Below are 63,402 nucleotides of genomic sequence, written 5' to 3'. Positions count from 1 at the left end.
ATTATGCCACAGTAGTGCCCCGCAATCAGAATATGCCAGTTAGTAGAGCCCTCAGTTCATATTATACCTCATAGTTGTGCCCGCAATGCATATCATGCCACATAGTAGAGGCCCCAAGTTCATCTTATGCCTCATAGTAGAACCCCTGTTAATATTATGCCAACTAGTTGTGTCCCCCGTTCAGTGTCGGACTGGGGCATGAAGGGCCCATCGGGTGAATGCAGTGATAGGGGCCCACTCCATTGGGGTGTGGCCAGTAAAGGGGGTGTGGCCAGGCAATGGAGGACAACTGGAAGGGAACTGCATGGGACCCATTAACAAAACACTTGTGGTTTGGAAGAAACTCCAGTACCAGCTCCTGAAGTCTCCTAATGCACCAAGACTGTTACTTATGATAAGTGCATCGTTTTGTTACCTCCAACCCTCGCCTCATATGTTATTATTGCCCATCATGTATTGAGCTTATAAGGCACAGTATAAAGACCTGCGGATCCTTTCCTCCACTATTTGAAATATTTATTGTCTTGCATTCTATTTGGTTAATAGAATAAATCCCAGGCGCAGGTTCCAAAATGTTATATGTAAGTAAGATGGACAATAATATTAATATTTGAGCAATAGAGTGTTAAAGCTGCTAGAATTTAATCTTGACACAAACCACAGCAAATAGTCATATATTAGCTTTGATTCCTCTACAGTAAGTTACACTAATGGAAGAAAATGTCAAATCTAAAGAGAATGAGCATTATAACAAATACCTGATACATGTCATTAACATTCAATGGTATTAACATTTAGATGGCGAATTGAAAAGTTTTAATTAAATAACAGCTTTGCTTTAAATGTTACCAGGACAATGTAAAGGAGAAAAACAACTCAGTGCATTATCTGGGGTGTATTGGAGGGGCTATGGACTTTAATGTTATTTCTATAAATCAGATTTGCATCTGTTCACCAAAAATTAAACTCTCCCAACAGCAAATTCTGCCTGGGGAACACACAGTGCAGATTCACAGCCCCCACATGGGTGAGTGTGAGGGATGGATGCTGCATAGGACCTCAATTACTTACTTCCCATACAAAAAAAAAAAAAGGCTGTCTGGCTTGGGAGCAGGCACTCACTTACCTGTCTCCTCTGTCTGTGGAAAACTCCGGCATCCTGCTCCTCTGGGCGGCCGCAGCAAGATGAACTACCCTGCTGAAAGTGAAAAACACTACCGCAGGTGCAGAGAGCCATCTCGCTGCAGCTGCGCGGTAGTGTTTTTACTAAAGTGTCGCCGACGATGACGCCATTGCAAATGCCGTCTTCTCCGTAAGCTCCGCCCTAACAGCGGAGGGGGCGGAGCTTCAACGCGGCCAGGCCTACCGGTGATTAGCCCGGCAGGCCAGTCCGATGCTGCCCCTGTTCACATTATGCCACAGTAATACCCCAATTCATATTATACCACACATAAGTGCTCCCAGTTCACATTATGCCTCACATGAGTGCCCCAATTATTGTTAAGCCACACAAATATGACCACACATAAATGCACACAATTTCATTTAACAGTAGCAAAATGTTTATGCAACTAACCGATCACAGACAGCGTGGATCCGTTCCGCAATGGAACTTGGGAGGAACTGCGCAGCAGTTCAGTCAACGCGATGCACTGAACTGTGCATGCGCAGCAGTTCAGTGTCGGTGAGCTAGATTATTTTGACAGCCGGATGGCGTGCCAGAATGCAGGGAGCTGTGTGCCGGGGTTACTGACCCCTGTCCTAGTGTATATTCAGATCAACAAAATGGCTGCCTCTGCTGTATGTAAGCACACTTTTTAATTGTTATAAGCCTCATCCTCAGAGACTGCTTTCACATTCCTCGCCACATAACAATATCAGATATCACTGTAGAGTAAGAGCCAGCATTAGGTTCAAAAGTACAAGTGACCGGGCCGCTCGCCAGTACTCATAAACAAAGAGATAACCACCTCACACTGTGTATTTCTGTCCTGGACCTGGCTGCATCCCTGGATGAAGAGCTACAAGAGCTTAAGTGATCACTGGGAGGAGGATGAAACAGTTTACAAATTTGAGACTGTGGACATTACCTCCTTCATCATTCAGATAATCTCTCCTTTGACAAAGGTCCACAACAGTGTTATAAACAAGCTGTCATGCAGCACAGATAAAGAGCCCTGCCAGTTACTGTGAGAAAACAAAGCAAACCTCACATCATGTCTGATTATCACAGGGATAAAAAGAGGCTTGTAACCTGTCTAGTACCACCTACAGGCAAGCAATTAGGATAAAGTCTAGCAAACTTTACCTCGTTTACCCCCAACAAACCTTGTTTGAAAGACATTGCACATTTGACCCCCACACATAATGGATGCAGCCATTTTGTGGGCTAAAATCAATTATTGTGAGAATGCAGCCTCAATTCATTAGAATCTAGTGACAGCACCAAGGTACTTCATGAAACATTCAGAAGGTAATTGATAGACTGTCTTATGATATTTATTCAGTGCAAAATTGGCTACCTATGCCTCCAAATTATCCTTACTCCTATGCCTCCTACTTGGCTACTTATGCCTCCAAATTACTTGAGCGGATTGTCTGCAGCCGCCTCACCAGACAACTCTCTGACAACTCCCACCTTGACCCTCTCCAATCCAGCTACCGCCCCCTCCACTCCACCGAAACAGCCCTGGCTAAAGTTACTAATGATCTCCTATCAGCCAAATCCAAGGGTCACTACTCCATACTCATCCTCCTCGACCTCTCGTGGTCTTCGACACCGTGGACCACCCCCTCCTGCTGCATACTCCTCTCTCTCTGCCTTTGTTCATGCCTGGTTCACCTCATACCTTGCTAACCGCTTCTTCTCTGTATCCACGTCTGGTTCTTCCTCCACCCCCTCCCCTCTCCCTGTTGGAGTCCCTCAGGGCTCTGTTCTTGGCCCTTTACTCTTTTCGCTCTATACTTCCTCCCTTGGAGCTGTCATCTCTTCGTTCGGTCTTCAGTATCACCTATATGCTGACGATATTCAACTCTACTTCTCTTCTCCTGATCTTTCCTCCTCCCTCCTCTCTCGTGTAACTGACTGCCTCTCAACCATCTCCTCCTGGATGTCTTCACGCTTTCTTAAAATTAACATCTCCAAAACTGAACTCGTTGTCTTTCCCCCACCCAGACGCCCTTCCCACTATGACCTCTCTATAACTGTTAACAACTCCACTATCTCCTCTGTCACCCAACTCCGCTGCCTAGGAGTCACTCTTGACTCCTCTCTCTCTTTTGCCCCCCACATTCAATCCCTTGCCCAAACCTGTCGCTTCCAACTCTGTAACATTGCCCGCATCCGTCCTTTCCTCTCTCAAGATGCCACCAAAACTGTCATCCATGCTCTCATCATCTCCCGCCTCGACTACTGCAATCTCCTTCTTACTGGCCTTCCCTGCTCCCACCTCGCCCCCCTCCACTCTATACTTAATGCGGCTGCGAGACTCATCTTCCTCACACGCCGCTCCTCCTCTGCCTCTCCTCTCTGTCTTGCCTTACACTGGCTGCCCTTCCCCTACAGAATCCTTTTCAAACTCCTCACCACCACCTACAAGGCTCTCTCCCAGTCTACTGCCCCTTATATCTCTAACCTCCTCTCCACCCACACTCCCTGCGCTCAGCCAATGATCGCCGCCTCTCCTCCACTCTGATTACTTCTTCCCACTCTAGAATACAAGACTGCCCCCCTTCTCTGGAACATCCTCCCTCGCTCCATCCATCTATCACCCAATCTGTGCTCCTTCAAGCGGGTACTTAAAACTCACCTGTTGCTTAAGGCCTATCTACCATCCACTTAACCTCTCACCTCTTCTGTTTCTCACTGGCTCCTTTTTCTCTCCCCTTTGCTTCACTGGCTCCCTCTTGTGCCTGATTTTGTCTACCCTCCCTTAGGATGTAAGCTCGTATGAGCAGGGCCCCTCTCCCCTCCTGTCTCCAGACCTGTTCTTCCGCTCCGTCTTTACAGTATTTGCCTGCCTGGAGTTTCTGAAGTTCTGGTACTTTGTGTTTATTGTTCTGTATTGTTTTACCCTGTATAGTCTACTGTTTGTACCATGTACGGCGCTGCGGATACCTTGTGGCGCCTAACAAATAAACGATAATACCTACATTGTACACTGTATGGGGGAGCACTTTTACCCTGTAACAACGAGTTAGAGTGCATCCATCACCAACACTGACTAGATCAGCCTTTTTTTTTTTTTTTCTTTTAAGACAATCAATATTCACAAACTTCTCCTTAACCTCTAATTTAATTCCATACTGCACTTACCTAGTCTGTGGTAAATTTGTTTATAATCATGAATTTGTTAAGTATGCCTAGGTAACAGCAATAATAAATTAAGTTGACAATTTGTTAATAATGGAAGGGGTCTAAAGTTTTCCCCAGGTGCCATTAAGTAGTAGCCGGCTGGGGGGGGGGGGCAGTGTGATATTTTGCAATATTAATATAAAAAAAAGTTGCTTTTTTTGCAAACACTTTTATTTTATGTTATGCCCACTTGCTGGCTGGTCTGGACATTTATAAAAAAATAAATAAAATAAAATAAAAATTCATTTTTTTTCATGCCTGGTAACTGAACCTCTGCCTGCCTGGACTGGTCAGACTAATGGCCACTGATCTAATACAGTGTTGTTTAAACCCAGCCCTCAGGACCCCTAACAGTGCAGGTTTTCCAGGTAACAAGCGAAAGCAAGGTGATATGGAAAACATTGAGTGTTATGATACCAGGTTAAAGAAACACTGTTCTAACACACAATGTTGGCTGCAGTGCTCACTATAGTGGGATAAATGGCCCCACTATAGTGGGATAAATGGTTTGTTATTGCCGAGGGGGCAGTGGGTTCAGGTTCGGGGAAACCCAAGCTATGTCCGATACCCAAAATAAGATTATCTACATTATTGGACGAGGCAGAATCTATTGTGCTAAGAGTCCTCTTCCTGTGCATCCAGCTCTAATCCCCCCTCATCTGAGGAATGATCTGAATCCGGATTGCGACCTTGGTCCGCATCCGAAATGGCTCTCTTAGCCCTGTGGGTTACAGAGAGCAGGCGGTCTTCACTCCGAGCGGATAGGCTCTGGGAGGATGTGCCTGCGTCCCCTATGGGATGAGTGTGTGCGTTTGTGGGAGTATGTACCTCTGTGGCTCGTAACATCACACTGGTGAGCTTCTCCATGGCTGAGGCTAGGGACTTGATCCAGAGAGTCTTCCATGACCGCTTGTTCCCGTGCTGGGGCACGACGCTCCCGAGTACCAGGCTAGCAAGCGGTGCAAAGGACATTTTGGTTAAGCTATCCAACAGATAATTTTGTGTTACATTTGACACAAGTATAGAACACCGCAGACAGCCCAGAGGATTCCTTACTTTGGTGGTCCTCTTGTCAGACATATTTGAACAGTATTACAGGATTAAATTACTGAGAACACAATTCACATATACAACCTGTCTGAATAGCAGTGTCTCTAGTCAGCACAGCAAGATTGTACACCAAGTCTATATACTAGGTCACAAAACTTGTAAGAGCACATCAATTCCTGTACAGTGCTAAATAATCTGCTAGTAAACAACTTATAACAGGTTTTCAATGGCAATACAAATGGACTTTTAAAACAGAGGAACAATACCAGTCATCGGAGGACAGGTATAGCGCGCAGCTCGACGATGAGCGAGTCCCAATATGGCGAACACCATGCAGGAACAGGAAGATGGGGGTGGTAGGAAATTCCTCCACCGGATCCACCCCCCCTCTCCTGGAAGCCGATCAGTGGATACCTATGGTATGACTATGCTATTGTGCCCAGGCAGCATGTGCTGTCCCCTCCACTGGCTGCACCGCCTCCCGTGGAGAGGTGCGCACTAGGGGTCCGATGCAGACCTCCAATGCTCGTTGTCTAGGGGGTGGGGGGCTTGCTGGCATATCCGTCAGCATGGGGAGACGGATCCCTGCATCTCCCCCACAGCATATTTATCACTGTGCCCCCAGTCCCTAGTTAAAAGGATTCTTCCATGGGGCACCCAGAGCCTTAACGGCCCAAAATGACCGCTAGCTATTCAGGCTAAAGCTCATCCGTAGGGGAAGAACTGCCAGCAAGCGGTGCAGGGTAAGAGAGCAACAGCTGCCGCTTACCTTTCAGAGGGACTCAGGGTGAAGGAAGCTGCTAGGCTGTTCACCCCTCTGGGTCCTAGGATCAATCCCCGCGTGGCACCTTTGTAAAAAAATTTACAATAAAAACGTGTTAGTAATCTAAACTAGGTATAGGCAGGAGCCTATACCAAAGTGTCCTAACTCCTAAGGCACTTAATAAAAACTGAGGTATCCACAGGAGAGGAGGGGCATAGGAGGGGAGGGGAGTAGAGATCAAAGTTGATAAGTGCCTAAACTCCACACCCACTACTATACCCCAATGTCTCACAGTGTTCCCCAATGGCAGGAAAGAGAAAATGTAAGTATTACCTTTCTTTAGTAAAGGTTTGCGCTCCAACACCACTTGATATGCATGTGTACTTCACTTTACTCCCAAGCTGCAATCCTCATATCCCAAGTTCAGGAAACAGAGGCCAATGAAGGTCCCATTAATACTTTTATGATCTTTCAGCAAAGGAGCAAGTGCAAATTTGTTTTTTGTTACTTAACCCCACTATATCAACTTCAATCAATTTGAATTTGCTTTTCATTACCTTCTGCACCTCGTATCTTGATTTGAATATTTATACCTGTGTCTCCTACAGAGACCTAAATCGTAAATACAGCAAGAACTACACGGATAATAAATGTTATGCATTTTTATATAGTATCTGCTCACATTTCTGTTTAAATATGAAGCGTTTCTGATTCTTTGTAATCTTACATGTCTAAAGTTAATTCAAACGTAGAAATTTTATCACATTTGGATTTTGGTTCAGAAGCCTTTAAACTCTTTCACTGCCTGAGACCAGTGACTACTGTAAACCTCATCTGGATGTCCTTTCTTGTCCTTATTGGTGTAAGTATTTTTACTTGGTTAATTAGGCATAAAAGAGCACAAACAGTACCAAGTCATCATTCTGTCATTTTACGTAGCACAACCAACACAAAGTATATTCATTAGGCAAAACACAATGGGCATGATTGAGTTAGGAGGAAAGCAAAGACTAGGAGCAAATTTGCACCTGGACAAACCATGTTACAAAGCAAGGGGTGCAAATTAGTTTATTATTTTGCACATAAGGAAAACACTGGCTGTTTCTACATGTAGCACACAAATGCTTGATAGCTTTATTTTTACACTGAAATTAGTTGATCTTTGATATATCTTAACTATAAATCTGTCCATACATTTTAAATTTACATCCCTCTCTAATGTAACATTTTGCCAAGGTGCAAATTTGCTCCCAACTTAAAATCAGGCCCAATGTGTATACTTTATTAAGTCTGTGTTGCCTTTGTGGGCTATAATAGAACATGTAGATTTTTCAGTATGGAGGGTGGCTTTTTTTAATGGTCAGTATTTAATGCAAGAGTTTTCCCAGATTTAACTTTTCTTACAACCACACTAACATGTTCTAATAAGCTCTGATGTTCAGCACCCATAGTTGATGTTAGTACTTCTAGTGTTACAGCATATTAACACATGCTCTGACAGAGCTGGCTGGTCTTAAGATCCTGGAGTTTCTCCTTCCAAAGAAACCTGGTGTTTCTCATAACCTAGGAATTGGCTCAGGAAGTAGAGAAATCGAGCAGTTATTGCTTTATCAAGATCATCAACTTCCCTGTTCCCAGCTCACTAAAGATCTTAATTTCCACCAACCACCATAGTCAAAGATCAAACTTTGTTGTTTAGCATGTGTGTCCAGTGTTTGTTTTTTCTTCATACAGATAACAAGGACACTAATGTAAGGTATAGAAAGAATGCCTGTAGAACCCCAGTAAACAGGACAGTGCTGATGTAGATTCTAAACCTAAAGTTCTATGTGTAGATGCCTCCTCGGTTTCTACGTGCCAAGATGCTCCTTTTGGTTAGAATGAAAATAGTATTAGGAAACACTAGTTTCTCAACACTCTAGATGATCATTTTCTGTTACATTAATATACTCAAAAATAAATAAAGCTGCATTCAAGTAATTCCCCCGAGTATAATATTAACTAGTAACACAAGCTAAAATGTCATATATAAACAACTTGTAATATTTTTACTATGCTGGCTTGAGAACATTAAATGCAGCCAACATAGAAATCAGAGTGACCTATGTAAATATTAGCATCCTTACAGCAGAACCAGAGCAACATAATTTTACAGTAAATGCAGTCTCACAGCACTTTTAATACCAATAGACCTAATACAAACTGGATAAGTAACCACAAAAGTAGATCCCTACCCACATGGACTATTAATGTCTTCCCCTGGGGATGCTCTATGCAGCCCCCCCCCCCATTTAATACAATACCGGCAAATTGGAGTAGCATAAATAAAATTTTACGGTATTAAGCAGTGTAGCTTTAATGTTAATTGTCAAAGCAATGGCATGTTGGGATCCCTAGAGAGGTTAATACTATATAGAAACAGGGTTTCAGCGAGTTATTCCACTCAAGCCACCTTGGATCACTCCAGACTTACATTGCTCCATACTAGCAGAAGCTGGCTGTACCACAATCTCTAGCTCTAGATCACATTTTGATTAATGGAAACATTGCAAGCAACAACTACAAGGTACCTATTGTTTGACACCTTAAGTGAAGAATTTTCAGGATACCTGTGTGGAAATCTGAACTACTGAACTGGTTATTACACTATCAAAGATACATCACAATTCCCAAAAAAACACAAACAAACCAGGACATTTGCTTCAGGTTTTTTTTTAACATCATTTTTATTTTTTCATACAAGTATCCTCATTTCAAAGGGCTCTTCATTTAGAAGTTCCTAGGAAGAAGCACAGAGAGAAAAACAGTGTTAAAGTAAATATCTTAACAGTTTGTGGTTACTACAAAAAGGTAGACAACAGTGAATATTGTAATCTACAGAACATATTGAATTTCAAATCCCTGCCAAGTAAAAAGTGGGAGACCATGAGCTTGTCATTTCTGAAACATTCTAGTTCTGGCTGGTAAATCATCAAAGTCCATATTAAAGCATATGAACTGGTGTCCGTCAACCAGGAATTGTAATCACAAGTTAGGATTAAATTGTTTGTTGCATGGAGTGCCAACACATAGCATATGTATGGTCAATAAGTATACAGACAATAACTACATGGATCAGGAGAGGGGGAGAATGCAAGGAAGCTGCCATTTGCCAACACAATACACTTCAGCTTCAAGCTATTAAACTTGAGTCTAGCACATTTACTGTATACCTGTGCTAAATATTTTCAGAAAATACAAATATATAACAAATACCTCCAAAAGTAGAAGAGTCTTCATTCAAAATAAGCTGGCACAGAATACACACTGCACAATACAACACTTGATTGGGGCAGAAGATTTCCCTTAGTCAGTTGTAAGTTTGGGCTACTGTGCAAAGATATACTAACACTGTACCAAAATTAAACTAAGCACCAGGCAATGCCAGCGACAATTGTTCTAGGACAACATTTAAAAGTCTCAACTGTTTAAGAATCTTTATACATTTTATTAATTCCTTGCAAAAAGACATTTGAAGACCAAAACATACCTACAGAAAAATCCTTTAACCACTTGCTGACCTCTGTTCTACAGTCCTGTCAGAACTTATATGAAAGTTCTACTAAAATTGTCACCATGTTTCAAGTTTTTCCTATTGGTATGTGACCATCAAACTTCAGTTTTGTTCTCTCAGATCCAAACCCAACCCCCTCACCCTGGTATTCTTTCCCCTTTTCCACAACCTCCAACTGACTCCTGTTACCTAACTTCATTTTGGAAAGTTGGTCAACATTAGTCATGTCATTCCAGACATATCGGTATCTACTTCTAGCAAAGTTTCTGTATTTTGTTCCATATTTATTATGGTGACCAGTGTACAAATAAAGTATTTGCCATACAGCATGTTCTCACACGCTACCACTGACAGCATCTGGTTCGGTTGTATTTTGAATGGGTGTCATGCACTCAAACAGCAATGTGTAAATGTCAATAAGGACATTCTCCAAAACCCAAAAACTAGCATCCCCACCAAGTTTTGTCTGTCTACCACCAGTCTCCTCTCCCCTTACGTCTGCCCTAAATATATCTGCAAATAGGTGCATTGCACTGTAGATCATAGGCACTACAAGTACATCAGACTTAAAGCACACTGCTTGTGTATGCCCCCAGAGTACAGATACCATATATATCTCAAAATGTGGGGTAAAAGCTTCACCAACACTAGAGTAACCATTATGAAACTTTCCTGTGTTCCACTACAATAAGGCTTATTAAAACAAAAAATACTGTGCTGTCAAAAAAATAAAGCCAATTTTGGGTAGATGAAGAATACCAAACATTGCCATTTAAATGGAGTCATCCAAAAAAGTTAAAGTTGGTCTGATCATGAATAGTTGACCCAGTCATCAAGTGATTGGTGGCTTTCTAAAATAAGTGTTTACACTTAAAATATAGAACAGATATTGGGGGTCATTCATCCAAATGCCTGCATATTATTTGCTCACATACTAACAAACATTACAGCACAACAGCCTGGGAACACTACATGCAGCTTTGTACCTTAGGTGTTACAACATTATCAGAAAGTGCACTAATATCCATCATTCTCTACTATATACCCGTAAACTGTGTGGTCATAGCAGTTAAATCACCTCATGTACAGCACTTTGAAAGACAATGAATAAGCCTTCAATGATGGGCAATTGTGGTCAATACGCCACCCACGCTTCAGGTTAACATTTACAAAGACTACAATATTTCAACGCAACAGTTTAATGGACCCACTAACTTCCATTATTGCACATTAGCTGATGTTTTTAGATTAACTCAAAGACAGCGAAGCAAAGATGTAACACAAGGAATATATAGTCATTGGAATGTGTTTTCTGCACTATGGCAGATCCACACTCCATTACATAGTACGTATATAGATATATACTTTATATAACCCGTATACTAAGGTTTGTTTCGTCTTTAGTGACTAGTAAATTATGACACTTTCAAAAAGAATTGTGTCCTACAAGTGGTTGGGCCAGTTTACAGAGTTCATACTAACAGATGGATTTGAGGGCTAGCAAACAAAATATTTAAAGCAAAAAAAAACATAAATGTTAGCACTTAATCATCAACATTCATTTATATAGCGCCAGCAAATTCCGGAGCGCTTTACAATTGAACTTACTTTGAAACAATGGAATCATTTTTAGCCAACCGAAGAATGGAGTCATCTGATTCTCCCTGTGTAGATAATACAAAGATTTCAAAATATTTGCAATATACTAAGCAACAGATTTATACTAAGGGATGTGATCTGCAAGTCACACTGTTTACACAATAATCACAATTTATTTATATAGCGACACTGATTCCGCAGAGCTGTACAGAGAACTCATTCACATCCGTCCCTGCCCCATTGGAGCCTAGTCTAAATTCCCTAACACACAGAGGGAGAGACTAGAGTCAATTTTTATAGCAGAAAATTACCCTACCAGTATATTTTGGGTGTGGGAGGAAACCCACACAAACACGGGGAAAACATACAAACTCCACACAGATAAGGCCATGGTCGGGAATTGAACTCATGACCCCAGTGCTGCGAGGCAGAAGTGCTAACCACTTTGCCACCATGCTGCACAATGAAACGTAGGGAGCTTGACTTACCATCCTACGAATGTTGCCGCAAATTGCATAGGTCCTATGCTGGCCGGTAACTCTGCCTGTTGCTTTATCAACCTACAAAAGAAACACAGCAAAGAGCTATAAAAGACTGGCTGGTTACCTCCTGAATGGTAGAGGTCTGAGGAACTGGACTCTTCCCATTCTGTTGGTTGGAAACAATTTAACATGCTATAATTCGTTTTTTGGGTGAAAAAAAAAAAAAAGCAAGCAAAATTAAAAGTATAGTACTCAAACTATGACAATTCACCAAAAGCTGGGGCCAATTTGATAACGAAACAAAAGCATAACTAGATACATTATTTCTGATTTAGAGAAGGACGAAAGATAATTGGGATTACACAGCTTGAAGTATGGACTTAACCAGAGCAGAAACACAGATAAGTATAAGTACGAACAGTTGAAGCAAAATATTTAACATTTTTGTCTTCTGACAAGGCACAAAAAAAAAAAAAAAGTGATCACCAGCTAGGAAACATCTTGCATAAATTGGTATTGTGTTGAGACTCCTTGAAATACTAGCGTATTAAATAGGAGATTTGAAAATACTGCCAAGAGACATACAAATTAGCCTAAGCTCACAAAGAGCAATGGGTTAATGACCAGGAACAATTAGCAATACATGACAACCCAATCACTTCTTAACAAAACTGGACAGAAAGCAATGTTCCATATACAGCACTTCTGCATCAGCTGGGTTTCAGAAAAATCAGTTTACCACTGACCAATTTAAGAAAAAAAAAGGTTTTGTTCTAACTAGAGCTGGTATATCAGTTCCAGTTGCAACTGATGCTACACATATTTGCGGCATCCTCCCAAATTCCATAATAACCTACTGGTTTATACAGAATAACCCGCTCACTTCTATCCCGTAACTTCCCCTAAACTACACATAATATCTAAATAAATTGGAGACACATGGAAACCTTTTAAGACATTTTTTTCTGGGATGCACCATTTCTGTTAAAGGAACCATGTGTCCTACTTTATTTTCATCTGATTTAGTCTATAACATCCTGAACAACTTATCAGCAATAGTGCTGTTACAAATCTAAGCGACCACTCACCCCAACTATGTTAACATGCACTCTGAATACAATACATTGTATTGGTGAAAGCCAGCATATAGAAGGTGCATTGAAACCACTTTAAAAAAACGCACCACTATGACACTTTTAAGGCACTTTTCATTTCTTTTATCAATTTACACAGTATGTGAAGGAGCCTAAATCATTCAGTAAAGTTTTCCAGACAAGCGCAAACTTTTGTGGCCAATAAAGCTTTTATATTTAAATGACTAGTTAGAAACTTTGCAACATTGGAATTCTAAAATACTTGTTCTGCACTTTTCTATCTGTATAAAGTAACAGAACTCCTCTGAGGCACAGCCTTATAGTTTACAGGTGAATTTGATATATGCATGCATAAACACTTGTACTATCTGTATAAATAGTGAGTTCTGAAGTGACCTTTTCATGTTAGTGAAAACTTTATTATGACCCTACAGCAAATTATTGATATCCATCAGATCAGAATTCTGACCTGTACATCATATATGTGGTCACAGAACTAACTATACATATAATTTACAGCAAGGAGTGATTACATGAATAATAATGTAGAAATAGCACTTAATACAGATTACTCTATACATTTACTGTATGAATGTTTAAATTACCAACACTTATGAAAGTGACAGAATGTGCGCAGTTCAGTGGTGCTGCCACATTTGTCGTCAGATAATGGTCTGGTGACTTAACTTTGGGATGATCCACATAATTCAGGCTCATATACAAATTGGCATCTAACCTGGAGTTTTATGTATGAAAAGTAATCCATAACACAAACATGCGATTTCACTCCACAAACAGCATTATAGGTGTGAGTTACACACTTTGAAAATATGCAATACGTTTCATTCTACCATTCACGCATATCAAATGGAGGACACATTTTCCCATATGGACATGTCACTTTTCTGCAATACGACTCACAATGGGTGTACCCTGGCAATGGACACCATGGAACAAAGCTCCAAAAAAATTAAAAATAAAATAAAAAAAATATTCATGAGAACGCCTAGGGTGTTCTATAAAACAGGATGCTTACCTCTGCAAGATTCAGCTGAATGGAGGCATGGTCCTTTGCTCCAATAATTCTATTGCTAGCAGAACTAGAGAGAAAAAAATGTTAATATCAAATTTAATTACACACTTTATACAGATCTAATACTGGTCAGTGCATTACAATATTTTGAGCTCAACATATACTATGCTGCAATTTTCCAAGGTACAATTTCTGGGCCTCACAAAACTTAAAGGACCACTTCAGGTAGGCTTTTGTTTCAAACACTGCACAGATAGTGCATGGAGGTGTTGAAGGATTTTTATCACTTAACTACAGGCCACTACCCTTCTAATACACCTGACTGTATTTGTCACTGTTGTCCACTCCCTTCTCATACAAAACGCTTCATTCCTGAGGTCTTAAGGACACCAACTCTACTTATCAACCAGCCACATCTGGATCCACCTCCTCTTCAGTAGAAGTATCACAAAGTTTCATCCTAGGCCCTATCTATTACAATACTCTGAAAACTAATAAGCTACTTTGGATTTCAGTATCTCTATCTGAATTTTACTCAAAGTTACCTATTCCCTCTGGATCTCACACATTCTGTCTTTGCCCACATTACAGAATGTCTTTCTGCAATTTAAACCTTGGATGTTCTCTCACTGGGTCTCATTCACATTAATTTCTTTCTCCAATCAACGAACCTTTCTTGGTCACAACCCACTTTGTGGAACTCCCTCCTTCATAAAACAAGACTTTCCCCTATCCATCATCACTAGTCATTTATATAGCACCACTGAATCCGCAACATTGTACAGAGAACTCACTCACATCAGTCCCTGCTCCCATTGGAGTTTACAGTCTAAATTCCCTAACATATACAGAGAGACTAGGGTCAATTTTGATAGCAGCCAATTAACCTACTAGCATGGTTTTTGGAGTGTGGGAGGAAACCCACGCAAACACGGGGAGAACATACAAACTCCACACAGATAAGGCCATGGACGGGAATTGAACTCATGACCCCAGCGCTGTGAGGCAAAAGTGCTAAGCACTTAGCCACCGTGCTGCCCAAAAACTTCAAGCGTTCCTGAAAACGAACTTTTACACAAGCTGATCAAATTCCAGAACCACCTGCTTAACCTCCTTAGACTTATTGAACATTATCCCCACCCCTTTAAACTATTCACTCAGAACTTGCCTTTGTTTTCCTTTTATACTCAAAACAACCCACTAACCCCCAAACCAGCATTTCTGTATGTCTGGATCATATAGCCCCTCTAGGAATGTGTTTCCATTGCTATATTGTTTGACCAATATACTGTGGAACATGACCTCATGTATCATTCTTATTTTCAAACAGATTGTAAGGTTGTAGATAGAACATTCTTCAACTTTGTATTAATACCCAGTCTTGTTTTATTACTGCATTGGCTCCTAATTTTAAAGCGCTAAGTGATTTATAAAATACATATTTTAATGTATTAATAGGAACAAAGATTTGAGTGCGTAAAGAAAAATGTAGAATATGCTTTTAAATAAAGAAAAAAAAAGGTGTTCATGTGGCTAATGTCACAGCATTGTAACCACATATTACTCTAGCAAGAACACAGATGAAAGAAACATAGTTAGACTATTAACGTTACTAAAGACTGTTTAAAGTAAAAATCAATGGGACAAAAAACACATCCTCAATTAAGAACAGCGTTCACCACTTTAAATAATGATAAACATCTGTGTGCCAATTCTGGCAGCAGTAACAAAGGTAATGTAGCACTAGAAAGCTATTTGCATATTTGTAGATTAAAACTAAAACATTATATACTAATGAAGCTAAACTATACAAGAAACCTTAGTGAAACGGGGCAAAATATAATGAACAGATCATACCATTTACGGGGGACATATAAATCCACAAATTCACCAGCGTCGTTTTGCATTTTGCGGCTTGGATTACGTCACACGGACCTGCTGTCAAAATCATAGAGAGAGACTAAGAAAATCTTCCAAAACAAACATATTGCAACCTTAGATTTTATACTACACAAACTGAACTAAGCCACTGGACCTACAAATGTGGTAATGAAATATACCTTCAGAATAGCAAAACTTTTGCTGTAACCCATTTGCATGTGAACAGTAAATGACTTAATATTTGGAAAAGTATAAGAATTATCAGGAAGGACACGGTTGACATTTGCCTGCTCTAATAAAGGACAATAGAACACCAGCTCTGCCATTGGTTGACTGGGATGAAGATATATACATCATATAGATATGGGTAAGACCCTGGCAGACGTTTGGGGACGATGTAATCGTCCCAGCTGGAGATGCGGCCTACCATCCCCGGCCTCTCCCGGAAGCCTGCCCATGATCATGCAGACTCCCGGGCACGTGTTCCCGCTTTATACCCTTTATAGACTACAGCGCTGAGCGTCCAACACCACCCCGTTGGTACCAAGACGCCCTCCTTCACCCTAGGGCACGATCCAGGCAGTGTATACACCGCTAGGACTGCCCACACCGCCTAATGCCCGCGCGGCATCCGAGCTCACCTCCTGCTCACGGTAATGGCTGACACGAAAGAGGAGGAAGCACCTCCCCGGAAAGACTGATGTCACGGTGGCTTCGAAAAACACTTCCGGGTTAAGGCCCTAGAGACAAAAAAAAAACAAAAAAACCTCTCACGCTGTCATGGTAACAGAAATCGCGAGTGGCTTACACGCAGGGATCTGAACGTTAGAGAGGCTGCTGAGTTATACAGTTATGGTTACATTATAGTAGCCATTTTGGGTAAGCCAAGACGATGAGAGGCAATAAGTGAAAATCTTCAGAAAAATGTCTCCGTCCTCGTTACATAGTACAGTTCTCTGGAGACATTCATGAAAAAAATCTGTAAATGGCATACAATAAAGTCTTATACATTACTTAATTCATTTGATTGGAGTCAAATAAACACCACATAAGCATATTTCGGAATGCATAGTTACCAACTGTCACTCATTTCCAGCGACAGTCCCAGGTTTTATCTTGTAAGATGTACTTGAAATGTTCTCATTATTCAATATCAAGTAACTGCACAGTACCTTTACTCCTCTTCATTAAATTGATTGCTATTTCACTATTCTAAATCATTTAGGCTTTGTAAGTTAATATATTATTTAAATAAACCTTTCTCCTGGTTTCTGCAAAACCTGATTTGTAGGCGGGGCCTAGAGGACGCAGTTCAATGCGAATAATGGTCCATGTGCTTGTCCTTTGTACCTCTCCTCTTGGAGAACTAGGCAAGAATGATCACTTCAGTGTTCAGGACAAATTGCGTATTTAGAAGTAATTATGTAAAATTAAATTATTCGATGTTAGAAGTCACCTCAACCTACAACCTTGTGCTTTTATATGGTCACATATCTACTTGGTGACTTCAAATATCCATATAATTCATACTTGCCTACTTTCAGGCAGTGCACTCAGGGAGAGTGGCATGACTAGAGGGCGGGAGGGGGTGGGGCACTGTGAATCGCATCATTATGGCCCTTCCCCCGTGACGGGAATGTTTTGTTGCAAAAGAGGAGGGGGGAGGGCAGGGCCAAAATGACGCGACTCACCATGAATCACGTTATGTTGGCCAGGGAATTGCAATATGCGGGAGACTTGCCTGCTCTCCCGGGAGACCGATCCGGATTTTGGGAGTCTCCCATTTGGCAAGTATGATATAATTTGGAGTAGGGAGTGCATTCTTTCATATTAAAAGTCCAGAGAAGAAGAAGACATAGTAAGTTCTACATAAGTAAATGAAAACTTAAAATTTTATTGTAAAGTAAGGCAATATTGAAAAAATAAAGACATTTCCAGGGGCACAAATCTCTTAAAACTTGGGACCAGAGCCGCTGAGAAGGGGAAGTGGGGAGCGGGTACTAATTACCCGGGCCCGGGCATGCCAATGATTATTTTTTTGTAATTTTTTTTTTAAAAAAACCAAAATTTTATTTTTTGGGCAGCAGGGGGGGGGCGCCTCCGTCGTTGGTGGGGGGAGCAGGGTAGTTAAAAAAAATAAACATACTCACGTGATCGAGGCGCCGGCGTTCCTCCTCTCTGCTCCATTCAGACTGAATGCCGGGCGTGATGTCATCATGTCACGTCCGGCATTCAGTCTGAGTGGAGCAGAGAGGACCAAGAAAGAAGAGAGAAGAAAAGGAAAAGGTAAGTAAATAGAGGAAAACAGGGGAGAGCATGGCACAGAGGGGTTAAAAAACTGGGGTGGGCATGGAACAGAGGGGTTAAAAAACAGGGCAGCATGGCACAGTGGGGCTAAAAACCAGGGGGCAGCATGGCACAGAGGAGTTAAAAATGGGGGGGGGGGGCATGGCACAGTGGGGTTTAAAAACGGGGGCAGCATGGCACAGTGGGGTTTAAAGACGGGGGGCAGCATGGCACAGTGGGGTTAAAAAACGGGGGGCTGCATGGCACAGTGGGGTTAAAAAGGGAGGGGAGGCATGGCACAGTGGGATTGAAAAAGGGGGGGGGGGAGCAGCCTAGTATAGTGTGATGAAGGGGAGCCAGGTGAAGGGGCAAAAGGAGCATGGACGGCGCAGTGTGATTATAATGCATGGCGATGATGAAGGGGCACATTATTGTAATGTTTGAGCTGGAGGAAGGCCTAATTATTAATCATGGGTGGTATTGATTTAACGCCAGGGTTGTTTTGAATTATCTAAATGTAGCCATTTTTTCCAAATAGGGCCCCCAGCATTCCAGGATCCAGCCAAGCCGCAACTAAAGAAACCTGCAGCCACAGGTGGTAAAAGTGAGAAGAACAGGTAGGAGAGAGCAGGACAGTATGTGAAACGTTGTGATTCTAGTAAGGACAGTGCCAATTTTTGGCGAGTGTTCTGCCCAATGTAAGGTGCAGGCCAAGACTGAACTCTTTGTGTACACACTGCATTCTTTCTATACTAGACTGTGGTGCAAGATGTCTTGAAAGTCAGGAGTGCTTGGACACATGTGACGCTCCGGCGAATTCAGAATCTAGTGATTTTGATGTGTTAGCCATGCCCCAATGGCACATTTGCCACACCCCCAAATGCATGACCACACCTCCTAAAAAAAAAAAAATGTGAGCATGCTGCACTATAAGGGGGGCCCCATGAATTTGTTGTACCGGGGCCCTTAATTCCTCTTGGCAGCCCTGGCTGGGACTGTCTCTTTTTGGGACAGTTGGAAACTATGGGATACATTAACATGAGGTGTACACAATTTTTAAAATGAAGCCACTCAAAATGTGGGCAGTATAAACTCGAAATACAGCACTGTCTACAGCAAGAAAGATAGCTATAATGTGAACTCATCAGGGCATAGTCTTTGTATAGAGTACGTGTAGTTGAGTTGATGGACATCACCAACGCTAGGTATATATATGCTGAATTTAATTAACAGATGTTGTATTTATGAGGAGATGGGCACGTGTGGCTCTCTATAATCAATTACAGTACAATTTTTATTGTTCACTAGAATATATAATTTGTCAGCTAATGCTGTATCAGTCGACAAATAACATTGGGCCCTGCCCTTAGCAAGCTATTTGTTTGGGCCACAATTTGAATAACTGCTTCTGTCAAATTTGGCCGCACATGTGTGCGGCACAGGACTGGTTGTTCATGGGTAGAGCCAAACAAATGGCTTGCATGGTGTTCGACCAGGTTAACACTTATATCAATAAAATTCCCTATAAGCCTTTGGGAACGAAAATATACATAAGGGCTTATTCACTTTTAGGTGCTAAATTTGGACTAGACCTTGACAACCAGTTAGACGCATGCATATATTGTCTTGCAATAAAATGATAGAGAAGAAACATTGTTTAACAGAATATCACAAAACCTTGCATATGCTGATGACATAGATATGTTGTCTCACATACTTTAAAATCTGGAGGAAGGTCTAATAAAGCTAGAGAGCGATGCAGAGAGGATTGACTAAAATTGAATCGCTCCAAAACCCAATATATGCTTTCCTCTAGGAAAAGACAAACAGGAGATAGGAGGTAATCAATCAGTCTGTTTAGCTGAATGGTACCAACTATGAATGGTGTCAAAGCTTTATGCATCTTGGTTCAGTTATTACAGAGGACAATAATATGTGAGAAGAGATCAAGACTAGAATAGCAGCAGGTAACAGGAGTAACTTATCTCTGCAAAGTCTTTAAAACACATATTCTTATTTAAAACTTAAAGTGGACCATAAACTGTACTGTGGTGAGGCCAGCAGTGACTTCTGACTCAGAAGCCTGAACAAAGACTACCTATGAACTTCCGAGGAGATGGAAGATAAAAAAAGATAATTTTCGGCCCTATACATGAGACCTCTAGAGATCCGAACACAGGAGGACAGCGTCAGTGAGACAGGCCCAGATCTAGATGGTTGGATAATGTTGAGATGGATTTAAGGAAGATGAAGGATCAGAGATAGAAACAGAGTAGACTGGGCTGAAACTGGTCAGGAGGTCAAGGAGGAATAGATAAAACAGATAAAGGATAATTGCCAATTAGGTGCAAAACTTCAGCTCAATGTAAATGTCCCTCCATTACTCACACACACATATACTGTATAGCTGTATGTATGTGTATATATGTATGTATGTATATATATATATATATATATATATATATATATTTATATTATATACACATACACACATACATCTAGTTGTCTAAACGAAAATTTAGAAGTGGAGTTATGAAAAATGTAAGTTAATGGATTATAGTTGATAGGTTTACAATCAGAACAGTAGAAGTGGTAGTATGACGCACCACCATATACTGCAGACTTAAACCACTGTTATATACACAGATAAGCCACAACATTAAAAGCACCTGCCTAATATAGTGTAGGTCCCCCTCATGCCCCCAAAACAGCTCTGACCCATTGAGGCATGGACTCCACAAGACCTCTGAAGGTGTCCTGTGGTATCTGGCACCAAGACGTTAGCAGCAGATCCTTTAAGTCCTGTAAGTTGTATGGTGGGGCCTCCATAGCTCTGACCTGTTTTTCCAGCACATCCGACAGATGCTTTATCAGATTGGGATCTGGCGAATTTGGAGGCTAAGTCAACACCTTGAACTCTTTGTCATGTTACTCAAACCATTGCTGAACAGTTTTTGCAGTGTGGCAGGGTGCATTATTCTGCAGAAACCTACCGTCAGAGAATACTGTTGCCATGAAGGGGTGTACTTGGTCTGCAACAATGTTTAAATAGGTGGCAGGTGTCAAAAGAACATCTACATGAATGCCAGGACCCAAGGTTTCCCAGCAGAACATTGCCCACAGCATCACACTGCCTCCACTGGCTTGCTGTCTTCTAATAGTGCATTCTGGTGCCATATCAAGTGGTAAAAATTGTATTAGGGAAAATGTGAAGAGAGTAAAGTATTTAACAAGACAATCTAGGTGGGGCATAGTAAATTGTAAGAGACAGGAAACGGGCCCCTGCACATACAGGTTTGACAACAATAAAATTTGTGTTTAGTTACGGTAAGTGTAGCATTATGCAGGTACCAGCCAGATCTTCTTTTTCGTGGCAATAAAGAGGTAGCTTTATTTACATCAACAATTTGCACTCCTGCACATTTTTTATTACTTGCCAATACTTATTGCAGGGGTTGGCATTCAACCATGATTTTTACATCAGGTTCATCATCTCTGCCTTTAACTGGGCTGCAATCCCACCAGCTTTCCTCTTACAATAGGCACAATACACTGCTGTCTGTTTCTGGGCACACTCTTTAAACAAACATATTTAGTCTGACTACTCATGGGTGTGTCTCAGAACAAACACACACTCCATGAAAGGTTAGGTTAGCATTATCCCGTCCTGTAATCTTTCTGAAGCTCACTCCCTGCAGCTTCTACTCGAACACTGGGTTTCAAAGCCTCCCCCTCGGAACTCAAACATGCTTGATCACATAGCAGCCAGGTTAATGTGAACATTGTCTGAGTTGTTACCCCTTCTACTTTGACTGACTCAATCAGACAAACATTGCCAAGAGATGAGCCCTCTCTCGAAATACTAGCCACCTTGGTCTCGCGGGTCTTTTTCTTTTTTAAAGGACCTGTGTCCCAAGAAACATTAGTGTGTCACTTGCTCACATTACTTACTCTCACCTGATCCATGTTCCCCCTGCATATCTGCAGCAACAGGTCACTTATAACAGCGATTCACTGTTTGTGGACATGGCAGCTAACCTGAAATCTTTATTACAAGTAATCTGTTGCAGCAGACAGGGAAGTAGTCCCCTCTGTATATACATGAATAAATAAAAATAATTCTCCACATAACAAGAAACCTATCAAAATGACATCAGGTATTCTATACACAGAATGCACGTGGTCGCAAGCTACATAAAATGAGCGATCACCCAACTTATGCCCACCCATTCCTAGGCATATCCCCACTTACTAGCACCATAAAGATTTGTGCACATGAATACTTTGCATCCATGTGCAGTATAGATGTAAAAAAAGGCTTCTAAAACTAAAATGTATATCCTGTTTCAAGGTCATAACAATATATGGAATCTTTATACTCAGTAAAATTAGTTGGTTAAATTGTTTTTGGTAAATTCTTGGAGTTGCACTAATTACCTAAACATAACTTTTGGGAAGAACCATGGAAAAGATTTATATAGTAGGAGTAAAAGTGGAGCAATAAATAAAGAGGGAAATCTGGATCCAAAAGTTTGTCCTTTGCAAACAAGACATTTTTTGTTGTAATCATCAATAATTACTACACTCTAGTTTATGGTTATTTATATGAAGTACAATAATTCCATTGTGAATGTCGAATGCCAGACCGGCATCTCTACTTGCAAAAATGAATTGCAGCTCTCAAATAAATTGCATTATACAATATTATCATAATGTTCAATATGGTCATTTTTGATAGTGTTCTACCAAGATGGAATTCCAAGCTTAGGTTAAGACATATCAAATTATTTTCATATAATAATACCCTTTAACATGAAAAAAAAAAAAAAATCACACTATGAAGGTTTCTTTTTAAAATCTGTATAAAAAACAAACAAACAAGACTTTATTCACATCAATTTTGTAATGTCACAAATGCATCATCTGTAGGAACACATTGGAATGAAATTGCAAACAAGGTGCTCTGTATTCATTTACTGCAAAACATGTACAATATATGCATTATGAATTAAAAATGGGAAGGGTTTTCATTGGCATTAAAGCGAGTGTCTCACCTACACACAGTAGAGTCAGAGCAAGTAGAGAGGAGAACCCAGCCTAACCATTATTCACTAATTTCTAATGAAATGAATGGCCAATTGGTTCACCCCAACAAATGGGTGTCTTTACTGCATGTTGGAGACAGTTACACTTTCACTAGTTTGGAAACACACACATACATCATATATTATATGTATATATAAAAATTAGACAACTTGGGAACAAGAAAACACATACCTGAATATCAAAAAATATGATCTGAATTTCATTTTAGTTTATACGGCAATAACTATACATACAGCCTACATGAGTATTAAAATAACATGTTAAAATTCTACAGTAAGATGCATCTCCAACATCAACTTCTTGAATGCCCTGATAAAAATGACCCCCATTGGCGAATGGTTGACCGCTCTGGAAGAGAAGAAGTTAAACTCTTTATTGCAAGAGTGTCTGTGATGCAGACATTGAAATACTGTTCCTCAGCCATCAATGGTCCAGATACACAAATCAAGAAATGTCACCACTATTTGACACCAATCTATTAAAAACACCATTCCATAGTTTAATCCAGCTGTGATCATTCAGATGTATTGATTTAACTTCCATTGTGTGTTTCAAGGTCAGAAACCATTACAGCTCAACTTATATACTTAACATACAAGTTGGTCCTAGAAAAGATAAACCTGTTGTGCTGACAAATATAAATTATAGAACCTTTCTACAAACATTTAAGGGTCCAAAATAAATGTTTGACTCCTTCAAAATACACTGTTACAAATTAATTTTCTGTCAAATTATTTAAATTCCCTTTAGTACAAGAGCGACGTGTATCTAAGCTTTCTTTAAACTGCAATGTGGTATTCCCCATTCTTACCACATGATGGTGGTATTGAAATGTTAAATAAATTAATGGATATGTTGAAATAAACTTCATCCATACACACAAAACCTTTTATTCATGCCCTTGTAAACTGACCAGCTAATATACATGAGGGTTTAGTTGCCACAGTAATTGTTTTACTTTAAATAGCAACAAAACATCTCAAAGTGTCACATGGACATTTCCTGTCCAATGTTTATAAATGTGTGTGTGCTGATGACCCGAATAAAGCTGCAACCAAATACCTCGGAGATATTAAACAGAAATATAAAAGTAGTATAGCTGTGCCAAACTACGGTGTCCATCATCTGCATGAGAAGACCGCAAGACTTCACACTGACATAATGCTAGATTCTTAGACAAAATAGTGTACATAATGGAAAAGGGGGGGGGGGGGGTGTGTGAATGGGAAAGAGTCCGCTGTATAGAGCATTTAATGAAACTAATCTTCTATAAAACCTGATAAAATATCAATGTCTTTGCCCTACGAGTGAGAAAAATAGACCAATCTCACTTCAAAAAACACATTTTAGCAAACGTCTGTGGACAAACCTAGCAAAACACAAATGTGCGCAATATAATGTCATATACCATGGCAGAAACTACTTATCACAGTGATGGGATTGATCCCAAAAAAGTGACCTTTAACCTACACATAGTGGAGGCAGCCACTTTAAGGGCTGAACCAATATTCACAAGAAGCCAGCAAGCCAATCAATTTACTAGAAACTACTGACATCACTGAGGCATGAGGTACAATATGATAAGATGATCATTGGTTCAGCCCACAAAATGACTGTCTAGGTATAGATGAGAAATCTACATTAAATATTATATTTGGCAGCCTAGTCTTGACAGTCAATGCATAGGTGAGAATACATTTCATAAGGGTTAAACATCTACTTTGATTCTTTCCTACTCGAGCAGGAGAAAAAGTACGAGTCTCATTACCAGCTACAGGGTCCATCAGGGATCAATCGCACTATACATACAGCACAAACGTGCTGAAATGAAATTATTCTCTAACATAGAGATTTTCTTTAAACAAACGTATTCTACTTTTATACAGACAGTCACAGTGGTTAAAAAGCTTGGAAGAAGGATAGCCTCACTAGTGCCCCAAATAGCACTGGTGTTATCATACAAAGTGCTGCCTTTCTGGAGGCCGAATTTGGTAACAGTAGCAGTGCTAACAGGAGAAATAAGCCACATACACAACACAATATCTAAGTTCAATGCTGACGGATTATTTTTGATGTGGACACAGTACACACCATATATATATTATTCATCTAAACACAGCGACTCATCTACAGCATTAGTTCAGTTATTATCAATAGGCAGATGGACAGAAAAGCTGGATGGCAGCTGTGCTAAATGCTTTTAGCAGGCATCTGACAAAGTAAATAGAAATATATCTATACACTGCCACAGACATTAATAAAACAGTACAAACATTTCTAGTACTCTCTCCAGATTGGGCATCAACCATTCCTAGAAGATGATTTGAAACCATTTAGCTTATTATAGGTAGCAATATCATCAGCGTGACCGCTATGGGCACCAAGTCTCAACTTGAACAATGTTTTGGTTTTTTTTAAAGAAAAAAAATTGCAAACTTCTTGTTAAAGTGTTATCGATCCTCTGCACAGAGTGGACACAAGCTATTTTGTGGGTTGAACCTAGATTCATGAGAATACAGCCTATTAATTTAGTGGAAACCAGTATAGTCACTGAGGCATTAAGAGGAGGCAGCAATTTTGTGGACTGAATCAATTTTCATGAAAATGCACTCTACCGATTTACTAATCCCTATCTCAGGGAGGTCACTGGTAGGCTGCATTCTCATGATTACAGGTTCAACCCATAACATAGCTGGCTTCACCGAGTGAAGGCAATGAATAAACGTTAATGTATGCAACATAAACAATAAATAAAACAATCCTGATACCAGATCAGGTAATATTTAGGCACATCTTTTAAAACGTAACGTATACATATTTTAAAATGTTTTTTTTTTTTTTTTGTTTCTGTTTTTTTAGGGGGGGGGGGTAATAGGAGAATCAGACTGTGGAAGCTATAGATATTTGCACTTTATAATGAGCAACAAAAATAAATAATCTAAATAAAACCATAAAAAATACAAAAGGAAAAAAAACCAAAACTTAAAAGCACTAGTTCCACAAAATCACAGCTATAAAAATAAACCCTGTGAACAGTGCCATTTATTGCCTTAATTCCCTACCTTTTCTAGGTATTTATGTTTCTTGGCCATCCTACAATCTTTGCTCTAGTACAGGCATATTTCGGGCTGTGTTAACCCCGCAGACAACTTTAACCGAGGAACTATTTTACTAGTGGAACTATTTTACTAGGATTTTCCCCAGACACGAGCATCGTTTAAGGACAATAAGGTTCAGACCTGCAATAAAATCTTCAATGCCGGAGTGATTTCTAATCAAACTGTAAAGGCACTGAAGGGTTAAAGGTGTTTGTTTTTGGAGGAAAAGGGAGGAGATGCTGCGAAAGTATAATTTTTAAGGGGGACACTTGGGCGAGAAGGGCTTTTTTTTTTTCTTTTAATTCATGCCCATGTTACATTAAGTCTGCTCAGTCTCTAGTCCGCTTCCTTCCTTTTGGGGGTGAAATAGTACGGCACGTTTAGGAATCGATTCCTATTCATTTTGTTAATCCAAAAGCATCGAGACTGAAAATCTGTTTAACTCTAAATGTTAAATTCACTAGAGCCTTAGGGAAGTAGGGATTTTCAAAGTGCAATAATGCAAAGATCAGAAGAATATGCTATATTATGTTCTATTTGCCATAGTTGTACTCCAAACTTCAGGTGTGCTTGTATGACTAACGCAGCTGTGCAGAACAGAATGGACACTGTAATCTGCATGGGGCTTTTCATACATGTAATGAGCAGCAAGTTCCCAGCCGAGTATATCAAGCCCCTAGAGATGGAAGCTGTCGGAGGTTCCACTATTGTTGCTTGGTCAAGCGACGAAAGTGAGGTAATACTTGGGCCTCGGGGAGGTAGAGTGCTAGTTCCATGGCCACCAGTACGGTCAGCTCAAATGCAACCAGGTCCCGTCTGTTAACCCGGAAACGTTCTTCAAGCTTCTGTAATAGGACAAGAAGGAAAAAAAGCAAATGAGCGATTTGCAGATATTTATTTTGCCATTATTCTAATTTTCAAAAACCCGGTAGCCCTGAAATAAAAAAGTGTAGACACGTTACATATAAGAATTTAGCTTGAAAAGTTAATGTCATCACTTGTAGATCATATTGATTGGGCCCTTCAATAGTTATTATTACCAAATTCAACTGGAAAGCCAGGCGACGGAAAACAAACTAAATCACAAAAACGTGTACACCGACACGGATGTACTAATATATAGATAGCAGCATAGATACTTTTCACCAAAATAAAAATCAGTTAATTTGTAGAAAACATATAAAATGGTCAGCTTAGCAGCCATTTTGGGCTCACACACTATACAAGAGCAGGTACAGAGCAGGCATGGGACCTGAAAATAGCTGGTTATAATTTATTATGGTGCAACCTGCCTTTGCCAATGCTTCAATAATAACAATCAGTGATGACAAAGGTCACAATCGAGAGAGACTCAAACATTCATAAGCATAAACTTGGTCTTACAGAAGAGAAATGCCATCTAGACTGAAGCAAACTTGTCTATAATTACATGGTAAAGAATACTACAAGGAGGAAGCTTTCAAGAACATTTTAGTCCAAACAAAACAGACTGCTGTTTTCTGATCGGGCAGCTGCTTCGCCCACAGCCACAATAACATAGCTTATTCTTGCAGTCTAGGATCACTGTCTAACGGCTGGGTATTCCAGCAAGGTAACATCATTTCAATAACCAGGGGAGGGAGTGGAGCTTTCTGGCTGTATTTAACCATATAGACTAAAAAGCAGAGGTCTGTGCACATTTATTTTTGCAGTCCTAAGGGGGAATCCAGGAATATTTAAGATGTGCCTTAATGACAGGACCCTTAATTATAAAGCTTGGCATGTTTGGTTCTATTTCTATAAAGTGAAGATGAAAACTGGACCCAAAACACTTACATCCAACAGATGTTTCAGCTCTGGCTTCTTGAAGTCACTGCTGATTTTAGCCGCCAGTAATACGCAGACTCCGGCGCACTGCTTGCGGTTCTGCTTGATCACCTTTCCCTGCAAGATCAGCTTCTCGAAATAAACATAGGACATAGCCACTGTTACTGGTTCCATGTTGCACTCTTGGGCCACGTTTCTCATTTCCCGTTTTAAACTGGAAAATGGAGACAGGAAAAAGAAGAAGAAATAATATATAAAAAAAAAAAAAAGTATTAAGAAATCCGACCTTCATTATGTCCCATCTTTATAAAATATATAAATGGATTCTACTGGTAGAAATGAGTGTGTACATTTCATGGTCAGCATGTGTTCCAATATAATCTCTTACTTAGCTGTGTGAAAATACACATAAAACAAACAACAAAAAATGATAATGTACACAGTGAAATTTTGGACAGAACCAGTATTTAATTAACTAGTGACATCACTGAGGCATAAAGCACTTTGATTTGATAGGTTGATATACTAGTTAATCCCCTAACATGGCTGCATCCACACAGTGTAGACAACAGGTCCACCTTAAAAGACATTGAATAACAAACTGTCATGAGAAATAATAAACTGAAGTAAGCAGGGAAGCTTTCCAGCCCTGTAATTCTGCCAGGATAGGTGCAGTCCTAAGTTGTAGCTTCATAAAGCCAGGTACACATAACTCTCACCTTCTGATCTTGCTCAGGGTCAGCTTCACGTAAGGGAATTTCTCCTTAAACATCTCATTCATGTCTTTTTTCAAGTCAGATGGCTTCACATATTCGATGACTGTTGTCTGGAAAGTGATGTACATAATATTTATTGGGCTAAAAATAGTTTAGTAGATGTTTAATTATTCCCTACATACATGTAGAATATGGAGGAGAGCTGGTTACTACACCCACTAAAAAATATTTACAGTAAGCAATAAAAATATTGTGTTGGATCAATAAATTAAGGGGGTAAACATACAAATACGCAAGTGGCTAGAACTCAAATCAGCCACAGACTTCAACAGAATCTTATCCCATGTGGTCTAATTGTATGGCAATAACAGAACTATACAATAAATAAAATAAAAAACAAAAGAGTAAATTACCATATATGAAGCAAAGATGAGGACTCGCTTGTGCTTTCCACAGGGCCACTGGGGGTCATCCAAAATATTGGGATTGTATTCTATGTTATCTGCTTCTGTACCTAATTTAGGAGAGATGTAAGAATACTCAGTGTTCTCTGTAATAACATGGTCAGTGTAGATGACAGAGTAACAGAGGTAACATTCAAGACTCCTGGACATAATGGACTCCTGATGTAAAACTGAAAACACCTCTGCAGGCCACCTCCTGTGTTACTTCCTGGCATTCATTATAAACAATGTAGTATGAGAACTTGATTTATTTAAAAAAATCTAGAAAAAAAATCCATTTAGAACTCTGCATCTGTTGGCCAATTGTAACCCCTGCTTTGAGCATCCAGACTGACTAACTATACAGAACACTCAGAGAAAACCTAACAACATGGAAACACCAAATTGTCCATTTTGACTTTAGACTAAAAGGCATAGCGATACCACTGCATCTAAGACAACTGATGTATTCTCATGAAACTCGTCTCAGCCCACAAAAAAGGTTGCATTTGCTTTATGCCGGTGTTATGTGCGCTTGAATACCTATCTGGTGAAGAAATAAGTACTGTAGTAAAAAAGGTGGTTCTCCTGAACATAATTTACCTAGTTCAGCCCCTGCAGACACTGGAGGAAATCGGACATTGCTGAAGTTCCATTTGGAAGTCTCATGGGAACCAAGTCTGACTTGTGTTGGCTGATCCTCTTCTTTTTGGCGGACAAGAGCATTCGTCGGATATAAAAACTTTGCATATGAAACAACCTGGAAAAATAATAAAGGTGCTGAACAAACATAAAAGCATAATATACTAGAATAAACAAAATAAAAATCCTTCAAAGAACACATTTTTACATCCCTGCACTGGTGTGAACTGGTGGGACTGATTGGGTTGCATTGCGCCAATAAGCAGAGTGTTCCATTAAGTAACTTTACCGCCCAAAACCTGGGTTAGCTGGCATACACATCAAAATAACATTTAGAAGGGAGTAAAGACGACTAGTTCACAGTGTGACGTCAGTCCAAGCTGGGTAAATAGTTCTAGTGACATAAATAGTAACTCAAAGGGATGGGCTGCACCTGAAAGCCAATAGGCGGCATTCAATTGTGAAACTGGGCAAATGTCAGATAGCTTCACAGGTGTCATAACCAGGACCATCAGCATAAAGGTTTGTCCAATGAACAATGGATATAGACTTGTGATGTAGTCTGAAGACATAACGCAAGAAAACTAACAGTACTCAACTGCTGTAAAATGGAGGAGATTGTTGGAATACAGAATGATTTAAACTATGATTTTTCTGGAGAGTAGACTGTACTAGACAGTTGAACTGTAAATGGACTGCATAATATTAAATGACTGCATATGCACTATTTGTTAATGCAAGACACTCTGCGGAATACTGCAGAAATAGATATTTAAAATAAAGCAAAGAAAAATGCTGATGAGAAGTCAATATTTTACCTTCAGCTACTAACAAGGGTGAATAAATACATCATTAACTTATCTGTGTGGAGTTTGTATGTTCTCCCTGTATTTGTGTGGGTTTCCTTCGGGTGCTCAAGTTTCAGATTAGTGGGAATACATAAATAACTGCTGCTGATGATGATACTAACTGTGGAAAGTTCTGTCTCGGGATAGGAAACATAACACACAAAATACACAAGAGTGTATACATGGTTCCTTTTCGGAATTAACTTATATTTTAGGCTTAGTGGCCATTTAAAAAAACATTCTGATAACTGCTAGCCATGCTAGTTTTGGGATGTACTTAGCAGCCACAAGGAGAAAATGGAGTCTAGGGCACTTCAGTGACCACCTGGTCCAAAGTTTATTAGAAAATAATAAGTAGATCTAAGAAAATAGTGGGCTGAACTGCCCAATACCAGTGAGCTCTTCTCGTCTTCCAGCTCAAAATCTATCCACTTCCGAGATCATATATGGAGGAGGAAAAATCAGACAAGATGCCGAGAACAGGTCAATCAGGAGCTTTTGTTTTTTGTCAAACCTTCATTAAAGCTGCAATCATATACTGCATAACAGAGCTTAGTAGAAATGCTGTGTGGGAGTAAAGGATATATCAATGCATTGTTTTTATATCTCACTTTGACATTCTCACCCTGCATTAAGATAGGAAACCTGAGACTTCAAGGATCTTAAATACTTAAATGTAACCAGATAAAAATCACAGTCAACTCAAATCCATGGACCACAAAAATAAAAATCATACCAAACAATAACCATACATCAGAAACTTTTACAAAACTAATTTCCTGTCGGAATAAGAGGTCATCCCTGCCCTCTATATTGGGAAAGTCACTGTTTCATATCAACAGAGTAAAAAAAAATAGAAATAGGTAGAATTAGCAAAAACGTTTTTAAGTTAGAGTCTCAAAATTGCAAGTACATTATCCTGTGGATAATGACGACAGTGAATTCTTATTAAGTGTAACATGTCTTACCTCCCCATCAGCCCCAAGCTCCACACCTTCCATCCCAATTACTGTGTCCGAGGTAGACGGGGTCCCACCAGATGGGTTTCGCTGCTTTGTCCCCTCCACTCTCAGTTCACTATGCAAGCAAGACAAAAAAAGAGCCTGATAAAATGGTCAAATATAAGAATACAATATTCTAGATTCATGAAATTATTCTGCTGGAATCAGAACATTTACAGTTATGGAAAAACAATAATCTTCTTTTCATTTTCCCAGTCTCTGAATAATTCATCAGATAATCTATTCTGTACAGTTACTAAGATACAGGTCATATTTAGAGGACTTAATAGGAAAGAGACACTGTATGACCCAAGAGAATAGAGTTCTCCAGTTATCTGTGTCCATGCTGTTAAAGACAGCTGACAAAGGTCCTAGTGGAGGAATGGACCTGGCAGCAGAAAATCTACCCCCAAAGGAAGTCTCCACCCTGAACCTGCTGCCATCCTTAGAATGTCGCCATTCCAGGCTCATCGTGGCCAATCCTTAGCCACGAGGATGACTGGAAACCCACTCCCACTTGAGGACTCAAGGGAGCATCAGAATTGGAGGGAAGAGACAGACCAAACGGAAATTCCACAGTATCGTCATGGCATCCATTAGGACTGCCAACAGATCAGCGGTCCAGAAATAGAACAGGGGCATATTGCTCTGCCAGGAGGCCATCATGTCCATCTCTGGCTGACTTTTAATGTAATCCTTCTGCATCAGCAGAAGGATTACTTCTGGATGAAGAAACCACACACCAGGGAGAATGGAACGACTGCTCAGGAAATGTGCGTCCCAATTCTCCACCACGTGATAGGCGCGACTCTGGGGTTAGCGATACGAACATACAATCCAGTCGCAGGCAGGACCTCCACCACCTCCTCAAGATTTTCTTCTGACAAGTCAAAGCGCGGGACCTGGCATATTGCACTGCGAAGGTGGTGATCATCTTCCCAATCAACTTCATGCAGAACCAAGTATGTCCGAGGGCATGAACTCTTCTGAACAATACCTGGAGGAATCCTGTCTTCTGGAAGAACGATCCTTTGCTCCCTGTTGTTGAAGATTAGACCCAGTAACACCATCCTATGACTCAGAACCAGGTTAGATTTTTGGAGATTCAAAATCCACCCATGCGATTCCAGTATAGAACAGTCTTGTAGAAGGAAAGCTGCAGCAAGTGCGACGATTTGGTAATAACGTCCAGTGTTTCTCAGAGGGCGTCTGGCCACCCAGGTCTGTCTTCCAATTTGCTGACCCTAAAATGATGGAAGGGAATGATCCCTGAAAGAAGAGGACTTTGGTTGAAAGGAGACCAGAAAGGAACAGAACATCGGTCCATTAGACTTATCAGGTCAATCATTTTGTCAAGCTCAGATCCAAACAGAACTGAACCATTGTACGGAGGGGTTCCAAAGATTTATTGGACTCAGTAAACGTGTCCCAGGACTGAAGCCAAAGTACTCGTCTGGATACAAGAGCCAAGTCAGATATCCTAGAGTTGGTAGACATTGCATCACTGAGATATTTGAACACTTCTCTGACATGCTCTGACAACACAAACAATTCTGACAGAAGATAGTTTGACTGCAATTCCTTTAAGAGCTGATCAGATCATTATTCCATGGCCTTGGAAACCCATGCGCATACCAGACAAGATAAGAGTGCTACACCAGCAGGCACATAGACAGACTTTAAAATGTTCTCACATCTCTTGTCTATTCCATCCCTGAGGAATGGGAAAAGTGGTGGCCTTAGAGAGGCGAGCCACTGGAGTATGTACCGTTGGTGGTAGTTCCCACCTGGCCATTTCCTCAGCAGGCAAAGCATACTTCACAGGAAATTTGCAAGTAATAAGCCCAAACTTCACTCAGGAGCTCAGATAAGTGAGATTTTTTTATTTTAAATAAGTTAGTATATTGAGAATTATCCACCTCCAGCACATTTAAGTGCCTTAACCAGTATGTTTATGCCCTGGCCTCTAAAAGATTTGCCCTTGAATCCAACAAGATCCTCTGGATCTTGCGAAGAGAATACTCATCTTAGAGAACCTGAGAAAATGGTTGACGTTTTCATGGTCTTTGAGCTTTAGAAGCCTCAAGTAGCTTCTCCAAAAAAGAAAACACTCTAGCCAGCCCCAAAACAGAATAAGAGATGACAGAAGTACCGCGCTTCCTAAAGGATGTGTATGCAGCCACTATATGAAACCTAGTTGCAATGATTTCCCTTCTTGGCAGGATGCCCTAATAGTCCAATTCTTGTATCTCAAAGTGAAGTCCACAGGCCTAATACATCAAACACGTTTCCAACCTATATGGTCTTTTTCAAGGGTAGCTAGGGAAATTATTGCAACAATTCCTAGGACTTGCCATGATCTATACCATGGTTGTCCAACTAGCGGCCCGCGGGCCGCATGCTGCCCAGCATGCCTGTAAATGTGGCCCAGCAGGAGTTTTGGTTGTGGCAAGGGGGCAGCGCTGAAAAAAAAAAAAGAAAAAAAGAAAATACTTACCTTGTGGTCACGTCAGCTGGCGCTCCGGCTCCCTCCCTGGTCTCCTCCTCCGTGTGGCGCTCGCAGTGAATGTCGGGGGTGACGTCATCACACCCGACATCCATTGCGTAGCGCAGCACAGAGGAGTCACCCGCGCAAACTATCAGCAGCAGTGAAAGATTATCCAGTATCTTATTGTTGTTACTCTGAATTTGGACTTTCTGCACCATGCAATTATGAACTAGCTGTGTTCTCTGTATGTATCTAATATAAATATTAAGAGTTAATTGTATTTTTAATATTTTAAACCATTTTAAATGTACAGTGCTGAGTAGGGTGAAAATATCACCCACTGTTACCCTCATCGGAGGCTGCTCCATGAGCCATTTTTCCCGCCACCCTATCTTTAAATCTCTGTAGATTTCTATTAGTCCTCCTGATGCTACCTATATCGGTAAACATTTCAAACTGGTCAATAAAAAAAAATGATTCATGGGTGCAGAAAGAGGAAAAAAACGTTTTTGGCATTTAATTCCCCGAACCCCACTAAGGGGCAGATGCAGGTTAAGTTAAATTGCAGCTGGTAATAGGACTACTGCTTTAATCATGATTCTGCAACAGGTTTCCTAACTCGTACTAACTTCAATTCCAAGTAAGTTTAATATGTTAACTATGTTTTCTATGGTTTTTTCGATGATCAGCTATCGTTAGTGTTCGTGTATTTTATGTGCAGCCCAAACCAACTCGTCGTCTTCCAATGTGGCCCAGGGAAGCTAAAAGGTTGGACACCCCTGATCTATACCATGCTTAACATCTTTACGTTCTGGTAGGAATCCATCCACTTACTGTGCTCAGGAAGTCATTATATGTCTTATATCTTTTAATACAAAATAGTATAAAAAATTATTTTTTATCAAGCATTTTTTGAATATTTCACATTTCTTCTGGAGATCATCACTATAAAGGAATAGAATATACATACTACGCCTATACTTTATAAACATCTTGTAAGTACACACCCGAGAGGGGAAAGAGAGAGACAATAATTAGTTATCCATATGTAAAAGAAGTTTCCTTGAAAGATTATCTCAGTGTTGATGCTTTAAAGTGGACACCTACTATTATTTTAACAAGTGGATCCCTAATAGGGGTTAAACGAAAATTATTTCAGAAGATTTCAAGGAATACCATCTCTTTGCTTTCTGCAATTTGGACTTATTGTGTTGTTATATCTTTTACACCAAACAATATTATGCTATGTTGTCTCTCTATTGTTTTTTTTTTTTACGTAACCTCTGCATGGAGAATGAATTGTATCCAAGAAGAATTTGATCTTCAATGAATATAAGTATAATTTTTTCTCCTTATCTTCTATTGATATTTACCTATGTTAGAACACTAAAAGCGCTTGAAGTTTCTAATATTTTTATTTTTATTTCCTATAGGAACTGTATATCCTATTTTAGAATTGTAAAGCTGCATTTAAAGGGAGCGCAGATACCTCTCAGTTTCTCTATTGAAAACTTGTCAAAATAGGGCAAGTAAAATATGAGGATATTGTCTTATAAACCCGTTAAGTAGACGATTTTACCTGATCCGTAGGCTCTCTCCATAAGGAAGAATAGAGAACACAGCACACAAGGATCTTTTGGCACAGATCAAGACTATCCTAGAAAAACAAGAGACGGTAACATTTAACTCACAATTACAGATTATGTTAATGCAGCATTATTTCACTGTTATACTTAATTTAGCACAAGTATATTCTGCCACTATGTACAATCTAAAGAAGGCGTGAGAAATGAAACAGAAGGCAATCTTTTTGAACTTGGGAATCTGTAGTTCCATATACCATGCTTGGACAAGCTGTTCCCTCCGACGGGTGTCGAACTACAAGGCCCAGGATGCTTTCACAGCTACAGGTCACCTGCCTCTGCTCTACCCCAAAATAAAAACTGCTGAAATAGAAACAGTCTAATATACCACTCTGTTAAATCAAGGCCTGATTCATTGAGGAAGGCAAAGCAAAAAAAAAGTAAATTTTCACCTTGGCAAAACCATGCAGTGGTGGGGGAGGTACATTTAAAATGAGGGGACAGATATATAGTTGGGGTAGGGCATGTCTGAGATCAACTTTAAAGTTCGGTGTAAAAATAAAGTATTTGTGTGTTGCATGAAAAAGCAGCCAGTATTTTCCTTACATGCAAACTAATTTGCACCCCTTACATTGTAACATGGTTATTCCAAGAGCTGATTTACTTTTTTTTTTGCTTTGCTTTCCTTAATGAAAAATCTGAATATATTAGTTTTTGTGGGAGAATCTGCAATCGTTTTGGGACACACCTGATCTTTTTGTGCTTGGAGCCTAACAGCACACGACAAGTTTTCAAAGCATGCCCTCAACAATTGTGGGTGCCTCGTGCCAGAGTCCACCAGGCTGTAAAGCCTTAATCCACTAGCTTTTGTGAGCCTCTGTTCCTATCACCTACAGCCAGTATAAGTGCAATCAGTGCTGTGTTAGTTTCTACCAAGATGCTGACCGCGCAAACGGAAGCACTGTCCAATCAACACCTGTTAGTCCTTGAAAAAGCAATGCTAAACGCGCGTGATTTATTTTGATATGACCTAACTCCTTTACTGACAGTAGATCGATCCTATTAAGATAGAAATCTGTAACATACGGACTAGCAAGAGAGAAACTATATAAAGACAGTTTCGCTTTGCAGCATGAATGCCTAAAAAGAAAAGCTATTCGTTTTCCAAGAGAAGCAGTAGTAGAATAGATGGGCGGGGAATCTTTATTAAAAAAGAAATAGATGGGCAGAAAGATAAGAATCTATACCAATTAGAGCCCCATACTCTGCCAATTTATAATGAAGCAGTATATCCAAATCCCAATCCATCTCTTATAAAGAACCCAAATGAGTGGCTTCCTGGAACTCTATATAGATCCCAATAATTTTTACATTAAGAATAATAATGTTGAGGATTATAGATAAATGATCTCTAAAGCTAGTGAAGGTATATAGGATTGACAGTCATAAGGAACATAATTCTAGGATACTGTCTCCCTACTTTTTGATTATATATTACAACAATAATAAATTAAGGGGAGCAGATTACGAGGCTATGGGTAAAAATAATTAGCAGAGATTGCAAATACTTATATAAAACCCACATACCTCGCTGGTGTTATATATTAAAGAAGTTTAAGCACATCCGGAGTTTTAACTCACATTATTCACCATTTCACGGATTTTAATAAAAGATATTGTTTTTATAAACATTAATAAAAGTTATATTTTAGTGTCCATGATGCCATACTAGAGATTGATAGGTAGGTTGGGAAACAGTGCACTGTACAAATAACTTCTAGTCCCTTTCTTTTGAATCACAATCAACACCTGTGATAGAAACAAGTACATTGTTGCTTAGATTTTAATTCTAAGAAGTTGTCACCCATATGTAGAAGCCATTACAGTGCTGGTGGGGCAGAGAGCTCTCTCGATCTGCAAGGCACTCATAGTTCTGCTAGTATGGAAGAATAGCCTTCAAGCAAAAAGAATGGTGTGTAAGAAAAATAAAAAGTAGATCTGCTCAAAATAAGTTCTTAGGTAAGGGAGTAAGTGTGGCATGTCAGGCTGTCTATATGCCATTAGCACACACAACCCTGGTACTAGACTCCTACCTGCTGTTCCGGGTGTCATATTGCCTCATGTTTTTGATGAAGTGTGTTTTCTTCAAAACAGAGTTCCGTGGAGACTCAGAGATGGTTTTGGACCTGCAAAAGAGTGGAGAACATTACCATAAGCTGGAAGGAGCCAACAGCATGCTATATGCCCAGGATGGTGAGGAGAACCACCATCAGAGCAACCTAAGGAATGCATGCCTATTAGTATGGCGGAAAGCAGGAGGAGTTAGTGAGCACAAGTAAGCAGGCATTAGGCCACAGCATAGGTTTATGGCCGAATACACATATACATTTCCATACTACTTTATAAAATTAAGTTTGTTGATGAAACATAAAACAAATTACCATTAAAAGCTAAATATTATAAAATAGGCTTTTGCAACACTAACAAAATATATGTAAATGTTTACAAATACATTAACGATAAAACGTCTAGTTGGGGAGGGAACAATAGTTCTCTATACTTGATTTACTATTCTTCAACACAGGACGTTCCATTATTATATTAAAAACAATCATAAGATATTTGCTTAGGTAGGGAACATAGAAAATATAGCTACAAAAATATTGTAACAATAGCTTCTAGATCTATATAGTATCAGCTGAACCAATATTCATGAGAACGCAGCCTATCAATTCATCACTGAAGTATTTGGGACTTTGCTATCATTTTTAGTAAAGCTTTAGAATTAAAATTATCACAAAGTATTAGTATGCACTGCTATAAATATAAAGAGGAAGTATTAGTCTTGTTAGTTAACAGCAATCTTGTGACTAGAGCAATACCTCCGAACAGATGGAAATTCTGCTATGTCGTCTAGAAACTCTAGGGAACATCGTTGAGACGTGTGACGTTGCCTGTAAGAGGGGGGCAACCATCAGAATAACAGCCAATACCCTTCACTATTTATCCTGAATAACATTTATCCGCACAGTGATCACAGAGGTGCTGGGTTGGGGACGGCACAGTGGCCAGACAGCCGTGACTCCTTACAATTTACTGCCACTGCTTAAAGCTTGCCAACTAGGCTAATCCTATTGCTTGGCACAAGAACTGAGTGTTTGGATGACCTTTTCAATATGGCCATGCCACTGTGTGACCAAACTGGGCAATCCCAGTTATTTGATGCCCGGCCCAAGCAGGTGGACAACGGGAAGACATGTTAGCATGTTTCGCATATGCCAGCCAAAATTGGGAGTATGCCATATAGTGATCAGATCAACATTCATTGGATTAGTCTGAACCATCGTACTTTTTTTTTTACTTTTACATTACATAAGTGACAATATGCTGACGCTTTTGATATTCCAAGCGACATGAGCACTTCTGTGGCCAAAATACACAAGGCAATCAGATATATTTGGTCAACCTATACTATGTTAAACTAAATTGGGCAAATTATTCCAGATATTCAATACAGCAAAATAATAATTTTTAAAATGCATTTTATAATATCTGACACCTTTAGGCTAGGTATGCTTTGTGTTCCAAGTAAGAGTTAACTTGTATCTTTTAGAGTACAGATATCAGACAAACCTCAAGAGGCAGGCGAGTAAACAGTGATAAGCAACAGTTCTAGTTACCACAGATATATTGAGGGTTCATCCCACTGATAGTTTGTGACAAGACACAAATAAAATTACTCAAGGACACAAGTGTCAACCTATTTCACTACAAAGCAGCTGTGACTTGTTCTACAAGTATGAGGACAATATAGAATATGTACAAGACATCAATTAGAACATATATGTTAATAAAAAGTAGTTCAGCCTGGAGTATATAATTACCTATATATAAGAGAAAAGCAAAACAGTGGATGGGACCTTGCACCTGATTGAAAAATTGCAACCCAACATTCACATGTCACTATTGTCAAAAGTAAACTTTAAAAGTAAATATTTACACAGCTCTTCTGCTATGATAACATTACATTTAGCGGGACTGCTCTATTAGGGCCCGAGTCATTAAGGCACGCACACGAAGCACATTGTGGGTTTATTTGAAGCCATACGTAAATTGGCTCTGTATACTCCCGAAGTCAACAAGGAACGGATCTAAAGATACGTGTGGTGATGTCAATGGGTGTAGGCTGTCCTTAATGTCTACTGTACACAAAATACATTTTTACAGTTGCTCCCGACTGCAAATATGTTTTCGCATGCATACTCAGCCGTCAGCACTAGTATTCGGAACTTGGGTTAGGTACACACTACATGTGTTATCTATAACGATTTTACAAACGATTGATAAAAAAAACAAAAAAATAGTCCTGATCAGCATGCCGATTCATGTGTACACACTATACATGTTTTACAAGATTTACCTTTAGATCTGTGCTCTTCATCTGTCATAACCATCGGCTGAAAAGATCATGACTCTGTAAACTCTATGGAGACTCTGATTGTGAGTGCATACACACTGCAAAATTGGAACATTGTTGTGAATGAGATTTCCAGTTCAGTTTGAAAATCTCAAATCAACAATTTCATGGTCTTTGGAACAATAATTATTCATCATTCCAGGGTACACACTACTGCGATAGCAGGACAATCGTTTATCGTCTGATTGGCCCGATAATCAGCTGAAAACACAGTAGTATGTACCCACCCTTAAACTAACCTCCCAGTTGGAGCAAGAGTTACGTCAGAAAACCAGCATACTTCTGTGTGCACTCGAGTTTGACTTGGATGTGGCTGCACGGGAACATCCTTACTGTATATTGCCTACTCGCATCCGCCCATTCCCCACACCGTTCCCTCCCTGAAACCGTTGGCTCTAGCAAGTGTTTCTGCTCGAAGCGGACTTGGACGTGGCTGCGTTCTGTTGCATATCGTCTGGTTCTGAGCATGCGCAGAGTGATTTTTGCAGACAATACGCACAAAACCGGCAGATACATTTCTTAATGACTCAGGCCCTTAGTGTTTATGATTAATTTTTTTCAATAGCACATTGAATAAGTGCCTCATGTAGAGTGTGGCAGAAAATATTGCCATTTTATAAAAAAAATTAACACTCATAAGGGTTCCTCTTTTACACCAAAGTTTCCATAAGATTCTTTTCTTCCCCATGGTCTTCTTGAGTTTATTATAGTGGTACACACCTTCACTGACTGTTATATTTTATAAGTCTACCCATCCTGTGCACTATTCAGATTTGTTTATATTTTTGGGCAGGCTATGGACTAGCACTAGATGTCTAGATACAGTGAGGCAGCTGAACCATTATCATCAAAATGAAGCCTATTAAATAAAGGGGCTGGAGATTCACAGTTGTGTTGTGAAGTATTTACTGCTATTAACTGCGGACTTAGCTGTAACAGCTGGGAGAACAAACCCAGAGGGTATACCAGGATAGGACATGAGCTGATCATGGAACATGAGTACTGGGACGCCATGCTTGGCGATACCCCCCAGCCAATCACAATACATATTGTGGTGCACACAGGATTTCCCATCCCCTTTAAAGAGAGGAGGGAAAACCGTAAACAAAAAAAATTAATACCAGGAAAAAGTCAGACATATGTTACAGACTCTTGCATGCAGAGTCTCCAGGTAGTGCTAAAGATTCTAAGCTATTGAGACTCGGAACATAAAGAGGTTTTACATCTGTGATCTCCCTCATGTTATTGCTTGTCCAGTCTGCATCCATTTACCTGTCATGATATAGTGGGTGCCCCCACATTAGCTCAGGCAAAGTAAGTGGTGTGCACTTTATAACCACATCAGAACAGGAGTGATACAACTGGGCAGAAAAGGAATTGAAGGAGCTCCTCAATTACTATTGCTGTGCTTAATATTGGGCATATTACTGGAGATCATGAAGGCTGAAACATAAGTGAACATTAAATTTAGCACATTACTGGGTACTACTGCTGGCATATTACTGGGCATTTCAACAACTGGCATTGCTACTGCAGGGCATATTACTATTGCTTGGCATATTTTTACAGATGAACATATTAATGAAAATGTTACTTGTGGTTGATCCCCCCCCCCCCTCCTGCACAGATTGTATGGACACACTAAACAATGTGCTCCCTGCACAGCTAGTGCAATGCATAAAGGTAGATTGTTCAAATGCTTTAAAATGTTATCAAATTCTATTTAAAGATGTATGAATACTCACCCTGGTGATCCAGTGTGGATAAGGGCGAACCAGGTGGCTTTGGTTCTCACTCTCGAGAACTGGAATGCTTGTGGTCAAGCGTGGACTGGTGGGGTCCTGGTATTTCATAGTCTGCCTTCCACACTCCCAAGTGCTCTGAACGAGACAAGGCAGCACTGGGAGCCCCACGGTAACTTCAGACAGCATTTGCTGGAACATTTGCAGAAGCAAGTACAAGAAAAGACGACCAATGGTCTTTGGGAATGTGGCATCCTAGATCCCCGTGTGGAGATAGGAAAGCCTGCTATGTGCTGTACATTGGAAAGCTCCACTGCCGAGCTCAGAGACCTCCGGTTGCAGCAGCTCAGAGTCCACTTCCCCGGGGTCTGGCTACCATCCCTCTGCAGCAAATGGCAGCTGGGGGGGGGGGGAGCTAAACTGCAGAGCAGATCTTGTGGAAGTTACTTTGGGCAAGAGATAAGATTAACCTCACAACTATTTAGCAATTAACGCTACACTTCCTTCCTATAGATCCTGCCCATTTCTGCAAGATGACTATACCTGCTGAATTCCTGTGACAAGAGCGGAGCCCAGCATCCTGAGTGAGCACTCTGCATGCTGCCAGAAAGTACCAGAAGCTGTCACCGCAAAGAAATGCTGCAGGAGGAACACACAATACCCCAAAATAAGTGGCCAGTAATAGTGGTCAGTAATGGCAGGTTAATGACAGTAACAGAAACTTCAAGACTAACCTGTAAAAGCCCTTCACCTGACAGGGTGGTAGATTGAACCCATCACCTACATACAGTGGAGATAGCTATTTTGTGAAGTGAGCTGAAATTCATGAGAATGCAGCTTGTCAATTCACTAGGAACTATTCACTTGCTGGTTAGCACTTCTGCCTCACAGCACTGGGGTCATGAGTTCAATTCCTGACCATGGCCTTATCTGTGTGTAGTTTGTATGTTCTCCCTGTGTTTGCGTGGGTTTCCTCCCACACTCCAAAAACATACTAGTAGGTTAATTGGCTGCTATCAAAATTGACCTTAGTCTCTCTCTCTCTGTCTGTGTGTGTATGTTAGGGAATTTAGACTGCAAGCTCCAATGGGACAGGGACTAATGTGAATGAGTTCTCTGTACAGCGCTACAGAATTAGAAGCGCTATATAAATAAATGATGATGATGATGACTTGCTGATGTCGCTAGTTAATAGTGAATAGGCTGAACTCATCCAACAAAATGTCTGCCTCCACTGTGTGCATGGGGACAATAAAATAACTTTGCACAAGACGCTGGTACTTTTTCTCCTTAACAAGCTGTTTATTTACTAACAATACTGAATCACCAGAGTAACTACAACACCATAATGAGCACGATGATGAAGATTTATCTACCGTATAAATTTCGTTTAATTATACATTTACTTGAGGTTTATAAAATATGACCCTTATTAGCAATTCCTTAAATATTTCAGCAAATTTAAGCACTCCTGCCAGAAAGCCATTAAAGTCTTATTTCATGAACTGATTTCAAATGACGTTCTTATTATGTTCAAATTGATGAGGTGCAGTTTAAGTGAGAATCATTTATCAGTTTAATTGCAGAGCTGAACTGTAGCAATATAGTTGAGAGCAGCAGCATGTATCAATGTGTTATTGTCCGGGAGTTGTGCTTTTTCCCTTTTCTTGGGAACATTGGCCTTTTAAGTGGCAGACAAATGCTTTGATTGGTTTGTGTGGACTATCGGTCCAACACATAATGAATGGTCTGCTGTCTAAAAAGTGCTAATGATAACATTACTGGGTGGTTATTTTTTATTCTTATACAGTATATTTGAAGGGACAATGTACTCTGCTTTTTCACTATAAACATATATTGGATACTAAATATTTCCTGTTATTTTCCAGTTAACTTGTTCTAGCCACGCCAACTTCAACAAGAGGATACTCCTGACTAGCCTAGTTGCAGACTGAATACAATAAGGTGCCCAGATCCTAGTGACACAATGAAAAATGAGCTGTACATTAGGTTATATTATCCGTCACGTAATTTTTGCCATCAAGTGTTCACGCATTAAAACACACCATGCTGCATTTGACACTATTGACCACTGTCTCCTCATACAAACGCTAAAGTCCCTAGGTCTTGAAGGCACTGTCCTATCCTGGTTCTCATCCTACCTATCTACTCGCTCTTTCACTGTTCATTTCTCTGGAACAACCTCCACTCCCTTTATCATTTGGGAATACCACAAGGCTCACTCTTGGTCCTCTGCTGATCTCTATCTACACAACTTCTCTTGGAAAACTAATAAGCTCCTTTGGATTTCAGTATCATCTCTATGCGGATGATACACAAATCTATCTATCCTCTCCTGATCTTTCACCATCTGTGTTGTCTCGCGTTAGTGACTTTCTTTCTGCCATTTCATCTTGGATGTCTTCTCGCCAATTTAAACTCAATCTTTCTAAAACTGAATTAATAATATTCCCACCCAAAAACAGAATCTTCTTGCCTGACATTTCTATTTCTGTTGATAACATGACCATAAATACCACCCCACAAGCTCGTTGCCTGGGTGTAATCCTTGACTCACAACTATCGTTTGTTCCCCAAATCGACTTTATATATAAAGAACATTTCCAGAATACGCACAATATCTCACACAAGACACTGCAAAAACCTTAATTCATGCACTCATCTTCTCCCGCAGACTATTGCAATTCCCTCCTTACTGGTGTTCCCAAAATCAGACTCAAACCCCTACAATCTATTTTGCACGCAGCAGCTAGATTGATTTTCCTTGTAAACCGTTCTTCCCCTGCTGAACCCCTCTGTCAGTCTCTACACTGGTTGCTTGTTTTTCAACGATTCCAATACAGAATGCTTCTACTAACATACAAGGCCGTCAACAAAATTTCACCGATATAAATCTCCTCACATGTTTTAAAATATCTCCCAACTAGACTCCTCGGTCCTGCACAAGAACTGCGTCTCTCTTCCACACTCATCACATCCTCCCATTCCCGGTTACAGGACTTTATTCAGACTGCACCCACTTTGTGGAATTCCCTCCCTTGCACAGTAAGACTTTCCTCTAGTCTTCAAACCTTCAAGCGTTCTCTGAAAACCCACTTTTTCAGACAAGTTTATGATATTCCTCAACCAGCATCTTAATCTCCCTAGATTACCCTATTACCACCCTCTACACAGCTAACACAAGACAACAACCCTCTGACCAACATTGCTGTGTGACTAATCACACAGCCCACTCAATACCTTTTACCTTTGCATTCTAGCTGGTCCAATGTGCAATATGATGTAGCACACGCCCTTGTGTTTCAAACTACCATTGTCCCAAGGTTGTTAGCTTGCGAGCAGGACCCTCTTACCTCTCTGTCTGTATGCATTAACCAGTATAGTTTTATTAATGTTTGTTCCCATATTGTAAAGTGCTATGGAATTTGCTGCCGCTATATAAATAAATGTTGATAATGATAGTAAATTTTACATACACATTCTATCAAACAAAGGATCTATCATAATTCATTAGTGACTACTGTCAGCAGAGGTAGACAACCTATGGCTCTCTAGTTGCAGAGCATGCTGGAGCTTGTTGTTCCAGAGCAGGTGGCATCATCATCAGTTATTTATATAGCACCGCTAAATTTGCAGCGATGTACAGAGAACTCACTCACATCAGTCCCTGCCTCATTGGAGCTTACAGTCTAAATTCCCTAACATACATACACACACACACACACACACAGAAAAAAAGACAAGGGTCAATTTTGATAGCAGCCAATTAACCTACTAGTATGGTTTTGGAGTCACGGTATGCCTACCGCTGATCTACCCTAAAATACAGCAGACATATGTATATTGTGGCATGGTTATTAAATACCACAGGGGAATTCACAGAGCTGGAGTATTAAAGCCATCTTGCGAATACATATTCTGGCAGAATAAAGCTTTAAAGATGTTTCTGCCATGGATATTCAGCTATTTGATCAATTACAACATGATCTCTGTAGAGGTGCCCCACATGACATTGTCTACTGGTTGAGTTAATGGTCTTGTCATGTTTTGTCAAAAATTTAGAGATGCAAGAGTGTAATTGGTTAACAATGACATGAGGGAAAACAATACATGAAAAGAATAAGGCAGAAGAACAATGATGTAGAAGATCTTATGTTACAGAGGACTGTTCAGTCCTACCACATTCTGGCACTAAATACTATACTCAAACCTGGTGTGTAACCCTTTTACTACCAGTAGATCCTGTAACATCTCAGGCCTGCAGCAGCACTAAATATAGTTCTTACTGGTTCTTCATGAAAGAGTAATGGGAGGAGGGTTATGTCTCATTAAAGCAGGAATGTTTGTTATCTTAACACAGCAACATTGTTATATGCATAGCATACTTAAATAAACTCTTGCTGAACTCTCCGATCTCCTCAGTCTTGTGCTAAACAATTATGATAAGCTCAGTCACTAGGTATCTGTGGGTCAATCTGAAACTTTTCTAAAACTTTCCATAAAGTTCATAGCCATAAAAAAATAAAAAATGAAGGCTTAGTTTACAAATGCACATATTTCTGCTCAACAAGCTCACATTTATGCTTCAAGTTAGGGTGGTTAACCAATGGTGTTACATTAATCACCAGTTGAGCTGGGTACACACTGATGTAATTATTGTGCACATCACACGATAATCATCCATTTGGTCAGATGTTGTAACAGTGTGTATGCTCCCATGATGATCATCATCATCTATTCATTTATATAACGCCCTAATTACGCAGCGCTGCACAGAGAACTCATTCACATCAGTCCCTGCCCCATTGGAGCTTACAATCTAAATTTCCTAACCTATACACACACAGACTGAGAGAGATTAAGGACAATTTAATAGCAGCCAAATAACCTACTAGTATGTTTTTGTAGTGTGGGAGGAAACCCACGCAAACACGGGAATAACATACAAACTCCACACAGATAAGGCCATGGTCGGGAATCGAACTCATGACCTCAGTGCTGTGAAGCAGAAGTGCCACTAAGCCACTGTGCTGCCCACATGTTTTATTGTACCAAAGCACATTGTCTAGTTTGATTTGGTTTTATAAACTTCGTAAAGATCACGATCTACGATGTAATGATGTCAGGCAAATGTGAAAGTGTATATGCACTCACATCCAGCAGCTTAGGAAGATATCTGTAGAGTGTACAGTGTCAATCTTTTCAGCAGATGGTTATAAGAGATGATAATCACAGATTTTAAGGTAAATTGTAAAGGTGTGTACGCATGAATCAACATGATGATCGACTTTCAGTCACGGTAAAAGCGCTACAGAAATAGCATCTTAAGTAAATTTTCTATAGTGTTTACCCAGTCTTGTGTTTGACTTGCTGTAACCAGTGCTTGTACTTGAGACAGAAGACAGAGAACATAAAAAAAAAAATGCAAATAACTTCTAACCATATAAGATAAAATACTTGTGGGTATGGGATCACTGGAAACAATGAGTTATGGGTTCCATTTCCAAACTTATTTACATGCTTTTACTAGTTTTAGAAAATGTTAATAAAAGCAAAGGCACATACTGCATCAGAGGTTTATGTATTTCAGCTACTGTTGCAAGCCAAAATGTCAAGGATGTCATAATTCTGAAAGTCTTTAAACAGCATTGTATTAATAAGCAGAACAACAAGGGTATGTTGGTCACTTTACAACTGGTTATATTAGTCTATTCTCCAAAAAGTGTGCCATATGCTACACACACTTATTTAATTTCTGAAATCTGACCGCAGAACATAAAAAATTGGGGACCTTGATTAAAATTATAGTAATGCCACTCCTCAAAAAATTAGCACAGTGAAAAAAATACAATTTTGAAGTCATGCCTGAAATATTTATAGTTATTAAAAAAATAAAAAGAAGAACAACCCTACTATGAGCAGTATCATATAAAATGGGATGAAGACACATTCAGACTCTTTCTTGCTGATTAAATCAATTAGTACATCAATAGCTATTGCAGAAACACGGATAGCAAGCAGTACATTTTTCAGCTGCGAGGTGGTGCTGTTTACTAATGCTCCATGACAAAATGTGCAAACTTTATGCCTCTTTGATTGAATATCACTTTTCTCCAAGTGAAAGACACGAAGTCCAAAAATCCCCATATAACCTAGATAATTTGAAGGGACTGTCCCGAAAAAAATGCTGCACATACCAGCGACATGTGTGCATGACATTGAAGGGTTGTTTTTAAAATAGGGCAAGGGGATTAGCGGCTACCCAGCACTTCTAAATATCTGATCACACCCGTGATCTCTCTGTCCCAAACTGGGACATGCAAAAGTTGGGAGGAAAGTGACTGGGTGGTACACACACCTGCCTCTGGTGCAAATGGCTATTGAAAGCTATTTTAGCGAAAGGAGGGGTATTGGGGGAGGTCTAGTGCTTGCTCTGGTGGTCTAAATTAAAGACCACCGACTTATTAATAATAAAACCATATGGAATTGATTTTATTACTGACTTTTCTACTGCCATCTGATGGAAATAAAAAACATATATTAAACATATAATCTAGCAAATTACAACTATCATGTATCGAGTTAGTTGAAAAGATGACATCCAGGGCTTTTATACACCCCTGCCTTACTTATACAATGCAGTAGAATTTGACGGGCAACCGGTACTATTATTAATTTTAACAATGCTGCTGCTGTCTAGAAACAGTTAGCCCTTAATGCTACAGAGAAGCAAACATGATTGACAAATATCCAAATATATACGCAAGAAAAAAAAGGGAATGGACATCTCCTTTAATTCTTAAATATTAAATCCAACAGTGTGAAGACTATTTAGGGCTCATTGTAAAGAGCGCAGCAGAAGTTGCTCATAACAGCATTCCAAACTGGTAAAAAAAATAATTGTGCAAGCATAGGGATCAGTGATCCCGACATCTGCACACTTTTTCTTTTTTTTTTAAAACACCTGCAGTCCAGTATAAACCTAACAGCAGAAGAATATACCAAGTGATCAGACTGTACTATGGTTACTCTATATCAACGAGCTCTCCTGGTATGAGATCTTGAGGAAAACAGCACTGGAGAAAGCACAGCACATTATAAAGTGAGCTCATGCGTATTAAGTGCTAGTTCAATGTTCACAGAGCCACCCTGTTTTCTGGGGGGTTTTTTTTTTGCTCTTTTGGAGGTCTTTTTGAACTGACCGACATGTGCTTCTTAAGATGAGATTTCCTAGGAAAATAGCCATTGTCTTAAACTACACTCCAGGAAACCAGCGAAGGCTTGTGTGTGTAAAAGTAAAAACATAACAATAGGATACAGGCTCCTAGAACACCCCCCATGTTACTTTGCTGGTTTTGCTCCACTGTACTTTACCTCCAGCTAAGGAAGAAAGGGAACAAGAGTTTTCTTCCCCTTTGAGCAAAATTTTAATTTTGGAGCCCCACAATGTTGGATTGTGCGATAGGCGCCCTCAGCTGCCAGGCCCAGAAGCATCTGCTACCCTGGTAGACATGCCATTGACTATGACATTGACAGATACACATATAAATGTCCCTGTAGGAAGGCAGAGTGAAATACTTGGATTTACCAGTATTATTTATTATCTAGGCGAGTAGACGTGATGGTCTTCTGCACTTATTTCTACATTAGCTCCAAACTACTTACTCCTATGTAGTTAAATATGAAGACATTAGGATTTCCTGATTTGGGTGGAATTGAAGTCTTGTGTTTACAGAAAACATATTAGTCACTCTGCAAACTGACAAATATTTATGAAGAACACATGTTGATTTTTCAAATTAAGCACCAACATCTACCCATATATTTGAAGGTGATAAGTATATAATACTGCATATAAAGATTTATAATATTAGCTTTGGCTGACAATGTCTCTGAAAGTTCTGTTTTACATAGCGAGAGTAAAAAAATTAAAATGAATGGAAGAGTGTTTATTTTTTTATTTTTTTTAATAAAACAGTATAAACCATTGAAATAACTGATCATTTGTCAGCACAGAAAATGGTCAATTAGCACAATGGTAGGAAAGACACAGTTGACATATGTCTACCACCTGTCTATTTAACCACATGCAGCCTTAACATTGCAAGCTGAAAATGGTGTTTGAGCTCTTCTGAGTATATGGATATTGCTAAACACCCACCACTCTAAACAGTGTATCTCCAGATGCTCTGTAACCTGTGTAACATTGCATGAAACGTTTTCAAAAGTAATAAACACAAGGACCTGCCTATCATATATTATTTTCTGAGTTTCGGAGGAACCCTTACAGTCATAACATTACACAGGGCTGTACAAATGCTGCAGGTAGTTATCCAGGTAACATAAATATTAATGTCTGCTGCCTATAAATTTGGTGCAGATTCAAAATATCTAAATGGATGTATTATCAGGTCCATCTGGTTCTAAGTTTTGTCAAGCCGGTTCCCTACATTGCTCTCTGTCCACTACTATGTTAGGGCATGTTCACACATAAGCATTTACTTAGGGGCGGGGGAATGTTAAATGTCAAAGGTCAAATGAAGGGTCACAATCTTGACCATTCTTCTAATTTCCACCCGTCCCACCAATGTGTCCATGTCCACCTTGTTGGTAGACACATTTGTGCTATATTCATAAAGACATACTTTCCCTCCATCTATGTATCCACAGGATCAAAAACGTGCCTGTTAACACATGCCCAGGGGCAAAGTACTGGTATCATAGTGTAATGCCACATTACAGCACAGAAAGCAAACCAAATCATTAAATGCCCTTAAAAGGGCACACAATACAAAGTTTTGGGAAAGTTAAAACCGCCAATTGATATGATTTTAAAATCACTGGTATTCACTTCTCTGCTGACTTCTGCAAGAAAAATAAACACACGTTTTTGTAAGCTGGAAATTTCAGTAATATTTATAAATTCAGTTTACAAAGGATAATAATCTGGGCTCTCAAGCCCTCTCTTGAAATGTGGGAAACAAGTATTACTGTGGCCCTCAGTCTCTAATTTGTAATGCTGCAGAAAGTGACCTTTTGGATTTGATGACAAAAATAAAATACATTACAAGATGATCATCGTTTTCATAAAACACAGCAATTGAAATTTTGCCCAAAGCCTATCCCAACAAAGCTGTCCCACAAAGTCTTACTATGCACTGGCTGGGAATGACTGCTATAATGAGATGTTTTTAGTGCAGGACAGAAATGCTTTCTAAATTATTTTGATATTTGAGAACAGTACCTGCCACCAGTTTATAGCCAAGCAGGTTATGCTTAAACGGACGGTCGTCTTTTAGCTAAGCTTATCTGCGCTTAGCATTAACAGCATTCAAACACGCGATATGTGCAGCCTGAATGCCCAAGATTAGGGATCATTCAAGCAATTTCCTGCGTTTATAGTTCATACAGCATTCACCAAGACGGAATGTGTGTTTAGTTAGGGCACATTCTGCAATAAGAATGACTTTTGACATGTCTTGAGAATAAGCTATAGAGAACTGTTAATTCAAACTAAATGTAAATGAGAGAATCTGAAAAAAGTCAACGAGTGCAGCATTTTGCTATTTACATTTTTAGCCATATATTTATATAGACACACTACGTTTGTTGTCCGATGTTAGGGCATCATTGATTTTAACCCCCCCTTCACTCATTAACCCTAATGCCCACCATAGTACACAACTGAGCTTAAGACTTGTGCTAGCAAATAAAATGACCAAATCATTGATGAGATTTTCAAAACCATTCAAGATGTCCAAAGCCAATAGACACAGATAGAAGCACACCTGTAATACCCAGTGTTTGTGCAGTTTTCTTTATCTTTAATTATTACATTTTAAAAATGTCTGAATCTGGTTGTGTTTAATGGGGCATCTGTAAGAAGCCAATAACACACAACACAAAGCTTGCTCCTCACCCCCATAATGAAGGGAGTAATATCCCTATAATCTATTCACAAACCATTTTTGAGCACCGCTAGTAGTGGATGTTTCATTTCTAACTATTTTTAGGAACACAGCTCTAATGTATAGCTGAATAACCCTACTATTTTAGGAAGCAGCATAGAGATCACTGAAGACTGAACCTCACCTATGATAGGCTAGTGTACATTTCTCACTTTCTAAACAGTAATAATTCAAATATATCACTATATATCGCTATATATATATATATACTTTCTTTTATTTTGAGTTTCCAATCTGCGCTGGACTATTTTGTCACTGAATCATAACTCCTAACTATTAACGTCAGATTCCAGTCTAATAAATTGGAATCAAGATTAACAGAAGTAAAACATACTGGTGCCGAAATGCTGAAGTCCACATTTCAGAGTTTAAATGTTATTCTACTACTTCCTCCTTGACTCCCAAATTGTCTGCAAAAGCACTGAAAATAACCCTTGACACAACTGAAGCAAATAGGTCACTGATGAAACAGATATGCTGTAGTTACACAGAATCACTATAGACAAACAATGAGGTAATACCAACCCATGAGACTTAAGAATCTAATGACCACTGGGTAAGCAGCACTGGTTGTGAAACTGTTGGCACTTAACTATCGTTATGTATAAATATACAGAGGGTGCAACAGCAACAATGTGATACCTTAAAAACACTTTTACAAGCAGAAGTCCAACTATCCTCATTCTCTTTAAATAGAGACTTTACTGAAGTACCAAGTATCATGTGTGCTAGTGTTTTGTTTTAGAAAACCCGGCAATAGCTGGGGATTCTGCAGGGGGTGTTGTGGAGGGGTTTCCCAGTGGAGTGGAAGGGATAACTGCGTTATTGGGGATTGTGGGAGGGGGTTCCTTAGGAGACAGAAGCTTCTAGGAGGGTCTTACCTTTGTTTGTCATTAGGGCCGCTGTTGGTCTGGAAGAGCCCCAGGGGGGGCACTGCTCTGACAGCTGAGGCGGGGGTGTTCAGTCCGCTCTTCCCCAGTCCAGCCGCTTCTTCCGGCACCGGAGACTCACGGTGGAGCAGTATCCGGGGTCCGTTGGTAGGATGGAGCCGTGGAGACGGGGTGAGGGGGATCTGGGAGACGGGTAAGAGCTCCGACACATCACGGGACGGGCCAATATCCCACGTAGGCTGGAGTGCAGGACAAAGGGGGCGGCCATCCAGCGAGATGTTATTGAGGAAGAGGAGAGCTGCCTGTCTGCGACGGGAGTCACTTTCCCGCTTCCGTCGTTGGGAGACCGGGGCATTGGTGAGCTCACCGGCACGGCTTACGGGGCCTGTCACACCGGGAGATCCGCAGGTCGCCGCGGCCATTCTCTAACTGAGGCCCCGGACCGGGATACGGCCTGCCCGCCTCGGACCCGCCCATCCTGATACGCCATTGGCTGGTGCTAAGGTAACAGAGACAAACTGTTTCTCTGGTTGGAGCAACGGCTTGTCTGTTACAATCGCAAAGAAATGGGCGGAGAGAGCAGGGAGGTCACATGTCACCTAAGGACAAACGTCTGTATAAGGATGTCGTCAGCAACATGTCACTAGTTTGCAAGAGTACATGGGCATAGTTTATATATTCCGTACAAAGCTACTAGCAAAGTTAGGATGGACTTAAAAGAACTCCAAAGTATTCTACTTTAAAGTTCATTATTGGTTTCTAAAGTTTTATATATGCATTTAGATAGTGGTTTTTTTAATCTCATTAAAAACGCAATAGATTAACATTTACATTCTAGATCAACAGTTTAATAGCCTTTTGTGTGCTACCTAAGGCAATTTAAATGGTGTTTTTCTCATGTTTTTATATAAAATCTGTAGATATAAATGTATGTATCCTTTAGGTGCATAGTGGGGTGGTAATGTACCTCCTCACTTGCTCTATCCTGCCCTGGTTAGCTCTTAGAAGTGGGTACAAGTGATCAGAGGGTCACTGGCGGATCCACGCAGCAACCTTTATACCATTAAATTGCCGCCGAGAGGTCCGATCATTGGACGGAGCTATGTAAAATCACCCCCCACCCCTATAAAAAAAGTCTAGCTCTGCCCTGCAGAGGATCCCTAGATCTCACAGTAAATTGACAATCTCTATATTGCAAAATAGGAACTTTTATTTACACGCCTTTACTCCAGCAGATTTTTAGGGGCATATTCAATTAGCTTCTGGGATCGCGGCCGCGCACATAAAGTGCAATAACAGTACCGCCACATCGCAGATTTTCCTTCACAACCCTATGGGGTGCGAAGGGAAATCTGTGGTGTTGCAGTATCGGGAAGGAGGCAGCCTCGATCCTGGAAGCTAATTGAATATGCCCTAAACTGTTGCAATAATAAATCTATACATCTCCCTTTCTCCTCCTGCACAGACCATGGGGTAAAAGTATGAATGTCCGGTTTATTTCAACTCGCCGGAAATCGGCGACTTTGCAGCTAAAATTTAAAGCGGCGAATGCTTGTAAAGGCAAGGCTTTTACAAGCCATCGCCGCTTTAAATTTTAGCTGCAAAGTCGCCGATTTCCGGCGAGTTTAAAAAATCGCAGCATAATACATTTACCCCCATGACTGTTACATGGTTATAATAAGACAGTCTCAGTTGTGCTTCAGTGCACATCCATTCTCTCTCTAGTGTTTCACTCACTCCTCATCTGCAGGGGTAACAACACTCACTTGGCTCTGGCACTATACTTGCTAATAATCTCTGAGCCCTGCTCATCCTTCCCCTGTAAGGATAGCATCAATCTTTGGATCCTAGTGTCAGTCAGAGGAAGGCATCGATTACAACGCCAGAGGGGGACACTAATTTATACAGAAAAAAAATATTTTTAATTCCTTCTATACATCTTGCTTCCACAAAAAAAACTTGCTGCTTGACACAGCTGCCACAAGCTCATAGTTATTGGTGTGTGTATGTGTTGTTAAGAGCGTTTTGTCGCTATCCAATACCGATTGTCGAATCTCGATTTGTGTTTCCAACGCACAAATATTTATTCTCAAAAAGTAGCAGAATAATTCAAGCGAAATAATAAGTACAGCCGTTACTTATCACAGGCGCTCTGGATCCAGCGAACAGTCATTCAATCCTGAAGTCTGTGGACAAGAAGTCTGTCCACTGGATGTGAGGCTCATGCTTATATGCAAACAGAAATACAGTAAAACAATGCAGATGATGTGGCTCGCTTCTATTGGTCCAGGTTTAAGGAAGGTCCAGGGGGGTTGTAGATCATAGGCTGGTTTAATCTAAGGAATCCAAAGGTGGGGGTCATCTCTCCAGGGGATGAGCTCTGTTCTTCCCGCCATGACTCCAATTACAACCAGTCCATTTGCATTTTACAGTCAGAATCATATTAAAGGTTTATTCCCTAACATCAATAACCAGAGTATGCAATGTACGATCTCTTCGTCGAATGCACCGGACAGCTGCTGATGTAAAGGGGATTAATATGATATCATCATCATCATCATCATCATTTATTTATATAGCGCCAACATATTCCGTAGCGCTTTACAATTGGGGACAAACGTAATAAACTAATAAACAAACTGGGTAAAACAGACAAAGAGGTGAGAAGGCCCTGCTCGCAAGCTTACAATCTATGGGACAATGGGAGATTGACACATGAGGTTAAGTATACATTTTGCATACTGCAAAGGTAGGGTGACTCATAAGCTAAATGATCCTGTCACACAACAATGTTATTCCGGGGGTAGTTGTCTTGTGTGAAATTGTGTAACAGGCTAAAGGTAGTGAGGTTAAGATGGTGGTTGAGGAATATTATAAGCTTGTCTGAATAGGTAGGTTTTCAGAGAACGCTTGAAAGTTTGTAGAACAGAGGAGAGTCTTATTGTGCGAGGGAGAGAGTTCCATAGAGTGGGTGCAGCCCGAAAAAAGTCCTGTAACCGGGAATGGGAGGATGTAATGAGGGTGGATGAGAGACGCAGATCTTTTGCAGAACGGAGTTGCCGAGTTGGGAGATATTTTGAGACAAGAGAGGAGATGTATGTTGGTGCAGCTTTGTTGATGGCCTTGTAGGTTAGTAAAAGTATTTTATATTGGATTCGGTAGAAGACAGGCAGCCAGTGTAGAGACATACAGAGTGATTCAACAGAGGAATAGCTATTTGCAAGGAAAATCAGTCTTGCCGAAGCATGCAAAATAGATTTTAGGGGTTTGAGTCTGTTTTTGGGAAGACCAGTAAGGAGGGAATTGCAATAGTCAATGCGGGAGATGATTAGTGCATGAATTAAGGTTTTAGCAGTGTCTTGTGTGAGATATGTGCGGATTCTGGAAATGTTCTTTAGATGTATGTAACATGATTTAGATATAGAGTCAATGTGGGGAACAAAGGATAGGCGTGAATCAAGGATTACACCTAGGCAGCGAGCTTGTGGGGTGGGATTTATGGTCATGTTATCAACAGAGATAGAAATGTCAGGTATGCTCTTGTTGGCGGGTGGGAATATTATTAACTCTGTTTTAGAAAGATTAAGTTTGAGTTGACGAGAGGCCATCCAAGATGAAATGGCAGAAAGACAGTCAGTTACACGGGACAACACAGATGTCGAGATATCAGGAGAGGATAGATAGATTTGGGTATCATCCGCATAGAGATGATACTGAAAGCCTGATATCAAACATGATACATTTCCCTTAACCTGAACCATAGGTTTCACTAGTATGCATATACCTTCTTTATTAAACATGAATTCTACTATATTTCAACATAAATGACTATGTGTTGCAACTACAATTAATGTGTACTATTTACAAATGTTTATATTTGTGCGAATGTGTGTAAAAGTGTAGAAACTGTTTATTGCCACGTGTTGCGGCTGGATACGCCCTTTCACGCCGTAGCGTGCTCTATGTATAATTTCAGACAAAGACAATCAAGTTTGCTCGATATTAATTGAAATTACTTTATCCAATTAGCTGACATCGACAGCTCCACCCTTTGATAGTACACCAAACTATCACATGATAATCGTTTCAAGTTCAGGATTATACAATATTTCTTCACAGACCAAGATCTCGGTATCTCTCACCACCCTTTCAGTCTCGTTTTCAGTGTTTCTCCCAGGAGACTGTTTCCCACACTTCAACACAGTAGGAACACATTTGACACACAAACCAATTGCTAAGATGACACCAAGTATAAGGAGAAGGAGCTTACCTACACTAGCAACCATTTTCTGTACCCACTCCCCTAGACCGGAGAACCATTTTACAGAGTTCAACCACGAGAACCAACCTGCCACCTTTTCCCCGACATCATATAACGAAGAATTATGATTCCTTCGAAATTCCCATTTCAGTTGCAGAATTTCGTCCATCTTCCGGTCTATAACCTCTTTGGGGTCATCTGTATTATTGGTGATGTACCTGCAACACTGGACACCAAACTGGGTAGCCAAAGTCACACAGTATCCACCAGTAATAGAGGTAAGATAATTCAGTACCAACCTATGTTGCACCAACTCCTTCTTGTACGCTTGTAGCTCCCTTCCAGTATACCTGAAAGTGTCATCATACATCTCGGTGATATTATCTATCAATTTAGCTAGGTCTTGATTATATTTAAAATTTAACGTTCCCCGAGCGGTCCTGGTGAGGTCTAGAGCAACCATAACTTGAAAACAAGCAGTTTCACTAATCAATTTTGTAGCTATGGGCTCCTCACCAGGAATCAGATTTCTCTTGTCACGGTGTTCATACTGTGTGTGTGTGTGTGTGTATGTATGGTGGTGATGTAGTCTTGTGAATACCAACCATTTCTTCATGAGTAATAGTCATGATTTCCGGAACCAGTTTAGCTAAGAAACACAAACCCTTGGAACTCGGAGTCACCCAGGAATAAGCCTTTCTCCCACAAACAAAGTACACATCATCAGGGAGAACATAAGGAACAGTATGCCCAGTAATTATATCACATAAGGTTTTGACAAAACTACCCATGCCTAGTGTCTCCATTTATTCAAGACACGTGTCGGCATGGATGACATTCTTACAATTACCTATAGAGATCTTTCCAATGGATACTTTCTTATGTTTAGTTACACGCCCTAATTTGTGATGTCCATCAACAGTCCTGCTAATTGGTGACCTTGCAAGTCTCCCTCCAACATGAGTGTGGCGAGCCATTGTCTGATCTGATAGGTTAGCTTCCCAATTCTCCAGACGCTTTGCTTGAGAGATGTTTAGGCACAGTAAAGATCTGTCCAAGGAGTATTGTCGAAGCTTCAGACTAGGGGACCTAGTGTTATTGTACCTCCCTTCTATGGGCCTCCCTCCCCTCAATTCGACTACCTCAGAGATGTTTAGTGGGAATGGTACTAGTCCTATGTTATGCTGTCCCTGAGGCACGTGTGAGCACACCCAGCACTCAGTTTGATTTAGAACCTTACCCACTAAGGAGTGATAATCCTCCAGAGGATGCCCGCCCATGTCCAGGGTACTGGTGGACTGGCATCGCTGGATGCACTTCTCTTCAACTAGGGAGTCACAGAACTTACAGATGCAATACTCATCAGACACTAGCCCCTCACACTGTCTCCGAATTCCCGAGCTAGCAGACCTTTTCATAATCCCTGGACTAAGCTTGATAATGGGCTGCTCTGGGTATTCTACTAACTCCATCTCATCCGTATCACTACCAGAACCTGCCTCTGTCCTCCATCCTCCTTCGCAAAAATCGAATGCCCTAGAAAAAGTAAAAACAAGGAAAATCCTGGAACAAAAGAAAAACAAAAACCGCCACTCCATCGCTGGAAAGGTGGGCCAAGGGGTCCAGCTTCTACAACATCCTGATCGTCTACAACAGCGTAACCAGTACACAGTTCTCCCGTCTCTGTCTGTCTATGACAACTCCCGTCTGTATAAAACGTAAAATCAACATTTTCTAAGGGGGTGTCACGTATGTCGGGCCTGGCAGTAAAGGTCTGGTTCAGGTATTCCATACAATCATGCGTATCAGTACTCTTGCCAAACCCATCATCACCCAGGGTCTCCTCACCTCCCACCCTTTGTGTCTCTCGAGACACATATGGAAGGTATGTAGCTGGATTTAAGGTGCTACATTGTTTGATGGTGATGTTTGAGGTTGCCATCAGAGCTAGTTCCCACTTTGTGAATCTAGCTGAAGAAACATGTCTGGTTTGGGCTGAATTTAACAGAGCTGATACAGCATGGGGTGTATAGACAGTTGAATCATGTCCTAATACTACGTCCTCTCTCTTACTTACCAGAAGAGCAGTTGCTGCTACACTTCTGAGACATGTTGGGAGTGATCTTGCCACAGTGTCCAATTGTGCACTGTAGTATGCTACCGGTCTGCTAGCGTCACCATGTTTCTGTGTGAGAACACCTGCTGCACAACCATCAGCTTCTGTACAGTACAGCTCAAAAGGCTTTTCATAATCAGGTATTCCCAATGCAGGTGCTCTAGTCAGACTATCTTTGAGATTAAAGAACGCTTGCTCTGACTCTTCTGTGTGTACGACACGTTCTGGTTTCGAGGAAGAGACTAGCTTCTGCAATGGTAATGCCAGAATAGGAAAACCTGGGATCCAGGATCTACAGTATCCACATATCCCCAGGAAGGTACAAATTTGCTTCTGGCTCTGCGGCAGAGTCATGTGTTGTACGGCCTCAATTCTGTCAGTTTTAGCCCCTGGGTGAGACAGTGTATTTGACCTTAGTCTGACATGGCTGTAACTTGTCCTTTGCCACTGTGTCCTGTTTGCGAGAGATGGAGCAACAACAATTTAGTATCATGTAAACATGACATAAAAGAATCAGAGCACAACAACAAATCGTCCACATATTGAATTAGAACAGACCCATTGCTAGACTGGAAAGTTTGTAAACAGTCATGTAAGGCTTGAGAGAAAATACTGGGGCTGTCAATGAACCCCTGGGGCAGTCTGGTCCATGTATATTGCACCCCCCGGTAGGAGAATGCAAAAAGGTATTGGCAGTCAGGGTGAAGAGGGACTGAGAAGAAAGCAGAACATAGATCAATGACAGTAAAATGACTGGCAGACGGTGGAATCTGCATGAGGATGACAGCTGGATTCGGCACTACGGGGAATTGGCTCTCAACAACTTTGTTAATTCCCCTTAAGTCCTGGACTAATCTATAGCCCCTCCCCCCACTCTTCTTCACAGGAAAAATGGGACTATTTGCTATGCTGGATGTACGAATTAAAATCCCTTGTTGCAACAGCCTCTCAATAACAGGATATACCCCTAGTTCCACCTGTGGAATACTGTGGGATTTTTCCAATTAGCTGACTTCGACAGTTTATTGATAGTTTTGGGCGGCAGGGATGTCGGGCAAATGTTGACGTGTGTATGCACTCAAGGCCAGCAGTGTAGGAAGTTCTCTATTGAATGTGCAGAGTCAATTTTTTTTCAGCAGATGGTCATAACAGATGAAAAGCACAGATCTGGCGGTAAATCGTGTAGTAGTGTACACATAAATCTGCATGCTCTTCGGGACATAGTCGTTGATAAAATCGTTACAGAAATCATATCTGAAGTTATTTTATGTAGTATGTACCCAGTTTAACAAACTTGACAAACCTGCCCAGTACCAAAGTGCACTTCAGTAAATAAAGACTTAAGGCCTGAGTCATTAAGGAGAGCAAAGCAAAAAAAAAGGGAGCAAGTTTGCTCCTGGACAAACCATGTTACAATGCAAGGGGTGCAAATTAGTTTATTAAGAAAAGTAGTATTAATAACTATTATATAAGGAAAATACTAGGTGTTTTTTTCATATAGCACACAAATACTTGATAGCTTTATTTTTACACTGAAATTTAAAGTTGATCTAGGACATGCTCTATCCCAACTATAAATCTGTCCCCACATTTTAAATTTCCTCCCCCTCCAATGCAACAAGGTGCACAAATCTACTACTTTTTTATGCTTTGCTCTCCTTAATGACTCCGGCCCTTAAAGGACAATAGTCATGCAGTGATATAATAGCCGCTGCACATTTGTATTCAGCCACTGTTCTATTACATCTTGGTTGGAGATTCTATTAGCCGTGAGTAATAATGAGCATATATTCATTTTAAAAAAAATACGCGCAAGGTGTCTCCATCGCCTTTCCCGAGACATATCACGCATATTTTTTTTCTAATTGACTCTCCCCCCCCCCTACCTTGGACTAAATGGCAAGAGTTCTGTTGGCAAGAGTTCTCCATTACTCTCTGACCTATAGACTGGAAAGGGGGTGGACACTGGAGAGAGTCAGCTAATTTAGACCAACAGACTACAAAAATAGCTACTATTGTGCTGTATTGAAAGCAAATACAAATATATGATAATGAAAAAGTGAAAACAGGTGAAGGAGGTAGGCTGTTAGCACATGTAGTAAGTGGATTTTTCTACCACATGAAAGTTTGACTGATCAAAGTCAGTGAGTGGACAAAGATGGGTGGAAATATATCAGCAGCAGTGAAAACTTCAGAATGTTTTTTGAACTAACAGAACAGTTCTGTTATTCAAGGAAAGGTCGCTACATTTCAACTTTAACTGCCACTTAAGATAACAACTTGCTGTAAAGATAAAATATAGAGATAGAAATAAGGGATACTTGATAAATATTTATAGACTCATGGATGGTGTCCCACAAGCTCAGAAGAAAAATCAGCCAGGGAAAAAATGCTTCACTATTTCAGAGCTTTTCCTACTTTTAGGAAAAATTCTACTTAAAAGCAGCTATTTCTTTTTTTTTAGATCACTCATGAGATTGGTGCAGGAGAAATAGCAGACTTTGCTGAAGCATTTTCTTTGCTTAAATGAAATTTATAATTTATGATTTTTTTTCTAAATGCCCTTCCTTCCCAATAATAGTACTTTGATGGGGGACCCAAAATGTTACTTCTAGTGCTAACGAAAAAATGCACACTGCTTTGTTGACACACTGGAAATGCTGTGTGTGTAGCTCTAAGCCCAAGACCATGAATCACCCCTGATAGCAACCTAATACCTAGTACAACTTTCATTAATGAAGCTTAATGTTACTACAGGTCACAACATATCAGTACTATTTATACCACGAGACTAAAAATGAATTTCTTTCTTGGTCCATGAACAAACATTAACATACATTAACTATATTTACAGACAATGGGCCTGATTCAAGTCTAATAGCAACTTGCACTTAAGTTGCATTTTAAAAAGAGAATGGAACTTGTCCATAGTTTCAACCATAATCAAATCCAGGTATGTCTCAAGATACATTTCGAATTTGAATCTGTGTCTATGTACCCTCTGGCTAAACAAGGTACATAGACACACACAACAGGCTGCAGTATATGCATATGTACAATATAAGGTCACAACAGAATGCATTAAAAAAATTGAAACATAAAGTTAAACAACAACTCTTAACAGTATATTCATTTGTAGAAATATTTGTTTTTTTTAAAGCATTGTTTTTACATTAAATACATAAATAAATATACCTTCAATGCGTACTCTCCATACAGTGTGATTTTATAGTCTATCTCAGTTGAATACAGATGGTCTGTGCTAGCTAGTGGCATGCATACATGTACTTTTTAAATCAAAGACCATGCCGTATCAGTCCACATTTACACCTGCCCTGTAGTGGCTGCAAGTGATATGGGTGAAACTAAGCGTACTTAGGAGAAACCCAGGACTTGAAACAGCTGCATCTGCGTCAGAACGCCCTGACTATATATTGGCAATGTTAGTCTGCCCCTACCTCCCCCATTCTGCCTCTCAAGTTGCATTCTTTGGTGTAAGGTCCGTTTCTCAATATGCACAGAGCTTTTTCACGCAAGATAAGCTACGTAAATGGACTTACGTCCTAACGTGAATCAGTCCTAATGTAAGCTGTTAGTATGATGCTATATTTCGAGGACTATGGACTAAAGCAGTGATGGGCAAAAGCTGCGCCCCCCCCATGTTTTATCATCCATTGGTCCTTTTCTTTGCTTTATTCCCTGCTAGCCTCAGCTCGTAATCTCTGCTTAATGCTTCAGCCACAGCCCCAGATATTATTGAATAAAAGCTGGAGCTGCGGATAAAGCTTTTCGGGTCATAAATAAAGAATAAAACTGAACATGATTTTAGTCTTTGCTGGAAGCAGCCAACTTATGCAGCTCTGCTGCACAATGCAGAACGGTCACGGAGCATCATCAGCACCACATCGGAGAACATAAGAGGAGTCTGCAGTCTGCACTGTGTGGTCTCCCTCCTTCCACATGAAAGAGCTGTGTGATTCTTGTTTGGTTCATTACTGTACGGTAAGGAATCGTTAGGCATCCCAAATTATGCACCAGTGTACTGCAAAGTTGTCTTTTTCTGTTTCCACTGTGAACAGACATTCTCTATCATGAGGCACA

General features: G+C 40.2%; 2 protein-coding genes across 4 annotated transcripts; both read right to left on the bottom strand.

Moving 5' to 3' along the window:
• Positions 1–8,859: 8,859 nt before the first annotated feature.
• Positions 8,860–16,557, bottom strand: RPS21 (ribosomal protein S21). Of its 2 annotated transcripts, none has more exons than XM_075176745.1 (6): positions 16,451–16,557; positions 15,786–15,866; positions 13,932–13,995; positions 11,808–11,879; positions 11,329–11,384; positions 8,860–8,946 (listed from the first exon to the last, which is right to left on the bottom strand). In XM_075176745.1, the coding sequence occupies exons 2-6, from the start codon at positions 15,833–15,835 to the stop codon at positions 8,937–8,939; spliced, it is 252 nt and encodes an 83-aa protein (XP_075032846.1). In that variant the 5' UTR covers positions 15,836–15,866; positions 16,451–16,557; the 3' UTR covers positions 8,860–8,936. The 2 variants fall into 2 exon arrangements, with proteins under 2 accessions (XP_075032846.1, XP_075032848.1); XM_075176747.1 differs by having other exon boundaries at positions 15,786–15,863; positions 16,451–16,555.
• A 6,382-nt stretch (positions 16,558–22,939) lies between these two features.
• Positions 22,940–53,393, bottom strand: CABLES2 (Cdk5 and Abl enzyme substrate 2). Of its 2 annotated transcripts, XM_075176743.1 has the most exons (10): positions 52,916–53,393; positions 38,709–38,780; positions 37,920–38,012; positions 35,823–35,900; positions 31,723–31,831; positions 29,868–30,024; positions 29,235–29,335; positions 28,825–28,931; positions 28,115–28,319; positions 22,940–27,144 (listed from the first exon to the last, which is right to left on the bottom strand). In XM_075176743.1, exons 1-10 carry the CDS (start codon positions 53,344–53,346, stop codon positions 27,004–27,006), a joined length of 1,494 nt encoding a protein of 497 aa, XP_075032844.1. In that variant the 5' UTR covers positions 53,347–53,393; the 3' UTR covers positions 22,940–27,003. The 2 variants fall into 2 exon arrangements, with proteins under 2 accessions (XP_075032844.1, XP_075032845.1); XM_075176744.1 differs by lacking the exon at positions 38,709–38,780.
• Positions 53,394–63,402: the final 10,009 nt, after the last annotated feature.

Source organism: Mixophyes fleayi, chromosome 6 (assembly GCF_038048845.1).
Source record: "Mixophyes fleayi isolate aMixFle1 chromosome 6, aMixFle1.hap1, whole genome shotgun sequence".
Taxonomy (NCBI): domain Eukaryota; kingdom Metazoa; phylum Chordata; class Amphibia; order Anura; family Limnodynastidae; genus Mixophyes; species Mixophyes fleayi.
Note: the sequence above shows the minus strand (reverse complement) of the source record. Positions and strands in the feature narration are given on the sequence as shown.

Bases quoted from the DNA above. Each gene is read 5' to 3' on its own strand.
- CABLES2 (XM_075176743.1), bottom strand. From the start codon at position 53,346: ATGGCCGCGGCGACCTGCGGATCTCCCGGTGTGACAGGCCCCGTAAGC. The intron at 38,781-52,915 runs GTAAGACCCTCC...CCCCTCTTACAG, and splicing joins GGCCCTAATGACAAACAAAG to GCAACGTCACACGTCTCAAC. The intron at 38,013-38,708 runs GTATTGCTCTAG...ACTCTTTTGCAG, and splicing joins GAATTTCCATCTGTTCGGAG to GTCCAAAACCATCTCTGAGT.
- RPS21 (XM_075176745.1), bottom strand. From the start codon at position 15,835: ATGCAAAACGACGCTGGTGAATTTGTGGATTTATATGTCCCCCGTAAA. The intron at 13,996-15,785 runs GTATGATCTGTT...TTTTCTCTCTAG, and splicing joins TTATATGTCCCCCGTAAATG to TTCTGCTAGCAATAGAATTA. The intron at 11,880-13,931 runs GTAAGCATCCTG...TTTCTTTTGTAG, and splicing joins TTCAGCTGAATCTTGCAGAG to GTTGATAAAGCAACAGGCAG.